Source organism: Oncorhynchus tshawytscha, linkage group LG09 (assembly GCF_018296145.1).
Source record: "Oncorhynchus tshawytscha isolate Ot180627B linkage group LG09, Otsh_v2.0, whole genome shotgun sequence".
NCBI lineage: Eukaryota > Metazoa > Chordata > Actinopteri > Salmoniformes > Salmonidae > Oncorhynchus > Oncorhynchus tshawytscha.
Window position 1 is genome coordinate 77,367,177 of NC_056437.1, and position 55,397 is coordinate 77,422,573.

The 55,397-nt window shown below is 44.3% G+C and overlaps 1 protein-coding gene across 3 annotated transcripts; it reads left to right on the plus strand.

Moving 5' to 3' along the window:
* The first annotated feature begins 1,163 nt into the window (after positions 1-1,163).
* On the plus strand, positions 1,164-29,506 carry LOC112259190 (cdc42-interacting protein 4 homolog). 3 transcript variants are annotated; one of them, XM_042327489.1, is made up of 15 exons: positions 1,164-1,444; positions 12,384-12,499; positions 13,704-13,760; positions 14,238-14,385; positions 14,859-14,921; positions 15,590-15,694; positions 15,887-16,015; positions 18,064-18,210; positions 18,390-18,587; positions 24,348-24,377; positions 25,221-25,330; positions 25,529-25,661; positions 27,338-27,447; positions 27,548-27,684; positions 27,788-29,506. In XM_042327489.1, the coding sequence occupies exons 1-15, from the start codon at positions 1,421-1,423 to the stop codon at positions 27,937-27,939; spliced, it is 1,659 nt and encodes a 552-aa protein (XP_042183423.1). In that variant the 5' UTR covers positions 1,164-1,420; the 3' UTR covers positions 27,940-29,506. The 3 variants fall into 3 exon arrangements, with proteins under 3 accessions (XP_042183423.1, XP_042183424.1, XP_042183425.1); XM_042327491.1 differs by lacking the exon at positions 1,164-1,444 and adding an exon at positions 13,993-14,081 and having other exon boundaries at positions 12,408-12,499; XM_042327490.1 differs by lacking the exon at positions 24,348-24,377.
* The last annotated feature ends 25,891 nt before the right edge of the window (positions 29,507-55,397 follow it).

Sequence of the window (55,397 nt, forward strand, 5' to 3'; positions counted from 1 at the left end):
AAAAGTTTAAAATATATCACATTCCCAATTTAGTAATGACAGAATGTACTTTAAACTTCACGCAGTAACACTTTTGTATGACATGAAAATAATTTGGTCTACAAGCAACAATGGGATTTAATAAATCAAATAGTTAAAAATAAATTTCATCCACATCATTGAACAATTCATTCTGAATGAAAAGCTAAATACAATTTTTTTCAAACAACAATGAGACTGCATGATCTGCAATTTTTTTAATTTAAAATGTAAGATTAAGGTGGGGATTCAATCGGACTAGTGTATTTTCCTTGATTTTGAATGTGACTTTGAGTAACAAATCTATGTGAGTTTACTGTTAATGTACTTATATTGGATTTGGAGTCAATGTCAACTATGTGTAGACTAGACACATAGGGCTGCAACTTTGGTGGGGAGACATAAAAACATATTTAAAAAAAATATCCAGTTGGATAAACACGCCAAACAGCCTATGCGACCGATCGGAGACATCTGCATGTCTTAAAGCACACCGTTGCCTCGTTTTGTATCACATTCCAATGATAAACTGTGGGGGACAAAAAAATGCCATTTCAGAATGTGGGGGGGACATGCCCCCCGCCCCCAGTGAAAGTTGCGCCCCTGCTAGGAATTACACTGCATAAGAAAATAACAAAAGGAAATGTATTACTGCCATGTGCTGGCTGCCCTCTTGAACAAATAGTGTTGTAAAATTTGAGGATTTATGTAAGTATGAAGTAGCTATGTGTGTGTGTGCTTACCTCAGTCTAGAAAATGACTCCGAATACTGTCAATACATAGGCCTTGATTCAGTGGTACAGTTGGTTGAATTGTGTTTAAACAATCTTAACTATGAGCTTTTTGTGTGACTAGCGTTTTTTTTAAAAGCTTTTAGATTTAGATTTTTGGCTATTCAATTGTCTTGCATCTGTCATCATACAAAGGAATATAATAAGAATGTTCATATTTCTATATCAATGCTTAATTGTATTGCTTGCTGTAGTCTAATTACAGTAGAATCTGAACATTCATTTTCCTTGAACTATTTTCAAAACTGTTTTTAAAAGTAAATAAACAAGCGTCACTGCTAATGACATGCCAGTGAACATTTTATTGAAGGCAAATACATTAGGGAACTGTCCCTTTAAGAATTAGGATTTGGGAGTGACGCGGATATGAAAGCTAGTTTATCCCTCTTTCCTTTGCAACGAATATTGTTTAGATTAACTAGACTAGTTAGCGATAACTAGCTAAATTATAGGGAGAAATGATTCTCACTGTTTAGAAACGGAAAGGATACCAGAAGAGGTATTTGAGCGTCCTCGGAATTCATATTTCAGGGTTGAGGCGTCATCCAAATTGGGATAACTTTGAAGAAGTTCTTTGTATTCAGGGATCCGCTGATAAGAAGACGTTAAACATGGACTGGGGAACGGATCTCTGGGTGAGTATGCGAGCAGTCTGGGATCTGCCAAGGGCTTTAGCTCTCGTGAAGTATTGTTTTTGCCACTTTTAATGTAATGTTTCATGTAGCTTCTTCTATGACTATGAGCATAACAAGGGTTTGATGGAGGTAGTCAAACAATACTGAGAATTATTAAGAATTATTTTCTTGGGGGAGATCCTCCCAAAATAATGTTACTGTTTAAAACACATTTTCTGCAATTCTATGTATTTTGACATGGCATAGTTCTATGACCGGGGTGGGAAAAAAATGTAGACCACAGGTTAGGCGTATTTAGGATGCTTTGAACATTTTAAATTAACTCACAATTTGATGACTTTGTTACTTTGAGATTTTTGGGGGATGAAGTATTTTTTTGTTTGTTTGTGGTTTGACACTTTATCCAGACAGTAATGAAAAGAGATCGGGACACAGGCAAATGCTAGAAACAGTGGGAAGGTTGTAAGCAGGGATTGATCCCTGTTCTCATGTGGAAAGTTGTATGCTCGGCACAGGAACTTTTAATGTTAATGGAAGGGGGTAACACTTTTTTTAAATGTTTGTTTATGGGTCTGGAAGAAAATCCTACTTGGTTTCCAGGAGAGTTGGCCACGCCTGATCTATGTGTTTGGAAAATGTCTTAAAATCACCCAAGCTTGATGAAAAATCTAATGAATATCAATATTCAGGTGGTTTATGCATTCTAAGGATATATATTGGGGGTAAGGCCCTGCGATAGACTAGCGTGCTATCCAGGGTGTGTACTTTACATCAAGCTGCCTCACGCAACAGAAACAGTAGATGGGCTCATGCCCTATGATCCGTTCCAGCTCGTGCAAGCCAAGGCTCGTGCAAGGATACTTACTACTTATGCTTACTATATAGTTGAAGATCCTTGCTGTCATCTTACTCTACATAGTCCCCCTACCATCTCTGCCTAGCTTGTGCACAATACTAAAACATTTGATTCCTGGAGCATTGAATATCAATGATTATTTGTATAATTTATTCAAAACTGTCCATGAATAGCTGCGGTAATACATAGCCTCATTCATTTTCAAAGACACACGTAGCAATATCAGACTTCAAATATGTGATTACAGTGGCACAATTGGGAAGAAGTGGAATAATAAAATGTGTGGGGAATAATAGTCGTGTTCTTGCTGACAAGCACAGTAATTACCCTATATTTTAGGCCATTGTTGAGAATGAGAATTGTTCCACTGATCATACTGAAGTAAATTGATAATAAAATCTCTTGAAGACAAGATGTCATAAATGTGACCCTACATCCTAACCAAACAATTGTTCTATTCATTGCTCCCCCTCTAGAATCAAACATACAGTTTTCGGTTCACAATCTGTTTGACAAAATTATTTATCACCAAACGAGGGGACTAATGCAAGTGTGGATGAAATCGACTTTAGTACATGCTGTCTAAAGGCTGCATTCTATCAAGCTGATTCCTACTCCAATATGTGATAGATGCTGTATAAATGCTGTTGGAACACTAATGCACATGTTTTGTGAATGTCCTGTGGTGTCCCTGTTCTGGTTACATGTTTTGTGAATGTCCTGTGGTGTCCCTGTTCTGGTTACATGTTTTGTGAATGTCCTGTGGTGTCCCTGTTCTGGTTACATGTTTTGGGAATGTCCTGTGGTGTTCTGGTTACATGTTTTGGGAATGTCCTGTGGTGTCCCCGTTCTGGTTACATGTTTTGGGAATGTCCTGTGGTGTTCTGGTTACATGTTTTGGGAATGTCCTGTGGTGTTCTGGTTACATGTTTTGGGAATGTCCTGTGGTGTTCTGGTTACATGTTTTGGGAATGTCCTGTGGTGTTCTGGTTACATGTTTTGGGAATGTCCTGTGGTGTTCTGGTTACATGTTTTGGGAATGTCCTGTGGTGTTCTGGTTACATGTTTTGGGAATGTCCTGTGGTGTTCTGGTTACATGTTTTGGGAATGTCCTGTGGTGTGTTCTGGTTACATGTTTTGGGAATGTCCTGTGGTGTCCCCGTTCTGGTTACATGTTTTGGGAATGTCCTGTGGTGTCCCCGTTCTGGTTACATGTTTTGGGAATGTCCTGTGGTGTCCCCGTTCTGGTTACATGTTTTGGGAATGTCCTGTGGTGTCCCCGTTCTGGTTACATGTTTTGGGAATGTCCTGTGGTGTCCCCGTTCTGGTTACATGTTTTGGGAATGTCCTGTGGTGTCCCCGTTCTGGTTACATGTTTTGGGAATGTCCTGTGGTGTCCCCGTTCTGGTTACATGTTTTGGGAATGTCCTGTGGTGTCCCCGTTCTGGTTACATGTTTTGGGAATGTCCTGTGGTGTCCCCGTTCTGGTTACATGTTTTGGGAATGTCCTGTGGTGTCCCCGTTCTGGTTACATGTTTTGGGAATGTCCTGTGGTGTCCCCGTTCTGGTTACATGTTTTGGGAATGTCCTGTGGTGTCCCCGTTCTGGTTACATGTTTTGGGAATGTCCTGTGGTGTCCCCGTTCTGGTTACATGTTTTGGGAATGTCCTGTGGTGTCCCCGTTCTGGTTACATGTTTTAAATTGCCTTACTAAAGTTTTGGGTTACCCTGTGAACAAAGATCCACTTTTTGTTTTTGTTGAATGATGACTCTGCATTTGTACTTCAACTGGTTCAGAAAATGAATCATTTATGTGGGGTTGACATCAGCAAAAAAAGTTATCCTTAGTGCTTGGATTACCCCTTCCAATCCTCTCATCTCAAACATTTTCAAGATATTGTTCGTATAGAGTGATCAGTGGCCGTGATAAATAAAGCTCAAGCAAATCCAGTTGAGGCATGGGATGTATTATGCAAATCTCTATCAGATATCAACAACTCTTGACCAAGCAATGGACCTACATGGTAAGGGCCAATGCGTGAGAGTTTGCAGCTCTGAGTTTGCTTTGAGTTTGCTTTAAAAACCCCTAGAGTCGATGTCCACGCCCTGCGGAACTCTAATTAGCATAATAATACATCTGTCAATTCAAGCGAGAGGGCAGTTTTTTTATTGTTGCATTGGATGCGTCTCAATCCACCGCATCGTCTGATGTTGCAGTTCCGCATCTGCGGTGAAAGGTGGCAGAACTAGAGTAGGGTTTGTCAGACCATGAGACATCCTGAAAATCTGTCTTCTCACAAAACCGTATGTAGCGTCCAAACGGTTTGGCCTACAAACTATTATGACTCCTCTATGGAAAGATTACTCCATGGGACACGTCTGAAGTTGGTACAGCCGATCTTCCAACTTCTGTTTGTAGCATCCTAACAGTCTGGGCTACAATAATATGACCCCTCTGTGGAAAGGTTAGACTCACGAACATGTACATGTCGGTTGTTTTGCTCTAGGACGCCCACAGGCCTCACAAGACTCATCTGAACATCCCCCGGCACCAGTTGAAAGAAATTAATGGAAGCATACACTGTGCATTCGGAAAGTATTCAGATCCTTTCCCTTTTTTCACATTAAGTTACATTTCAGCCTTATTCTACAATGGATTCAATTCATTTTTCCCTCATCAATCTACACACACTACCCCATAATGACAAAGTGAAAACAGTTTTTATTTTATTTTTTAATTTGCAAATATAAAGCAGAAATACCTTATTTACATAAGTATTCAGACCCTTTGCTATGAGACTCGAAATTGAGCTCAGGTGCATCCTGTTCTACAAGCTGATTGGAGTCCACCTGTGGTAAATTCAACTGATTGGTAAATTCAATTAATTGAGCATGATAGATGTTCCGACAGTTGACAGTGCATGTCAGAACAAAAACCAAGCCATGAGGTCGAAGGAATTCTCCGTAGAGCTCCGAGACAGGATTGTGTCAAGGCACAGATCTGGGGAAGGGTACCAACACATTCCTGCAGCATTGAAGGTCCCCAAGAACACAATGGCCTCCATCATTCTTAAATGGAAGAAGTTTGGAACCACCAAGACTCTTCTTAGAGCTGGCCGCCTGGCCAAACTGAGCAATCGGGGGAGAAGGGTTCATGGTCAGGGAGGTGACCAAGAACCCGATGATCACTCTCAGATCTCCAGAGTTCCTCTGTAACCTTTCAGAAGGACAACCATCTCTGCAGCACTCCACCAATCAGGCCTTTATGGTAAATTGACCAGAAGGAAGCCACTCCTCAGTAAAAGACACTTGACCGCCCACTTGGAGTTTGCCAAAAGGCACCTAAAGGGCTCTCAGACCATGAAACAAGATTCTCTGGTCTGATGAGACCAAGATTTAACTCTGGCCTAAATACCAAGCATCACGTCTGGAGGAAACCTGGCACCATCCCTACTGTGAAGCGTGTTGGCAGCATCATGCTGTGGGAATGTTTTTAGGGACGGGGAGACTAGTCCGGATCGACGGAAAGATGTCCGGAGCAAAGTACAGAGAGATCCTTGATGAAAACCTGCTCCAGAGTGCTCAGGACCTCCAGGCTGGGCTGACGGTTCAGCTTTCAACAGGACAATGATCTTAATCACACAGCCAAGACAACACGAGTGACTTCAGGACAAGTCTCAATGTCCTTCAGTGACCCAGCTAGAGCCCGGACTTGAACCCGATCGAACATCTCTGGAGAGACCCGAAAATAGCTGTGCAGCGACGCTCCCCATCCAACCTGACTGAGCTTGAGAGGATCTGCAGAGAAGAATGGGAGAAACTCTGCAAATACAGGTGTGCCAAGCTTGTAGCATCATACCCAAGAAGACTTGAGGCTGTAATCGCTGCCAAAGGTGCTTCAACAAAGTACTGAGTAAATGGTCTGAATACTTATGTAAATGTGATACTTTTTTTGTTGTTGAAATTAGCAACATTTTCTAAACTTGTTTTTGTTTGTGATTTGAGGTATTATGTGTAGATTGTTTTCCTTATCAATGTAATCAATTTCAGAATAAGGCTGTAATGCAACAAAATGTGGAAAAAGTCAAGGGGTCTGAATACCATGTATACAATGTACACATACGCATGCATACATACTGAACAAAAATATATAAACGTAATGTGCGACAAGTTCAAACATGTTACTACTCAGTACTACTACAGTTTATGTAAGGAAATCAGTCAATTGAAATAAATTCATTTGGCCCAAATCTATGGATTTCACATGACTGGGAATACAGATATGCATCTGTTGGTCCCAGATATCTTAAAAACCGAGGTAGGGGTGTGGATCAGAACCAGGCAGTATCTGGTGTGATATAATTTTTTATTTAACTAGTCAGCGTGCCTCATGCAGCGTAACATATCTCCGCAGCATAGTTGTCAGGCTGTTGATTGTGGCCTGTGGAATGCTGTCCTACTCCTCTTCAATGGTTGTGCGAAGTTGCTGGATACTCCACTGTAGTAATTCTGTGGCCTTTATATTGTCCCCAGCACAAGGTACACCTGTGTAATGATCATGCTGTTTTAATCAGCTTCTTGATATGCCACACCTGTCAGGTGGATGGATTATCTTGGCAAATGAGAATCTCACTTACAGGGATGTTAACAAATTTGTGCACAACAATTTAAAGAAATAAGTTGTTAAAATATGAAAATCATGCTGTGGACACTGAAGGCTTTGCATGCAATTCCCTGATGCATTTAGTGCTCATCTCTGACAGGTGAACCATGAGGTGGACAATTGTATTAGGAAAGTAGTCTATAAAGTTTTGCATATGCTACACATCAAAACACAAGGAATAGTGTTTTTGTAATTTGCTTAAGGGTGGTTTTTAAGGACTTGTAAATGTGGCTAATTTGTCCAGCATCCCTCATTTATTGATGCTGCATCAGGTTGGATCTGAATGCATAAGGATGTCCTTTAAATTTCTCAAATGTCTGGTAAATAAAAATGTTACCTGATTTTAGAATATTCACATGAAAATCTGTCGCCAATTGGATGGGTCCATATTATTTTTTGGACACCTTGAGTTGGACCAGCATGTCACTCTCTGAACAGATACAAATGTGATGCTGTTTACACAGGCAGTCCAATTCTGCTATGTTTCACTAATTTGTCCTTTGCACAGTTTGTTTTTTGCCCATAATTTTAAGTGTGTGTGATTGCAGCACGCAATTTGTGGTGTTCCTGCATGTGTGCATTCCTGAATCTGCATAGAAGTCCCCCCTCCCCCTTCCATAAATGGGCAAACGAATTGGGCTGTCTGTGTAAATGCAGGTACATAAGTTATAGCACGATTTGCAACTCAAATCAAAGTGCTGTCATTGGGGATCCTGAAGAACAAAGCAGCTGGTCTCTTGTCTCTCAGATCATTATGCTATTAACTAGCTAGTCAAGTTCAAGTCAATGTTTAATTTCTCAAGAAAAAGCTTATGACCCAGATTGTTGTGCACAAACTGCCAAACATTCAGAATGTCTAGGGCCTAGGACTTTTTTTTACTCGTGTGAATTTCATTGACATTCCTTGCCCCAAGACTAGTTTTGTCCTAAGGAAGTGTCCACTTTTGGGAGGGCTATGCCCGCAACAAGTTGTCCCACAGTTGGGCGTTACTTGATTCCCAGAAATAGGACCCTTTTGCCTCTTGCTGCCCACTGCGCGCATGGATGGAGCACAGTCTCATGAGCATGGCTGCTTGAGCCTGTAGTCATTTAGCTCAAAATACATTTTCTTCTGCAACTTATTGTCACCCACCATTGACTTGAATTTGACATTTTGAATGATATCAGTTCCATGATGGCACATTTACTCCAGATCCTTCAATGTTTTCAACAATGCACTGTACTGAGCATGCCAGAGGTCACCAGCCCAACTCTAGTCCTGGAGAGAGGGTTTGCCAACTAGGCTAATTACTGACCACCAATACCTTCATTGAGGAGTTTAAAATAGCCTGGGAAAACACTGTAGTGTACACTTGTTTTCCAGGACCAGGATTGGTGCCCACTAGAGTACCGTGTGACAACAAGCAATAGCTCACTTTTTAACATAGATAGCTGGATAGATCTTTGCTCTCGCTCATCGATCTCACATGGTTTTAATGAGCATAATGAGTTGATTTCAGCCTCTTTTGACTGCCACCGGTTGTCATGGATTCCCCAGCCAATGTGCACAAGAGTGAGTTACAGTGGTAGCTGGTAGGCGACACAATGGACAAGACAAACAGAGAAACAAGCAGTCTTTTCACTAGAAAATCAGGCCGAGAACACACTGCCCCTCAATGTTGCTACACTGTTTATCTGAGAGCTAGGCTATGGCTACTCCACCACCCACCCAGTGATCTGACCTCCTACACACACCCACATAGTGAGTATGTAAATGGAGCGTTACAGAGAGGAGGGTGGGATGGTAGGTTCTGACCTCATTACCCATGTTCCCCCTGGGCCTCTCTCTCTTCCTCCTGTCCCCTTTCCATCCTCAGTGCTGCGCTGCATGGAGCACCAGCAACCTAATTAGGTTTGACCTCATTTAATGAACTCAAAACATCTCATCTCTCCATGCTCTTGTATTTATTTATATGGATATATTTGCCACATCTGTTTAACTTTTTAACCCAAGAGACATTTCTTCAAACCTCTACTTTCCTCTGAAAACAGATTTTATTAGCTGGTAGTTTACTGTACCTTCTATCAGGTTTAGACCATACTACTAGTGAAATTGATTGTGAGAGAATGAGTTCAATTTGCACACAGATCTAACCAGGTTTTCATATGTTTTTATTTACGTGTGAGGGAGACTATTGGCAAACATTCATTCAACATTCATTCCTTCTCTCGCCACAATGTCCAGACTGCCTAATTGGTTGTGATTGTGTTTGGCCTGTAACGTTCGTGGCCAACTGTGCTGCCTGCTCTGTGGCATCTGTCCCCTGCTTTCCTTGCCGTTAATCCAGCAGTTATTTTAGGCACCTAGTGTTCAGTGTGTAAGATCAGTGTATGGGCATTAGCCCTGGCTGCTAGTGTGACAGAGTGAGGACAGGCTCTGTGTGTGTTCCACAATCCAGGACTGTAAAAAATGTAGCATGGCAGGCGGGCCCTTTTATAAAGATCATGAAAGACAGTGACTAAGGCAGGAAACATTCTCCATGGTCGTGGAGCAGTATCATTGGTGTAAAAATACTTGGAAGTACTACTTAAGTAGTTTTTGGAGGTATCTGTGCTTTACTATGTATATTTTTGGCTACTTTTACTTCACTCCATTCCTAAAGAAAATGTGTACTTTTTACTCCATCCATTTTCCCAGACACCCAAAAGTACTAATTCACACATGTATTAAGAGAACAGCCTCTGATCTGGAGAACTCACTAAACACATGCTTCAATTGTAAATGATGTGTGAGTGTTGGCGCATGCCCCTGGCTATCTGTAAGTAAATACATTAAAATAAAACAAGAAAATGGTGCCATCTGGTTTGCTCTCTAAAATAATTTGCAATTTTATTTTTTACTTTTGATGCTTTTTGATAAACTAAGTACTTTTTAATCTTTTACTGAAGTAGTATTTTACTGGGTGACTTTCACTTTTACTTGAGTCATTTTCTATTACTCAAGTATGAAAATTGGGTACTTTTCCACCACTGAGCAGGATGACTTCCCATGTACAGGGTGATGCCTTTACAAGTTAATCTGTCTGGAGTTGGGGGGTGGAGGTAGAAGACACAGGCTGCTGGGTTGAGGCAGGGCCAACATGGATGGATAGGCCTACAGTCTTTGGAAGATTACTGTTCTTTGCCGTGTCCGTGTGTCCTAAATGCTATCATGAAGCCAACAGTATGCTAATGAAAAGCCCAACTGAATGTCCTATCTTACTGAAACTTTAAATTGGATCCAATTTCTAAACAAAATTGTCTCATGGAGAGGGCAAACAAGGTTGTTCGTGTGGTGGAAGACCCCCCCAAGCCAGTAGGCCTAATGGTTGTGAAACAACAATCAGCTTGGTTTATTTACAACTTAACCGCTAAGACAGGAGAACTTTGTTAAACTGGAATGAAAACCAATGTTCTCTCCTTGTCTCTTGGTGGTGTTTAGGGTGAACACAAAAAGAGCACACTGTGTGCTGTGGCCCTCATTTTCCTGCCCCGAAACATTTGATCAGACTTCTAAAAATAAGTCCTCCCTGTTACACACATGCACACATACAGCAATTTGCTCGCAATGTTTCATACAAGCCCACATGTTCATGCGTTACGTGTTCTTCTCAAATAAAAGGCCGTAGGTGTTATTTGTTCACTCTCTTTTTTCGTGCCCTTTGAAGGGGTAGGATGTGTCAAGAACATGGCCCAACATGACAGGAATCTCTTCCCATAGACGGCCCACCCCCATACTGTAACTACAGAGGGCTTGGAGGTGTTCGGAGGGAGGATTGGCTGTTCCTTGATATCATCATCACTCTTTAACAGGCTTGTCTGTGCTTGAAGTGGCCATAAAGCACCCAGCCAAAAAAGGAACTAAAGAGAAGAGCGACGAGAAGACTCCTCACTGCATATCAAAGTGTGGGAATTTCTGTTAATGATACGTGTGGTAGCAAGCCTATTTAGTTTTTTTTCTGCGAGTTGACGATGTGTTTTGCTTTTGAAGTGTAGGGAAAACTAAATAACGATGCGTTACGTTTTAGTGTGTTTCTGTTTCGCCCATCCATCACCCTCTTCCGAGGACAAAAATAAACATTTGTTTTTGCAGCATTTTATTTGTTTTGTACATTATATACACATCTCTTTCTTTTCTTCACAGTAGTTACACAGCAAGAATATACACCGAACAAAAATATTAACTCACCATTCTAACTATTTCAAAGATTTGACGGAGTTACAGTTCATATAAGAGAGTCAATCAATTGAAATAAATGCATTAGGCTCTAATCTCTGGATTTCACATGACTGGGCAGGAGTGTCGCCATGGGTGGGCCTGGGAGGGCATCAAATCAAACTTCATTTGTCTCATGCGCCGAATAAAGTGTAGACCTTACCATGAAATGCTAACTTACTTAACTAACAGTGCAGTTCAAGAAGAGTTAAGGAAATATTTACCAAATAAACTAAAGTAAAACATAATAACAAGTAACACAATATGGGGCGGCAGGGTAGCCTAGTGGTCAGAGCGTTGGACTAGTAGCCGGAAGGTTGCAAGTTCAAACCCCCGAGCTGACAAGGTACAAATCAGTTAACCCACTGTTCCTAGGCCGTCATTGAAAATAAGAATTTGTTCTTAACTGACTTGCCTCGTTAAATAAAGGTAATAATAAATAAAATAAAAAAATATATATATATATATATACACACACACACACACACATACAGGGGGTACCGAGTCAATGTGCGTACAGGTTAGTCGAGGTCATTTGTGAATTATAGGCAGGTGAAGTGGCTATGCTGCTACTCGCTGTGTATTATCTATGCAATACAGTACATCTATTCTCTTCTATTTTACAATCTGTATGGCACCGCTGTCAACATTTTGGTCCTCAAATGAAACTGGTATTTTTTTCAATTTATGAAGATTTCTTTTAGCCAATTTTTGTCCTTTTATGCAATTTATATGCAATTCATATTTGGGATGTTTCTACTGAGTCTACGTACCACAGGAAGTGCAAGAGTGGGGGCGTTTCCTATTTCCTGTCGGTAAAAGGTTGTCCTCCCTGTGTCCTCTTGCTCTCTCTCCTGCCCTTTTCCAACTTTTTCTCCCTCTTCCCCCTCTCTTTAGCAGCAGGATGATTTAGCATCTCAAGGCCGGGAGTTAAGGGTTGTGCATATGTAGAGATTTCTTGGAAGGCATAACATTTGGGTAGATATGGTGACTTGAGATTCAGTATCAACAGTCTGTAAAGGAAATGTTGCCTCAGACTGATTAATATCCAGCGTTCTTTTAGATGACGTCACTCATCCGATGAAGCATGCCCTGTCATTCTTAGCTCGTCACCATTAGATATCATCCATCTCGTGTGTATCGTGCATAATCTCTTTCTCTCTCTTTTCATGTTCCTTCTCCCCAGGACCAATATGACATCATCGACAAGCACACGCAATCCGGGCTGGAACTGGTAGAGAAGTATGTCAAGTTTGTGAAGGAGAGGACGGAGATAGAGCAGAACTATGCCAAGCAGCTGAGGTAGGCCTCATTCTTCATGGTTCCTCATTCCTCAGGCCTCATTCCTGCCTGTGTGCCCACAGCAGTTGATGTTTGTGCTCAAAAGCTGTTTTATGAAATGTATGTGGTGTCTTATGACTAGTTTGGGGCAGAATTGAACTCGTCTCCCCCTGTTGGCATTGCCACAGCCCAGACAGTCCCAGAAACACTGCCCTCATTCTCAAGCTTGAGCCTGCATTATTGCCTCCCTTTTTCTCCATTTATCACTTTCACTCCGAGTGTGTCTGTCAGTATCTGCTGATGGGCTCTGGTGGAGAGGAGAGGAAGTGGGAGCAGACTGGCACATGATGGACAGGATGTGGTCAGCGAGAGCTCTAATGAAAGAAGGAAGAATAGGAGAAGTGGATCTGTTTTAACATGTTCTTCTTGACTGTAGTTTTGCATTGGCTTTCCCTTAAAGGGGCAGTGCAGTCAAACATGATTTCCTGTGTTTTATATATATATATATATATATATATATATATATATATATATATATATATATATATATATATATATATATATATATATATATATATATATATATATATATATATACACACACACACACACACACACACACACACACACACACACACACACACACACACACATCTGTCCACGGAGGTTGGAAGAATACAGATAAATTGTGACAATTATGATAATGCCCTTTTAGTGTAAGAGCTGCCTGAAATTTCAGTTTGTTTGGCTGGGTGCTTTTTTTTTTAGACCTAGATGTTAATAATAGGCCAATAACAGCTAGCTTTCAGGTTACACATCCTTCCCATTAGGCTCCTCTCTGACCACTCCCAGACAGACCGCTCACAGTCTTAGCAGAATTCTTGCTAGTTTCTTTTTGACCATTTTAATTAAAAACATTTACAGTAAGGTAATTAATTGTTACCTAGAAATGATTTGATATTGACCGGGGCAGTCTTGCCTACAAGAAGCAAATATTGTGTATTGTTTCTTAGAGGTGTGGATTGATTTTAAATTGAATCATTTCTATTCAATGCAAACTGTAACCAATTTAGGTTTGAACTTGTTTATTGAGATTTGAATAGACACCCTCGTTTGATGCATTGTTTTCCTATCATTTAGGATAATTAAGTTTGCATCTGTGCTTTTGACATATTCTATCTTCCAGACTACTTACCATATCTTCCCCCTCTCCTAATATTGACAGAAATCTAACAAAGAAATACAATCCTAAACGAGGCTGTAAAGAGGAACAGGAATGCAGGTGAGCTATTGTGGGCTTTTGTGTGTGAATGAATGTGTGTGTGTGTGTGTGTGTGTGTGTATAAAATAAATGTGCTTTATTTGTACCTGCCCAGGCCAGCTGTGAACTTCAACATGACTTTCAGTTCCTAATCAGACATAGAGAAGGAAAACAAAGCTTGACTAAAATAATACTCCAACAATACATGACGTAATTTCAATGACGTGTTTTCAAACTGCTTTCCTGTCTATAGTACTGTAGTTGGAGAGGCTATGCCAGCACCTGCAGAGCAATGCAAATGACTGCTACTATACCCCCTGAGAGGGAAACGGGAATAAGGAAGTAATGGACCTATCATTACCTGGCTAACACCGCTATTTAAGCACCAGTGTATGTAACTTCCTGTCAATGCCCAAATCGATTACAGATCTCATCTCTTCTATATCCTTTCCCTCCCTTCCTCCCTCCCCCCTCTTCACTCCCCTCCCTCTCCCATAGGTTCTCCAACCACCAGTCCTTCCTGGACATCCTGAATGAGATGAACGACTACGCAGGACAGAGGGAGCTGATTGCTGAGAACATGATGATGAACATCTGCATCGAACTCACCAAGTACCTGCAGGAGCTCAAGATGGAGCGTAAGACGGTGAGAGAGGGATCCACACTGAGAGAGAAGGATGGAAGAGTTCAAAACTCTGATTATAGTGAGGGCGAGTGAAGATGGGTGGGATCTAGGGAAAAGGAGGGAGAGTATGAAGGAGACAGGAAGGACGAGCAGAGATTTGTAGGTTCCTCTGTTATGGCATGAAGGTCGCCTTACTTGGGTTCTCTCGTAGGGGGGTGGTAACTGTCATGTTGTCATCCTCTGAAAGGAGAGGAATGCCTTGGCCCAACCCCAATGGAATATAGAACACACACAAACATTAAAAAGTCTCCCAGTAGACATGACCCACAGACAGACAGACTATTTGTTTACCATCTGTTTTGTTCAGTGGTTTTTGGTGGCCGTTGTTTATTCTGTACACAATGCCAATGGCCCTGTCTAAGTAGGGACCGTCATGTCATCATCCTAGTGTTCTTGGTGTCTCATGTGTCCTCTCTCTGTTTGTCTGTTTGCAGCATCTGTCGGAGGCCAAGAAATCCCAGCAGAGTTTGGAGAGCACCTATAAGCAGCTCGACAGTGTAAGTTTGTTTACATGTCAGGCCGTCTGCCAATAACTCCTCTCTTCCAAAGGGAAAATCTACGTTGTTGGTAGAATACTAATGTATACATCCTCTCTATACAGTAGGCCAATACTTTCCTTGTCAGGGAACAACTTGTCTGTCTTTCTGTTCAGTCAAAGGGCAATGTTTTGTCCAGTCACTGTCCTCCATTGTCTAATGTGGTGAAAGCTGACAAATGTTTCTGAATGCTCTCTCATATTGTCTGCTTTTTGTCTGCTGTAAGTGGGGTCATTGTTACATCAGTGAAAGGGATGTTTGTTCACTAGTTGTGTGTATGGTGATTCAGGTGACCAGTATTTGTAATATACAGTAAAAAGAGATGAGGAGCTCATTTTAAAAGCAGGGGTAGGGAACCAAAACGAGACCAGAAACTAGCAGCACTCCAGCCATTGCTCATAACTGTATGGCTCAGCACCACTGACTTAAACCACTGATGTTCCAGCCCCATTCAGTAAAGTCAGGTGTTAGTGGCCATTGGGCAAGTGTTCACTAACCTTGGGTGAAGCAGAGGTCTCGCTTGTACACAATAGTAGAGACTATTCTATTCCATTCAAAGAATACCCACAGAACACAGTATTGGGTTAGCTAAGATCAACATGGTGTGTTTCTGTCTCTCTGTGTTTTAGAGTAAGAAACGTTTTGAGAGGGAGTGGCGGGAAGCGGACAAAGCTGCTCAATATGCCGAGAAAACTGACCAGGACATCAACGCCACCAAGGCCGACGTCGAGAAGGTAGTAGGACACCAACGCAGAATAAAAAGAACACAGGTTTTCATTTTCCGTTGCAAAAGGTTTTCCTACGGTGTGCCCTACTGAACACATTCCAGCTGTCCTACTTGTCCTGTTTCCCCTTAGACAGTGGAATGTGAGCCACCAGACCGACCTGTGTGTGACCTGTGTGTTTGTTTTGTTACCTGTGTCCAGGCCAAACAGCAGGCCAACATGAGGACACACATAGCGGAGGAGTGTAAGAACGACTACGCAGCCCAGCTGCAGAAATACAACAAGGAGCAGAGCCAGTTCTACTTCAGTGACATGCCTCTCATCTTCAACGTAAGGCAGAGCCTCTCACCCATCCATCCTGACCTTAACCTAGCTTTCCTTCCTCATGCTGGAAATATTTTAAATGCTAACATTTGGTTCAATAGACACTAAAAACACAGATTTTTTTTATTTTTTTTATTTAACTTTATTTAACCAAGCAAGTCAGTTAAGAACAAATTCTTATTTACCATAATGGCCTACCAAAAGGCAAAAGGCCTCCTGTGGGGACAGGGGCTGGGATTGAAAAAAGATATATAACATATAACAACGAGAGACAACATGACATGAGGAGATATCTAAGACGACAACATAGCAAGGCAGCAATGGATGGTAACAATACAATATGACAACGTGGTAACAACACAATATGGTAGCAGCACAAAACATGGTACAAACATTATTGGGCACAGACAACAGCACAAAGGGCAAGAAGGTAGAGACAACAATACATCACACAAACAACTGTCAGTAAGAGTGTCCATGATTGAGTCTTTGAATGAAGAGATTGAGATAAAACTGTCCAGATTGAGTGTTTGTTGCAGCTCATTCCAGTCGCTAGCTGCAGCGAACTGAAAAGACGAGCGACCCAGGGATGTGTGTGCTTTGGGGACCTTTAACAGAATGTGACTGACAGACTGGGTGTTGTATGTGGAGGATGAGGGCAGCAGTAGATATCTCAGATAGGGGGAGTGAGGCCTAAGAGGGTTTTATAAATAAGCATCAACCAGTGGAGTCTTGCGATGGATATACAGAGATTACCAGTTTACAGAGGAGTATAGAGTGCAGTGATGTGTCCTATAAGGAGCATTGGTGGCAAAACTGATGGCCGAATGGTAAAGAACATCTAGCCGCTCGAGAGTGCCCTTACCTGCTGATCTATAAATGATGTCTCCGTAATCTAGCATGGGTAGGATGGTCATCTGAATCAGGGTTAGTTTGGCAGCTGGGCTGAAAGAGATTATGATAGAGGAAACCAAGTCTAGATTTAACTTTAGCATGCAGCTTTGATATGTGCTGAGAGCAGTACAGTGTACTGTCTAGCCATACTCCCAAGTACTTGTTTGAGATGACTACCTCAAGCTTTAAACCCTCAGAGGTAGTAATCACACCGGTGGGGTGGCGGGGCATTCTTCTTATCAAACCACATGACCTTTGTTTTGGAGGTGTTCAGAACAAGGTTTAGGATAAAGAAAGCTTGGACACTAAGAAACCTTTGTTGAACATTTAACACATAATCCGGGGAGGGGCCAGGTGAGTATAAGACTGTATCATCTGCATATAAATGGATGAGAGAGCTTCCTACTGTCTGAGCTATGTTGTTGATGTAAATTGAGAAGAGCTTGGGGCCTAGGATCGAGCCTTGGGGTACTCCCTTGGTGACAGGCAGTGACTGAGATAGCAGATTTTCTGGCTTTATATACTGCACTCTTTGAGAGGTAGTTAACAAACCAGGCCAAAGACCCCTCAGAGACACCAATACTCCTTAGCCGGCCCACAAGAATGGTCTATCGTATCAAAAGCTTTGGCCAAGTCAATAAAAATAGTAGCACAACATTGCTTAGAATCAAGGGCAATGGTGACATAATTTAGGAACTTTTAAGGTTGCAGTGACGCATCATAATCTGAGCGTAAAACAGATTTCATACCAGAGATACTGGTATGAAATACTATATACAGTACATCAAGAAAGCCAGTCAGTTGATTATTGACAAGTTTTTCCAACACTTTTGATAAACAGGGCAAAATAGAAATAGGCCTGTAACAGTTAGGATCAGTTTGATCTCCCCCTTTTAAATAAGGACTCAATGTGGCTGCCTTCCAAGCAATGGGAACCTCCCCAGAAAGGAGCGAGAGGCTTGGCGACGATAGGGGCAGCGACCTTAAAGAAGAAAGGGTCTAAATTGACTGACCCAGATGTTTTTTTGGGGTCAAGTCTCAGGAGCTCCTCTAGCACCTCGGAATCAGTGACTGCCTGCAGGTTGTTATTCTTTAATCAGGCACCAAGACATGGCAGATCTGATTGAGTGACGTCCTGTATGTGCCTCCTCTCCCTATAGAAACTCCAGGACATGGATGAGAGGCGGGTGAGGAAGCTGGCGCAGGGCTACGTCTTGTTCTCAGACACGGAGAGGCACGTGATGCCCATTATCGGGAAGTGTCTGGAGGGCGTCACCAAAGCGGGCACTAATGTCAATGAGAGGAATGTGAGTCGGCTGTACTGTACTGAATGTATACAAAACAAACGTAACGTACGTAGATACATGCGGTCCAATGAAGTTCAAAAGAATGTGAGGGAAATGGGTATGAAACACGCATGCTTTGAAACATTTTGGTTTTGTTGATCTGTGTTTCACTGTTATAATCCAACCTACTGTCCCTGCAGGACTCCATAGCTCTTATAGAGCAGTACAAGTCAGGCTTTGAGCGTCCTGGGGACCTGGACTTTGAGGACTACAGTCAGGGCATCAACCGTGCCTCCTCAGACAGCAGCCTGGGCACCCTCGGTACACCCAAAGGCCCCCTGGAGCTGCTGGGCAAGAACAGGAGCAAACCGTTCTGGCTGTTCAGCAAGAAGAGTAAGGTAGGCTGATAGTACCACCACTCCTCCTCACAATGACAAGTGTACACACCTGGTACATCCCACTCCCATGACTCAGTTCTGACTAGCTGAGTGACTTTCTGAATTAGGAATAGACATTATTATCCTAATCTACAATTCATACCCTAATCAGTTTGTTTCCCTCCTATGAATGACTAGTCCCCTGAGTGGATTTCTTAGTGTTTGAAATGATCAGTGCTCCAAGGTGCAGGTCGATAAACCATGAGCAGTGTGTGTCAGTGTTGAGGCAGAGGGGCTGAATCAGGGAGACAGCATCTGGTGGTCCCTAGAGGGACGTTCCCTCTGTCACTATGGTCCTGAAGCTGTGGTCTCTCACACAATCTTTCCTGTTCCCAGAGCTCTGCATGTACATACTGCATGGCCCCCTCTCTAACACACACACACACACACACACACCTTTCTAGAACTGGTATGTGCATGGCTGTGTCCCTGGCCTGTCTGTGAATATGCCCCCTCTGACTTTCTGCAACGTGTGACTGACTGACTGGTTTCCAATAGGTCAACTCTACTGGCAGACAGCGATCTGCAGAGCTTGTGCTTTCATCAGCACAGACAGGCACAAACACACTGACTTTTCCTCTACAAACACACTGCTATTATACTGTATTTTACTGGCCTAGACTATAACATTAACAGTCAAACCACCACAATGACACCTTTGGGAAATGCCAACCATCAGGGATGACTAGTTCCAGGTGAACTCATTTTTTTCTGTGTTCTCTCTACACCGTCATTGGAGATCATAGATGACGTTGGACCACTAGAGGCCGTCTAGATCTAGAATATATCGGATGTCCCTTAAACAGGCCTTCTGAGCCACTCTGAAACGACTAAAAATAAACTAGACATGAATGTTGAGAGTACAGCAACCCAACACCTAGCTAACCTACATCATGGCCGGCCTCTACCCACTGCTGTATCTCTCTCTCTCCTCCCTCCTGTCTCTTCCAGCACTTTCCTCCTGCTGCTTGTCTGATTGGCTTACCCTGCTGACTGCTGTCCAATCCTGTTCCTCTAATACACCCAGCCTACCTCCCGTCCTGTCTATGTGATGCACCGCTCTGTGTCATCGCTCCTGCTCTCCCCAAAGAGGTGGTTCAGTAATGATCAGAGTTAACTTTCATATTGGCCTGTGAGAAAGAGCTTTGGATGTCATTTGTAAACCCCCCTCCCCCCACATTCCCAACTGCACAACACTGACTCAAACAGCTCCTAGTTAAAGTGTTTTTTAGTCCAGGACTCCTGTAGGTCTAGGCTGATCTGTGACTGAGAAACCAGCCTGTAGAGTTGACTATATTCTCCCTCACTGCTCCTCACTTGGTTACACCATCATGCCAACGTTCAGTAGTTCCCACCAGCTTAGAGACCTGCTATGTTTCTTATTACCCGTATTACAAGCATGTATACCAGGCCCAGACCTATAGTGTGTACTTTGTACCCAGTTCAGTCTACCTATGTATCTGTGTCCAGATTGCGGTTAACCAATGGAACCTCCCGTTGGTCCGCTCCAATCTGTCAACCTTGTTCCTCACGTAGGCTCACTCTACTCTACCCTTCATCGTGGCTTGTGTTTTGTTGTTGTTGCATTGCTGGTGTTGGGGCTGTAGTGCGGCTGTTGTGGCGCTATGTGAATGATCCGGTGGCTGTGGGCTTCTGCAGGAGTAACTGCTGCAGTGTCTTCTTCTCTGTGTGGTGTGCTTAAGGTGTTGATGGTGTCTCTCTCTCTTTCCCTTGTCATCTGTTTTGTTTTTGTCCTCCCCTCCCTCTCCCTCATGCCACCCCCTCCCTGGGTGTCTGTGCTTCACCCCGCCCCAGCTCTCTCCCTCCCCCTCCTCACTCACCCCCTTGTCCACGCCCCCGCCTCCTCACCCGCTAACGGACCCCCTCCCCCAAGTTCGGCCGGGACCCATTGTCGTACTGTTTGAAGGAGATCAATAAGACAGTCAAACCCAGAATATCCTCCTTCCGGACCCTCGGGCGAATGGTGAGTCATCCGGGTCAGGGGCCACAACGTCTCCTCGCAAAGGCCTCTGTTAACCTGTTTGGTGGATCAACCTGTTCTTTCTTATTGTTCCAGGAAATGACTGAATATGTCCAATCAAAACGGACTAAATTATTGAGCAAAATGTTTCAGGTTTCAGGTGTTGACCTTTCAGAGTGGAAAGACAATCTTTGAAGGTGTCATACACTGAATATAACAAACATTAAGAACACCTTTCTAATATTGAGCTGCTGGTCCATGTTGACTCCTGTGTTTCCCACAGTTGGCCTTTGGGTGGTGGACCATTCTTGATACACACAGGAAACTGTTGCAGTTCTTGACACAAACCAGTGTGCCTGGCACCTACTACCATACCCTGTTCAAAGGCACTTCAATCTTTTGTCTTGCCCATTCACCCTCTGAATGGCACACATACACAAATCATGTCTCAATTGTCTCAAGGCTTTAAAATCCGCATTTAAGCTTAGAGCAGGTGTCCTTCATGTTTTTTATACTCTGAATACACAGTGCATTCGGAAAGTATTCAGACCCCTTCACTTTTTCCACATTTTGTTATGTTACAGCCTTATTCTAAAATGAATTACGTTGTTTCGTTTTTTTTTTCCTCAATCTACACCCAAATGTTTGCATTTACATAAGTATTCAGACCCTTCACTCAGTACTTTGTTGAAGCACCTTTGGCAGCGATTACAGCCTCAAGTCTTCTTTGGTATGAAGCTACAAGCTTGACACACCTGTATTTAGGGAATTTCTCCCATTCTTCTCTGAAGTTTCTCTCAAGCTCTGTCAGGTTGGACCGGGACCGTTGCTGCACATCTATTTTCTATTTTCAGGTCTCCAGAGAAGTTCAAGTCTGGGCTCTGGCTAGGCCACTCAAGGACATTCAGAGACTTGTCCTGAAGCCACTCCTGCGTTGTCTTGGCTGTGTGCTTAGGGTCTTTGTCCTGTTGGAAGGTGAACCTGTGCCCCAGTCTGAGATACTGAGCGCTCTGGAGCTGGTTTTTATCAAGGCTCTCTCTGTACTTTGCTCCATTCATCTTTCCCTCGATCCTGACTAGTCTCCCAGTCCCTGTCACTGAAACACATCCCCACAGCATGATGCTGCCACCACCATGCTTCACCGTAGGGATGGTGCCAGATATCCTCCAGACGTGACGCTTTGCATTCAGGCCAAATAGGTTAAATCTTGTTTTCATCAAACCAGAGAATCTGGTTTCTCATGGTCTGAGATTCCTTTAAGTGCCTTTTGGCAAACTCGAAGTGGGCTGTCATGTACATTTTACTGAGGAGTGGCTTCCGCCTGGCCACGCTACCATAAAGGCCTGATTGGTGGAGTGCTGCAGAGATGGTTCTCCTTCGAGAAGATTCTCCACAGAGGAACTCCCGAGCTCTGTCAGTGGCAGTCTGGTTCTTGGTCACTGACCAAGGCCCTTCTCCCTCGATTGCTCAGTTTGGCCGAGGGGCCAGCTCTAGGAAGAGTCCTGGTGATTCTAAACTTCTTCCATTTAAGAATGATGGAGACCACTTTGCTCTTGGGGACCTTCAATGCTGCAGAAATGTTTTGGTACCCTTCCCCAGATCTGTGCCTCGACACAATCCTTTCTTGGAGCTTTACGAACAAATCCTTCGACCTCATGGCTTGTTTTTTTTCTCTGACATGCGCTGTCAACTGTGGGACCTTATGTAGACAGGTGTGTGCCTTTCCAAATCATGTCCAATCAATTGAATTTACAACAAGTTGACTCCAATCAACCAATATGAATTTCGAGTCTCATAGCAAAGGGTCTGAATACTTATGTAAACATTTTTGCAAATGTCTAAATCTGTTTTTGCTTTGTCATTATGATGTATTATGTGTAGATTATTTACTTATTTTATTTAATACATTTTAGATTAAGGCTGTAACATAACAAAATGTGGAAAAAGTTGAGGGGTCTGAATACTTTCTGAATGCACTTTGTATATACAGTCATAGCCAAATGTTTTGAGAATGACACAAATATTAATTTCCACAAAGTTTGCTGCTTCAGTGTCTTTAGATATTTTTGTCAGAAGTTACTATGGAATACTGAAGTACAATTACAAGCATTTCATAAGTGTCAAAGGCTTTTATTGCCAACTACATGAAGTTGATGCAAAGAGTCAATATTTGCAGTGTTGAACCTTCTTTTTCAAGACCTCTGCAATCCGTCCTGGCATGCTGTCAATTAACTTCTGGGCCACATCCTGACTGATGGCAGCCCATTCTTGCATAATCAATGCTTGGAGTTTGTCAGAATTTGTGGGGTTTTGTTTGTCCACCCACCTCTTGAGGATTGACCACAAGTTCTCAATGGGATTAGTTCCGACTGCATGGTCGGAACTAGAAGCACAAGCATTTCGCTACACTCACATTAACATCTGCTAACCTCGTGTATGTGACAAATAAAATTTGATTTGGATTAAGGTCTGGGGAGTTTCCTGGCCATGGACCCAAAATATCAATGTTTTGTTCCCTGAGCCACTTAGTTATCACTTTTGCCTAATGGCAAGGTGCTCCATCATGCTGGAAAAGGCATTGTTCATCACCAAACTGTTCCTGGATGTTTGGGAGAAGTTGCACTCTGAGGATTTGTTGGTGCAATTCTTTATTCATGGCTGTGTTTTTAGGCAACTCCCTTGGCTGAGAAGCAACCCACACATGAATGGTCTCAGGATGCTTTACTGTTGACATGACACAGGACTGATGGTAGCGCTCACCTTGTCTTCACACCTGCCTGCTGCCATTCTTGAGCAATCTCTGTACTGGTTGTGCCCCGATCCTGCAGCTGAGTCAACTTTAGGAGACGGTCCTGGCCCTTGCTGGACTTTCTTGGGTGCCCTGAAGCCTTCTTCACAACAATTGAACCGCTCTCTTTGAAGTTTGATGATCTGATAAATGGTTGATTTAGGTGCAATCTTACTGGCAGCAATATCCTTGCCTTTGAAGCCCTTTTTGTGCAAAGCAATGACGACGGCACGTGTTTCCTTGCAGGTAACCATGGTTGACAGAGGAAGAACAATGATTCCAAGCACCACCCTCCTTTTGAAGCTTCCAGTCTGTTATTCAAACTCAATCAGCATGACAGAGTGATCTCCAGCCTTGTCCTCGTCAACACTCAAACCTGTGATAACGAGAGAATCACTGACATGATGTCAGCTGGTCCTTTTGTGGCAGGGCTGAAATGCAGTGGAAATGTTTTTTTGGGGATTCAGTTCATTTGTATGGCAAAGAGGGCCTTTGCAATTAATTGCAATTCATCTGATCACTCTTCATAACATTCTGGAGTATATGCAAATTGCCATCATATAAACTGAGGCAGCGGACTTTGAAAATGTATATTTGTGTCATTCTCAACACTATTGGCCATGACTGTATATTTAAGCAATAAGGCCCAAGAGGGTGTGGTCTATGGCCAATATACCACGGCTAAGGGCTGTTCTTATGCGCGACAAAACGTGGAGTGCCTGGATATAGCCCTTAGCTGTGGTATATTGGCCATATACCACAAACACCCGAGGTGCCTTATTTCTATTATAAACTGGTTACCAATGTAATTAGAGCAGTAAAAATAAAATTTGTCATACCCATAGTATACAGTCTGATATACCACAGCTTTCAGCCAAATAACATTCAGGGTTCGAACCACCCAGTTCTTTCTCTCACACACACATTGTCTGTCTATTTCTTTCTCCCTCAGAGGCACACTCCAGAGAGGATCATAGTAATGGTAATACTAGAGTGGTGTCTGTGTGGGGTGTTAAAGGGTGTCTCAGCCTCTCACATTGACGGGGAATCTCACACATGACCACCTTTCCATCCGTACAATTGGACAAGCATCTTGGTCTCAAACGTCACACTAAAGTCTTCTTGTTTACCTTCTCAAATCAATGCTGAAATGTTCATGCTCTAGTTTAGCTGCTAGCACATGAACTGGAACACAGCCAGATTCAAATTCAACATTGCATGCAAAGCAGAGGGCTGAAAACATGGCCTGTCTGTCTTTCCGTTTGGAGTTAGAGTTGAAGAGGTGGCCACCTGGTGGATTAGGGCTGTAACAACACTTAACTCAAGTCACTTCAGCAATGGGGCAACATTATCTAATTGATATAATTTGCCCGATTTTTATATTGGCTTCAGTTTACCTCCATTGTTTTACTGGTCTGTCCCTGATAACCTCCTTCCTTTAAACGTTCATTATAAAACCCAATGGGAAGAGTTCCTAAAAACAGGTTCTTATTTGGGTGGGTGTGCTGCCAATGGAATGGTATTGGGAATGATTTACATGGGTGATAATGGTGGTGGTCTTGGGTTCAGCTCACTGTAAAAACAAAGTATATCTGTTTGTTCACTCTAAAGCAAAAACTATGTCATTACTAGAGGTTAAGTATGTTTTCTTGTCATCAACCATTTCCCTTGAGCTGAACCATAACCACAGACCGGCGTTTTCTCTAGAGGTGGTTGTGGGTGGCGGGGTGTGTTCCTCTCCTACCACGTGCCATGGTGATGGAGAATGTGGGTGTGCGCGTGCGTCCGTGTTAAAGTGACTGTTCCTCCCTGTGTGTTTTCTCAGCCCACGGTGACAGAGGACTTTGGTCATCTCCCCCCCGAGCAGCGCAGGAAGAGGTTACAACAGAAACTAGATGACATTGGCAAGGAGTTGCAGAAAGAAGTGGACCAGAGGTGTGTGGGGGAGTTTGATTGACTGCTTTGACAACCATCTCTGTGTCTGCTGACAACTTCTCCCAACAGTGTGGTGTGTGTGTGTGTTTACCAATTACTGCACTCCACAGGGGATGCATTTCCACAGAGAATCAATCCACCTCTCATTGCCTCTCTCTTTCCCTCTCCGTTGCTCTCTCTCTGTATGTGTCTCTCCAGTGAGGCCCTGGAGAAGATGAAGGATGTGTATGAGAAGAACCCCCAGATGGGAGACCCTGCTAGCCTGTCTCCCCAGATCAACCAGACAGCCCAGAACATGGAGAGACTGAGATTAGAGCTCAGCAAGTATGAGGTAATGGACTCCCCTCTACTGGCCACAGTCATGTACTGCATGTTATGTTCCCATATGCAAGCTAGAATACATACAGTTGAAGTCTGAAGTTTACATAAACTTAGGTTAGAGCCATAAACTCTTTTTTTTTTTTCAACCACTCCACACATTTCTTGTTAACAAACTATAGTTTTTGCACGTCGGTTAGGACATCTACTTTGTGCATGACACAAGTAATTTTACCAACAATTGTTTACACACAAATTATTTCACTTATAATTCACTGTATCACAATTCCAGTGGGTCAGAAGTTTACGTACACTAAGTTGACTGTGCCTTTAAACTGCTTGGAAAATTCCGGATAATTATATCATGGCTTTAGAAGCTTCTGATAGGCTAATTGACATCATTTGAGTCAATTGGAGGTGTACCTGTGGATGTATTTCATGGCCTACCTTCAAACTCAGTGCCTCTTTGCTTGACATCATGGGAAAATCGAAAGAAATCAGCCAAGACCTCAGAATTTGTTTTGTAGACCACAAGTCTTTTTCATCCTTGGTAGCAAACGCCTGAAGGTACCTCATTCATCTGTACAAACAATAGTACGCAATTATAAACACTATGGGACCATGCAGCCGTCATACCGCTCAGGAAGGAGACGCGTTCTTTCTCCTAGAGATGAACGTACTTTGGTGTGAAAGGTGCAAATCAATCCCAGAACAACAGCAAAGGACCTTGTGAAGATACTGGAGGAAACAGGTTCAAAAGTATCTATATCCACAGTTAAACAAGTCCTATATCGACATAACCTGAAAGTCCCTCAGCAAGGAAGAAGCCACTGCTCCAAAACCGTCATAAAAAATCCAGACTACGGTTTGAAACTGCACATGGGGACAAAGATTGTACTTTATGGAGAAATGTTCTCTCGTCTGATGAAACAAAAATAGAACAGTTTGGCCATAATGACCGTCGTTATGTTTGGAGGAAAAAGAGGGAGGCTTGCAAGCCGAAGAACACCATCCCAACCGTTGTGTTGTGGGGGTGCTTTGCTGCAGGAGGGACTGGTGCACTTCACAAAATAGATGGCATCATGAGGCAGGAAAATTAGGTGGATATATTGAAGAAACATCTCAAGACAGCAGTCAGGAAGTTGAAGTTTGGTTGCAAATGGGTCTTCCAAACCTGACTCGGTTACCAGGAGGAATGTGCCAAAATTCACCCAACTTATTGTGGGAAGCTTGTGGAAGGCTACCCAAAACCTTTGACCCAAGTTAAACAATTTTAAAGTCAATGCTACCAAATACTAATTGAGTGTATGTAAACTTCTGACCCACTGGGAATGTGATGAAAGAAATAAAAGCTGAAATAAATCATTCTCTACTATTATTCTGACATTTCACATTCTTAAAATAAAGTTGTGATCCTAACTGACCTAAAACAGGGAATTTTTACTCAGATTAAATGTCAGGGATTGTGAAAAACTGAGTTTAAATGTATTTGGCTAAGGTGTATGTAAACTTCCGACTTCAACTGTATTGTTTGTTACCTCTTCACGTAGTTATTTGTAAACACAGACCTCATGTTTTCCTGATTTTAATATACAACCCGTTCCTCTCTGACTTGGTCTCACTCATAATCTCTCACGAGCACAATCTATAGGAAACAATGGTATATTTCCTCTGTGCTTTGTTTCGTAGTCATGGTTGACAGAGGCAGGAAGGCGAGGGGATTCGATGCTCAGGAGAGATACGTTACCAGAGGATGCGTTGAGCTACAGGTCTCACTCCAACAACAACGAACCATACAGGTTAGAATCCAGACGCTGAGACTTCACTCATGGCTGTCAGTAAATGTACTGTAGTCATATATCTATATTTATTATTAAGCATATGTGTTTCTCCCTCCAGCCCTGACGGAACCCACTCTGAAGAAGGCACCCCAGATTCCTCTCAGGCCATCTACGCCGAGTTTGACGACGACTTTGAGGAGGAGGAGGAGCTTGTCGCTCCCATCGGCCAATGTACAGCCATGTACAACTTCCCAGGTAGGTGTGGATGGGTCACAATGACACCAATGTACTCAACACTATTATGGTATAACACACTTGTACATGGCGATAGTGTAACATGCTGTCATGTCCCTGCTAGGTGCTAGCGAGGGGACCATCACCATGCAGGAGGGGGAGGTGCTGTCTGTAGTGGAGGAGGATAAAGGTGACGGCTGGACCAGGGTCCGCAGGGCCAACGGGAACGAGGGCTACATCCCAACATCCTACGTCAGCATCAGCCTCAGCAAGTGACCCGGCACCCATCCCACCCACACGAGGCCTGAGGGAACGGCCAGTCATCACTGATGATGATTCCAAAATACTGTGGCAGCTCTCTCATGGGACCAATCAGAAAGAGAAACAAAGCACTGTGGGCAGGACCATATGGGTGTCCGTAAGGAGACTACTAGGGCCAATCGAGTCACTTTGATTTCCTCGCTGAGATGCGCACCCATGATTTCTTTCCCCTGCTGGCCAGAGAAGATGCAGTCAATTGTGCTTTTGGCTCCTCCTGGCTTGCATGTCTGTACCAGGTCACTATACTTACCACAAGCCACACATTTTCATCGTAGTTCTTCTTGATATTATCACAGTGCAGTTGTGGTTTAGTAGTGGATATCATAGCAGGACTGATGATATAGATTAGAATGCGGCACCAACCAACATGTCCATATGCCCTCACCTCACTGTGGGAATGCTTCTCCTTTTCACAGTGAGAGGAGGATTAGAAGTGCTGTACTGGAGCATTAGACATCAGGGTCATTTTCAGTAAGGATAAAACATTTTGAAATCGGGTGAAACAGAGGTACTGAACTTGTCCAATGGGAACACAGTGCTACAGTGTGCCCTACTGAACAGGAGCCAGGATTAAGAGGACGTTTATCTGACACATTATTAAGCATAACCTTCTCTCTCACTCCCATGCAGCCAGAATGTAAACTGATCACATTCTTGCTCTTCTTCATATTTGCACACAGCGTTTTGGACAAAGAACATTTGCTCAGAGAAAGGAAGTGTCTCAACACAGGTCTATGGGCACTGCATTTCAGTAGGAAAGCCCTGTTGACACAGCCACTATTCAGATCAGATATACTCACCAGTTAGCGTGACTTTATTTCCTTGTGCTCTGATGTATAAATAGATTAGCCCCCCACAAGGCCGAAGACTGACACATACTGATGGCAATAAAGAAATGTTTCAGACAATCACAGCCGTATCTTCACTACAGCTCAGTTTCAAGCCATCGACATAAATGGCCTATACGAGAGCTCTTTTATAGCTCTCGATTCTGAATGGTAAATAATGAATTGTTTTGAGAATATAATTTATTAAGTATGTGTATGTTGCTACATTTAAAAGAGTTAAAGTTTAAGGCATGTTTTGGTTTATATCATAGGAGTTGACTCCCATTTGTACTTTTCCCTGCAAACACGGTGGACTGTCTGTATCCAGAGGTGAGAGCGATACCAATAAATTGTTGCAGACAGAATATGTGCAACGTTAAGACTATCATATTTATGTTATAAAATAATATATTTTAGCTATCACTACACCACTATTGTCTTATTAGCTTTTTAACCTGATGAATAAAGATTGAGAAGTTGAGAGCAGATGTGTATCTTCGTGAGGTGAATGTGTCCATTTTGTCTGGAGTTCAATAGACGCTCCAGTTTTGAGCCACGCCGGAATATTCCTAACATAAAAACTCACTCGCATGTCCAGGTGCCTTTCTGGTTGAAAGCATTGTGTGTGTATACCTAACATGCAAATGTCTTCTGTTTTTAAGACTAATAAATGTAACACGCATTTCAAAGTTCAAGTGGTTGTATCATTTATTCATGTTTTTTTTATCGCTAATGTTTGTCTGGCGTAGAGCCGACCGTTGTATTATTTATTAGCGAGCGAGTTGGTCCCCAAGAAATAAGATGCATTTGAATGAGATGAGAAAATGTCTAGAAATGTCAAGTACATGTACATACTCTTAAAGGGAAAGGCTGTTGGAGTCTCCTTCGGGGTTCTTCAAATTGAAACTGGGGGAAGCCCTATAAGATCCTCAAAGAACCTTTTGGGGGTACATTTTTTTAACTACCCCCCTTCCCCCTCCCCTGTTATTATTATTAATAATACATATAACTAAAATATTGTTATCAGTGTTTATTATGATGTTAGTGGCAAAGCAGAATAAAAAAATGTACATGAGGTAAACTCACAGCAGAACCCCAAGTCCTATCGCATGTTAATGTTATTACCTTAGTTTAACTAGGCAAGTCAGTTAAGAACAAATTCTTATTTCCAATGACCGCCTACCTGGGAACAGTGGGTTAACTGCCTTGTTCAGGGGCAGAACGACAGATTCTTACCTTGTCAGCTCGGGGAATCAATCCAGCAACCTTTCAGTCACTGGCCCAATGCTGTAACTACTAGGCTACCTACTGCCCCAAATGGTTAATGTGTTGATGTATCCACAGCCAGAATGATTTTTCAGTGTATGGGGATCGAACAGGTTTCCTGTTATACTCATCAGAGGTGTAGGGAGGGAGAAGTCTGTGAATCCCCAAAATAGGAATTATACAGATGATTAACAAATCATGCAAATGACAGGTTTACATTGGTTTGTGGTAAATGTGAATTTAAAAAACGTGTGTTAATGGTTTTCATACACATACCGTGTCCATAATGTAGAGGCCTATGGAGTATTCATTAAAGAGGAAGGGAGGAGGATGCCAAATTGAATCTGCATACCAATTGCATGTCTCGTTTGTATTCCTGCAGACACAAAAGTGAGCAGTTCAGTCATCTGCACCCAATACAGCTAGCCTTCAACATATTCTTATTGGCTACATATTATTGCCTCTTTGTCAGTTGATATCCATTGAATTGTCCATTTTCTGTTTTAGAAAGATTTGCACAAATATAAAAAGATAAATGGTATAATTATAAAACAATATCAATTTAGATCATACAGGGGACAAACCTTCAATTGAGATCTTTACATTTTTCACTTAAGTGACTGCCCTTGTCCTTTCAAATTAAAATCCAAATGTTTCTGTTGGGCAGTTAGGTTCCTGCAAGAACCCCTAACAACTAAGGAGGTTCCTCAAATAACCCCACCTCCTATAGGGTTCTTGGAAGAAACATTTGGGGGCAATTTTCAGTATCAAGAACCCTAAGGTTCTTCAAAGGACTTTGAGGATCTTAGAAGAACCCTTGTTGAATCCCTCATTTTTAGAGTGTATAGCAGAGTCACAGCAGATGGCACTATTGCTGTAGTGAATAATTTCTTGTGATCTGATGTCCAAGTAGCCTTGTCCTCTATCCTGCTCTCTCTGAGCAGGGTATTCAAACACTGTATTAAGCTTTCCTAAACGTGTTTATTATTATGTACGATAATTTACATGCATTATTAACAACTATTCACTTGAAAACATACCAGCTACAGAGGTGATTTTCACGCATGTCCTACTAATCACTGTGCGCTCATTCCGAACATTGGCCTCTGCTTGATCAAAAGCAGGACTTTTTCACTGATCTAAAAGTCCTTCAAAAACTGATTGATTTTTTTGGGATGTTTCGATCTGTCAGTTTTTAACAAAAATAATAAAGATGCTCTGTATGGGGGCCCTCACAGAGGAAATGATACCTTTCTAACACCTAATTGGCTTGCTGCTGTGCTCAAGGCCAAGTGACCACCGGGCAGCGTTGACCGGTCAGTTGATTGAGCTTGGTCATTTGTATTCACTAGTCTTACTCTCCGGAACGATAAAGGTCAGATGGTCCATAAAATTGCCTGTCTTCGCATTGGGGGGTTGCCTGGGTAACGGCATCAGCCGCTCCTTTAAAGAAGCCCTCCTCACCGCGACTGATAAACGGTCCGATGGTTCCTCTGTTGTCATTACTGATGCATTAATGATGACTGTCCTCACTGTTGAGGTGGGAGGCTGAATCGCTCCACTAGGTTGGAAAGTTTGGGCTGTGCTCAGAATTTTTTGGGATGGTTTAAGTTTATTTTCTTTGTTCAAACTAGGCGCTGGAAGATGTAGACTGTGGCTTTAAGAAACCAAGCAGATAAGCTATACGGTGTAGGCTTCCTCCGATCAGAAAGGAACATCCGGTTGTTTGCCTTGGGATAGGCAATGTCAAGGGATAGCCTAATATTGTAAAACTTCTGTCATTTAAAATCTCTCCCTGCATGCAGCAGTGCTTGTCAGAGATCAGGGTGCTCAACATGGGCAGAGTGCCAACCTGTAGTCTGTGTTCCCATGTAGCCTAAGCCTATTGCACCAATGCATCTGGACAAACAGTCAACAAAATCCGATCAATCTTATTTCCCAGTACTGCTTCTTCTGTGAAAAGGTACTAACAATACATCTACTCAAGACATTATTAATCAATCAATCAGGTGGGAGAGCAGGAAAAGCTTCTGCGCTTAAAACAAACTGAATGATCCCTTCTTTCTCTAAAAATAAGATGTTCAACGACTAAATGACAGGAAGGGATGGTGGATTCCTCAACAGGCATGTGAGACTGATGGAACAAGAGATGTAGTGCCAAGGCAGAGAAAAAGTAAATAGGAGAGACACGACCAGAGATAGCTAGAGATCTACTAGGTAATGTATGAAAGGCGATCTGCTTGCATAAGGGATTTATATCGATGTGTGTGCATTTGTTGTACTTGGGCTCAATCAACACTGATGTTCATGCTCTCAGATGTCCATGTGTGCATTATCGTAGATGTTTGCTCTCCTTGAGATGGATGAGTTCTTCATGGGAATTCAATAGATTTAGTTTCATGTTAGGATGTAGATTGAATTGTCAGAGAAAATGAACAAAACAGGCTTCACTTATGTGGAAACCCTAGGTACATGTGAAGATACTTACTCAAGTGTATTGTGCCCTGGTTACTTTGTTTGTCACTCTCTAGAGATGTTTGTCACTCTCAGCCACCGGCCCAAACTCCCGATCGCCAGGCCACCAGCCCTCCAAGTTCCCCCACAGTTCGCCAAGAGCTGCCCCTCAACCCCCCCAATACAATAAATCCATTCCAACACCCTCCGCCACATCCCCCAATGCACCAACAAAATGAACAAAAGAGAAAGACAAAGGATAACAGAAAACAATAATGCAAAAAACAAAAAGACATCAAGGACAATACAAATCATAACAGCAAGGCCAACTGAATATGTTTGAGTGCATTAATGGCACTTTTTACGTGTGTGTGTCCGTTTATGTGCACGTGTGTGTATTTGAATGAGAGTGTGTGTATATGCATGTCTGTGAACACTTGAGCCTCAGGCAAACCGGCATTGTCTGTAACAATACTGCCCCTCAATGTCATTCAAACATACTTTATTTTGTAAAAAAAAAATTCAATCTTTGACCGTCATGCTATCCGTCATGCTATCCTCTGCCCAGCAACTCCACTCCACATCCCAACCCTCAGCTTCACTCAGCCCATCCAACCTATTTCTCCCTCTTCGGATTTCTACGCAATGTATATCTTTCAACTATCCTGTTGTAGTGAGGTGTGTACTGGCGGCACAGAAGTCAGGCGCAGGAGAGCGAAAACTGATTTACAACGGTGTCCTTTAATATCCATAAAACCACCGTTAACAGAACAATACAATAAATGGGTTAAACAAAACCCGGTAATACCAGCATACCATGTACAAGTACTACAAGAAACAATTATGGACAAGGACATAGGGGGGAATAAATACACAACATGTAATTGATGTAATTGGAACCATGTGTGATGGAAGACAAGACAAAACCAATGGAAAATGAAAAGTGGATCAGTGATGGCTAGCAGGCCGGTGACTTCGACCGCCGAACGACCCGGAGGGCGAGGCGCAGGGCGATCCGGACGGAGACGGTGGAACTCCTGCAGCATTGAAGGGTCCAACATGTCCTCGACCGGAACCCAGCACCTCTCCTCCAGACCGTATCCCTCCCACTCCACAAGGTACTGAAGGCTCCTCGCCCGACGCCTTGAATCCAATATGGAGCTAACGGAGTACGCCGGGGCCCCCCCGATGTCCAGAGGGGGCAGAGGAACCTCCCGCTCCTCAGACTCCTGGAGCGGGCCAGCCACCACTGGCCTGAGGAGAGACACAAGGAACGAGGGGTTAATATGGTAATCGGGTAAAAGCTGTAACCTATAACAAACCTTGTTCACTCTCCTCAGGACTTTAAATGGCACCACAAACCGCGGACCCAGCATAAGGCAAGGTTTCGGGTAGGTTTTGGGTCGAGAGACAGACCCGTTCCCCTGGTGCGAACACCGGGGCCTCACTGCGGTGGCAATCTGTCTTCTCCTTTTGGCGCATAACGACATGCTGAAGGTGAACACGGACAGCTTCCCATGTCTCCTCCGCGTGCCTGAACCAGTCGTCCACCTCGGTCTGACTCTGATGCCAAGGCGCCAGAACCGGCTGGTACCCCAGTACGCACTGGAAGGGGGAGAGGTTAGTGGAGGAGTGGCGAAGCGAGTTCTGTGCCATCTCGGCCCAGGGCATGAACGCCGCCCGCTCCCCCGGCCGGTCCTGGCAATAGGACCGCAGAAACCTGCCCACATCCTGGTTCACACTCTCCACCTGCCCATTACTCTCTGGGTGAAACCCTGAAGTAAGGCTGATCGAGACCCCCAGACGTTCCATGAACGCCTTCCATACCCTAGACTTGAACTGGGGACCCCCTGATCAGACACTATATCCTCAGGCACCCTGTAGTGCCGGAAGACGTGTGTAAACAAGGCTCCGCAGTTTGTAGGGCCGTAGGGAGACACGGGCAGAGGGAGGAGACGACAGGACACAGAGAAACGATCCACAACGACCAGGATCGCGGTGTTACCCTGTGAGGGTGGAAGATCAGTCAGAAAATCCACCGACAGGTGCGACCAAGGCCGCTGTGGAACGAGTAAGGGGTGTAGCTTACCTCTGGGCAGGTGCCTAGGAGCCTTATACTAGGCTCACACCGAACAGGAGGAAACATAAACCCTCACGTCCTTAGCAAAGGTAGGCCACCAGTACCTCCTGCTCAAACAGCGCACTGTCCGACCGATCCCAGGATGACAGGAGGAGAGTGACGTGTGGGCCCAATAGATCAACCGGTCACGAACAGCAGACGGGACATACAGATGCCCAGCGGGACACTGGACGGGAGCGGGCTCTGCACGTAACGCCTGCTCAATGTCCGTGTCCAGCTCCCACACTACCGGCGCCACCAGGCAGGAGTCGGGGAGTATGGGAGTGGGATCCATGGGCCGCTCCTCTGTGTCATACAGCCGGGACAATGCATCTGCCTTCACGTTCTGGGAGCCTGGTCTGTAGAAAAGGGTAAACACAAAACGGGTGAAAAACATGGCCCACCTTGTCTGGCGAGGGTTCAGTCTCCACGCTGCTCAGATGTGCTCCAGATTACGGTGGTCAGTCCAGATGAGAAAAGTGTGTCTAGCCCCCTCAAGCCATGCCTTCAAGGTCTTGACAACAGCCAACAGCTCCCGGTCCCCCATGTCATAGTTTCGCTCTGCCGGGCTGAGCTTCTTTGAGAAGAAGGCACAGGGGCGGAGCTTCGGGGGTGTACCCGAGCGCTGAGAGAGCACAGCTCCTATCCCAGCCTCGGAGGCGTCCACCTCCACTATGAACGCCAAAGAGGGATCCGGATGGGCCAGCACGGCAGCCGAGGTCAACAGAGCCCTCAGGTGTTGAAAAGCCCTGTCTGCCTCAGCTGACCACTGCAAGCACACCGGGCCCCCCTTCAGCAGTGAGGTAATGGCAGCCGCTACCTGACCAAAACCCCTGATAAACCTCCGGTAGTAGTTGGCAAACCCTAAGAACCGCTGCACCTCCTTTACCGTGGTGGGAGTCAGCCAATTACGCCTGACTGAAATGCGGTCACTCTCCATCTCCAACCCTGAGGTGGAAATGCGATACTCTAGGAAGGAGACGGACTGTTGGAAGAACAGGCATTTCTCAGCCTTGACATACAGGTCATGCTCCAACAGGCGACCAAGCACCCTGCGCACCAGGGGCACATGCTCGGCACGTGTAGCGGAGTACATCAAAATGTCATCAATATACACCACTACACCCTGCCTGTGCAGGTCCCTGAAAATCTTGTCTACAAAGGCTTGGAAGACTGATGGTGCATTCATCAACCCGTAAGGCATGACGAGGTACTCATAGAGCCCTGAGGTGGTACTGAAAGCCGTCTTCCACTCATCTCCCTCCCGGATACGCACCAGGTTGTAAGCGCTCCTGAGATCTAGTTTAGTGAAGAAGCGCGCCCTGCGCATTGACTCAATCGCTATGGCTATGAGCGGTAACGGGTAACTATACCTCACAGTGATCTGATTCAGACCCCAATAGTCAATACACGGGCGCAGACCTCGCTCCTTCTTCGTCAGAAAAAAGAAACTCAAGGAGGCGGGTGAAGTGGATGACCGAATGTACTGGGACATATGTTTCCATAGCCTCCGTCTCCGCCTGTGAGAGGGGATACACGTGACTCTTGGGAAGTGCAGCATCTACCAGGAGATTTATCGCACAATCGCCCCGTCGATGGGGTGGTAATTGAGTCGCCTTCTTTTTGGAGAAATCGAGAGCCAAATCAGCATATTCAGGGGGAATGAACATGGTGGAGACCTGGTCTGGACTCTCCACCATAGTAGCACCAACAGAAACCCATAAACACCTCCCCGAAACCTCTTGCGCGCACCCCGTGAGAGCCCTCTGTGGCCAAGAAACCAGGGTAGGCCCAGCACCACGGGAAACGCAGGAGAGTCAATAAGGAAGAGACTAATTCTCTCCTTGTGACCCCCCTGCGTCACCATGCCCAAAGGAGAGGTGAACTCCCTAATCAACCCTGACCCTAATGGTCGACTATCTAAGGCGTGGATGGGGAAGGGCACAGCCATGGGAACAATGGAGATCCCTAAACTATGGGCTAACGTTCTATTAATAAAATTCCCAGCTGCACCTGAATCGACGAGCACCTTATGCTGGGAATGCGGAGAAAACTCAGGGAAAGTGACATACACAAACATATGTGCAACAGAGGGCTCTGGGTGAGAATGGTGCCGGCTCACCTGGGGTGACGCCAGAGCGCCCTGCCTGCTGCCTCAATCCACAGAGGAACCAACCCTTGCACCTACCGGCAGTGTGACCTCTGCGGCCACAGATGATGCACGAGCTGGAACCCCCTCCGGTCTCCCTGCGCACCGCCCCTCCCAGCGCCATGGGTATCGGAGAGGGGGTGCAGGGGGATGGAACCAACAGACCCTGATCTGAACGTCCGCAGGTAGCCAGCAGGTTGTCCAGCCGGATGGACAGGTCCACGAATGTGAGGGTGGTGTCTCTGCAGGCCAACTCCCGACGGACGTCCTCACGCAGAATGCAGCGGTAATGATCGATCAGGGCCCTGTCGTTCCATCCCGCGCCGGCAGCCAGGTTCCTAAACTCCAGGGCAAACTCCTGGGCGTGCCTCGTCTCCTGCCTCAGATGGAATAGGCGTTCACCCGCCGCTCTACCCTCAGGCGGGTGGTCTAAGACTGCCCGGAAACGGCGGGTGAACTCCTCAAACTGGTCCATCGCCGCATCTCCCTCTCTCCACATGACGTTGGCCCACTCAAGGGCTTTCCCGGTGAGGCACAAGATGAGAGCGGACCCTCTCACGGCCCGACGGAGCCGGGTGGACGGTGGCCAGGTATAGGTCCAGTTGTAAAAGGAACACCTGGCAGTTCGCAGCCTGCCCGATATATTCCTGGGGCAGTGACAGACGAATCCCACTGGGACCAGGAGGAAGAGGTGCGTTTAGGGGAGACCCCTGTTGTGCTGGTGGAGGCGCTGGAAGAACTCCCTGTCTCTCCCAGCGGTACATTGTCTGGACAGCGCGGCCCATGGCGGTGCTAAGATAGTGGAGCATTGCTGCGTGCTCCCGGACACGCTCCTCCACCCCTATACCCGGAGTACCTGCTCCTGCTGACTCCATAGTTTTGGTCCGTAATTCTGTAGTGAGGTGCGTACTGGCGGCAGAGAAGTCAGGAGGCAGGAGAGCGAAAACTGATTTACAACGGTGTCGTTTAATATCCATAAACCACCTTCAACATAACAATACAATAAATGGGTTAAACGAAACCCGGTAATACCAGCATACCGTGCACAAGCACTACAAGAAACAATTACGGACAAGGACATGGGGGGAAACAGAGGGTTAAATACACAACATGTAATTGATGGAATTGGAACCAGGTGTGATGGAAGACAAGACAAAACCAATGGAAAATGAAAAGTGGATCAGCGATGGCTAGCAGGCCGGTGACTTCGACCGCCGAACGCCACGCGAACAAGGAGAGGGACCAACTTCGGCGGAAGTCGTGACACCTGTGATGTTTAATATACAATTTGACTCTATCTAATCAAATAGAATCCACAGATTGTGAGATGAAGATAAATACTTTCACTAAGATTATTAGTATATTAGGAATTGATTGACCAGGTCTGTTCAGATCTGCCAACCATTTTAGATTACTATTATGCTTTTTCAGCCATTCCTGAACCTGAGACCAGAAACAGGCTACCTGAGGGCAATACCAGAACAAATGGTCTATTCATTCTGTATCCTCACACCAAAATCTGCAGAGCTGCGATGATTGTACGCCCCAGATATTCAACATTTTGTTGGTGACAAGAATTCTGTACAATCATTTTAGCTGAAAAGCACAAAGTCTTGAATCTTGCGTTGTTTAATATATCAACTCATACACCCTGTACCATGGAATCAGTACATCAAAAATCTCTTCACAACTATTTTGCAATCTGTACGGCACAGCTCTCAACATCCTGGTCCTCAGATGAAACTGGTATACTTTCCTATTTATTCTATTCTTATTCCTCCGCCAGCTTTGATCCTTTATACTGGGCAGACAGACCAGTTCCCTACCTCCTCCCGCTGCCACCTGCCTCCTCCATTTTTGGGGTAATGCTGTCATCAATTGGTTATAATCTTGGATTGAGCAGACCTTCCCTTACAATTCTGATCACTCCATGAAAGACATAACTCTACCGTTCCAATTTACAATATCATTTAACAACAAAATACCCTTTTCCATAAATACAGGTATTTTATCAACCAGCACATTTGAGTTCAGCCATAATATTTGTTCTATCTTTTCAGGGGGATGGAAATTGAAATTGTAGCCAGCCCTGCAATGCTTGTTTGAAAAAGAGAGATACTTTGAAAATGTTTTAGTTTTCAATGAATCGAAAATGAGACATGTCCATCTGCACAAAGGTAAAAAGGCCATTTTTAAACAACGGATGAGCTTTTCTTAGTAACCTACTTGAGAACCATTTAGGATTCAAGTAAAACATTTGTACAAGTGAAGCTTTTAGAGAGAGGTTTAGTGCTTTGTATTTAATAATCTCAGCCCACCCAGTTCATATTCATTATGTAGATAGGGAGTGTTTGTATCAGGGGCAGATCATGGAGCAACACCCAACGGAAGCTTTTGAATTCAGGTGAAGAGTACAACCTCAACTCTAAACTGAGATGTCCTGTGGTTTTGTCGGTAGCTGTTAAATATCGGAGTATCCATTAAACAACCGATAACTGATTATTATTGATCAGTCACTGTAAATGTAGAGCTACATGGGAGTATATACACTGTAGATATTATGAGTAACAAGTTGATCCTCTGTAACTATCTCCAGTAGAAATCTGTCTCCGTCAGCCACCATCAGCCTGTTACTATCACACTCGCTCTTTATTCCTGCATGTTCCAACAAAACAAGATATCATGCCTGTGTTGAGCACAGTGCTGATGATTAAAAATTCAACAACCAGGTCCACCATCAGTTCCATTTTCCTGGAGAAAGAGGCACTGGAGAAAATATAGAAAAGCTTCAGGTTTTTGGTATAGCTGTGTGTGGTGTTGGAACTTCAGTCAGTGGATTCTCAATCATAGAGACCATGTACTGTATTGCACAATGTATTTCCAGAACACTATGCACTATTCTGAGAATGCTATGCTGGAACTGTCAACAAACAAACATCAAGCTTTGCTCTGCTTATAATAGTCCACATCTTTATGCTCTGGGCCAGCCCTTTCCTCAAACAAATGCATATACAATCTCTCCTTATGCAATAATTCTGAAAGCAGCTGCAAGGCCTCTGAAAGAAAACCGAGAACAGCAGAACTAAAAAGTGGGGGATGGAGGGAGAGAAGGTAAATTAGAGAGAACATTCAGTTAATCTTTCCCTCTTGCCTGCTCTGTGTTGTCTGCTCTGTGTTGTCTGCTCTGTGTTGTCTGCTCTGTGTTGTCTGCTCTGTGTTGTCTGCTCTGTGTTGTCTGCTCTGTGTTGTCTGCTCTGTGTCTGCTCTGTGTTGTCTGCTCTGTGTTGTCTGCTCTGTGTTGTCTGCTCTGTGTTGTCTGCTCTGTGTTGTCTGCTCTGTGTTGCCTGCTCTGTGTTGTCTGCTCTGTGTTGCCTGCCTTGTTGTCTGCCTGGTTGTCTGCCTGCCTGCTCTCTGGCTGTCTGTCTGCCTGCCTGGTTGTCTGCCTGCCTGCTCTGCCTGCGGAGGGGGATGAATGGGATTCTTTAAATATCTCTGATTAATTAGAGGTTTTAATTGCAAGAATGCCTGTAGCAGCAGCAGTACCAGAAGCAGCTGGACTCATACTCCATACAGTAAGTACTGTTTATATGTTCCCTCTCACTCCACTACCGGTGATGTGCTGAAGTGGTGTAACCCACAATACACACCCACGCAGCAGCTTTGTTTTTTTGCCCCCATTCCCCATATCTTGCTCTTTCTATCCTGTTGCATCAGCTCCCTCCTTTTCTTTCTTATCACCACTGTAGTGTGCACTGTCTCAGGTCTCTCTCTTCCTTGCATCAGTCAGTTGGCTCCACCCGTTTTCACTCACTGCATTGATCACAGAATCCCATTTTAGACAGTTAGAGAGAAGATCTCCAACCGTGGTGGGGTTTGACAGTGTAAATACTTGGTATTCATTTAATCCAAAGCAAAAATGGAATAGTGTACAGAAATGCAAGTCCTCTTCAGATGCTGGTTTATCCCGTTTTCCATGGAGGTCTCCTCAGAAGCAGCGTTCTGTATGTACTGTATATGTTTATCTCCTTAGCGGAAGCTGCCTGGCAGGTTCGTACTAGTAGTTGTGACATTACCTGGTCTTTCCCACCCTATCCTCTCTGGGCTGCTTGGGTATGCAGGGGAGCACGTGGTGATTGATGAGTGGGCCGGGGAAGCGGAAATCTATCCCCTGGCTGCGGGGCGGGCCCTGTGATGGATGGCCCCTCAGAGCTATGCTCTGGGTTGGACTGATGGGCCACGGGCCTGAGAGAGAGAGAGCCCACTGTTGCCTGCCTGGGAGGGAGGGAGGGAGGTGGAGGAAAAGGCAACAAGCAGTCCGTAATATTGGCACTTCTCACCAAGCTGAGACTTCATCGGTGCTGTTATGAATGCAGCAGAGCAAACACCAGCTGTAGGGAGTCCTTACTAAGGATCTTTTATCACCATGAATGTACAAAAGTATGACCTTGCTTAGAAGGTATCTCTATAGTGCTTATGAATACTTCATGAAGCCTTTATACATTATTGTTCGGGACTATGCAGGGATATCAGGCAGACCATGTTGACTTTTACTTAGCTTCTGGTTAATAATGACTTGACTGAACAGCATTGTAGCAGCAGAAACAGGTCAGTTAGTTAGACAGTAGTTCTGCCCAGTCAGCCACACTTTGAAAGGGCAGGTGAACGACTTTCTCACCACCAGTAGCATCCATTATGTGCTTTAAATCAAAATGGTTAAAACTTCAGCACTGTGTCCTTTTGTATATGCTGTATGGCTGACAGGGATGGTTTGTAAATGGGGTTCTACAACCAGGGAGGAAGCATGTTCAATGATGTTAGATAAATTGGCTGTCAGAGAAATGTGTCCTCCTCTTTCTTGACTCTTTGCATTCTCCCTGCAGTATCCACATATACTGGGGGGGTCTATGAGCTTTTCTCAGTGAATGCGTGACACCTTGAATGTCAACATCAGCCGGAACATTGCTTTGTGTGGGAGAGACAGAATCCACACTGTCACACACACACAGACATTAATCTGTTGGTAGAACCATTCCTCCTCTCTGAAGCCCCGGGCTGATCGTCTCACTGTGGCGAATAAGCTGAAAATCAATCACAGTGATGCACAGAGTGTGGGTAGAACCTGACAGAAAATTAATATAATCTGTGTTTTTATTATCTCAAGAGATGGAGGGGAAAACACTCCCTAGGCTCTGAGACGAGTTTGGTGGGAGGTACTGTATTAGTCCTGACAGTTCCAGCTCTGTGTACATAAACACCTCGCTCTTGTTGGAGTCGTACTGCCTGTTAGTGCTGACGTCACCTTTGATAAATACATTATAGATGCTTCCACAGTGACCTGCTGCACTATTTAGGAAGTCCCAAGGGATCTCCTGACAATCTCCTCAATACAGCAAAGAATATGCTAACGAATGTCTGATGGAGGGAACTTTGCGACATTACATCCTGCTATTCAAATAGATTCATAAATACGTCTTGGTTCCGTGGTTAACCACGGGCACGTTGTTTGTTCCTTTTACAGTTACAAGAATCAGCTCTTTATGAAGAGGCTCCTGTATTTTTTATTCAAATACAAAACACCCACTTCTCACATGAACACACACACACACACACACACACACACACACAGACAGCTTCTCATCCGCAATATGTCTGTGGTTGCAGTCAATTTTGACTCGCCTGCCATCCAATATTGTGTGCTGCGGTGGGCCAAAGTTGTGATACATTTGCATGGATTAAATGTCAGCACCTGGTAGGGAGACGCGGCTGCAACCTTCATCCTGGCTTTTGGTCTGTTCCTTTTCACCAGCTCTATCTTCAGCAGTCATGGACAGGGCAGAAAGGGAATGAAGGGGCCATTCACCCAGGAGGGAGGAAGAGAGAGGGAGAGGGAGCGGATTTTAAGTGACAGGGGCCAGGAGGACCACTGCTTTCAAACAGAAAGCAGAGAAAAAGAGGGACAGAAAGATGAATCATCAGAAAACGACTTCATTCTTGGCTGCAAAGCCTGCTGCAGAAGTCCCAGAGAGAGGGAGAGAGCAGAGATACAAGGTGAGATAAGTTGGAGAACTCTGATCCAGCAAACCGTATCTGTAGTCACTGCTCTTCAAGCTTCAACACAAAACTCTCCCTGCCTTTTTTTTTTTTGTCAAGATTTTACCCATCACAGAGAGTTGGTGCATCTGGCTGATCACTCTAAGCTTGACCCAACATATGTTTCAGCTTCTCCCAGAACTGTGCTAAATGTACAATTTGTTAGCTAAATTGCTTGTTTATCTAAACAAGCTTAATGTTTTTGGACTTGCCGTCCCCAGGCACACGGACAAGACAGAGAACACGCATACAGAATCCACATCAGCATATTTCCACTAAATGTGGATTTAGGCCAACATCCTCTTACTCAGTAGTCCAACTCTCTTGTTCCATGCTGCTGTTGGAGGTGCCTGTGTCTCTACCACTGTTGGCTGATCCGCCTTTTTTATTCTAACTAAATATTTTTCTCAAATCTTTGCCCATCTTCTCCATCTCGTTTAACGCCTCCCTCTATCCTCACACTGGGAAGAGCTGCAGTGCAACACAGCGGTGTTTAAGAAAGATACTTTTGGTCCTGTGGTGTATGTGGACGCCTGCTTGTCAAACATCTCATTCCAACATCATGGGCATTAATATGGAGTTGGTCCCCCCTTTGCTGCTATAACAGCCTCCACTCTTCTGGGAAGGCTTTCCAACAGATGTTGGAACATTACTGCTGGGAGTTCCTTCCATTCAGCCACATGAGCATTAGTGAGGTTGGGCACTGATGTTTGGCGATTAGGCCTGGCTTGTAGTCGGCGTTCCAATTCATCCCAAAGGCGTTCGATGGGGTTGAGGTCAGGGCTCTGTGCAGGCCAGTCAAGTTCTTCCACACAGGAAACGGCCTTCCCCAAACATTTACCACAAAGTTGGAAGCACAGAATCATCTAGAATGTCATTGCATGCTGTAGTGTTAAGATTTCCCTTCACTGGAACAAAAGGACCTAGCCTGAACCATGAACCACAGCTCCAGACCATTATTCCTCCTCCTCCACCAAACGTTACAGTTGGCACTATTCATTGGGGCTGGTAGCGTTCTCCTGGCATCCATCAAACCCAGATTTGTCTGTCGGACTGCCAGATGATGAAACGTGATGGATCACTCAACGCGTTTCCACTCCTCCACAGTCCAATGGCAGCGAGCATTACACCACCCCAGCCGGCGCTTGGCATTGCACATGGTGATTTTAGGCTTGTGTGCGGCTGCTCGGCCATGGAAACCCATTTCATGAAGCTCCCGACAAATAGTTATTTTGCTGATGTTGCTTCTAGAGGTAGTTTGGAACTCGGTAGTGACTGTTGCAACCGAAGAGCTACGCGCTTCAGCACTCGGCAGTCCCATTCTGTGAGCTTGTGTTGTCTACCACTTTGCGGCTTAGCCGATGTTTCTCCTCTACCCTTTTCACTTCACAATAACATCACTTACAGTTGACCGGGGAAGCTCTAGCAGGGCATAAATTTGAGGGACTGACTTGTTGGGAAGGTGGCATCCTATGACAGTGCCATGTTGGGCCATTCTACTGCCAATGTTTGTCTATGGAGATTGCATGGCTGTGTGCTCGATTTTATACACCTGTCTGCAACGGTTGTGGCTGAAATAGCCGAATTCACTCATTTGAAGGGGTGTCCACATACTTTTGAATATATAGTGTAAATTGAGGAGCTGACGTTTTTCGAGAAGGTAAATGTGTTCTTTTCTGACACCAAGTTCAACTGAACGAGAAAGCAGACAGTGAGATTTGGGGGAGAGATGAGAGATGGGGTGACAGTAAAAAAGAGAACTATAGATCAAGAGGGCCAAAGAGAATGTGTGTGTTTGGACAGGATATAGGGGAGAGTACTGTTTCTGCTCATTTGCCCCCAGGCAGGATGATTTCCCTCATGAAAGGCTATCAAACAAAACTCTATGAAGAAGAAATCACATCAGGAATTCACTTTTGGAGGACCTGAATCTGTGTTTTTCTAACCATAGACAGGGTAGAGTAGAGTCTGCCGCCCGCGTCTCTGGAGGATCAGGCTATACGGTCTGTTTTCCCATACGGCTCTATCTCATCAAGCCAACGTTTGACGTCTCTCTGCTCTTTTCCTGGGCCATAATTGCAATTATATGCCGTGTATAATGTAGATGTCATGTGATTTACCAGTTGGCCTCTTGTTAGAGGAGCTACATACCTGGTTTAAGCTCTTGATTTTTTCAGTGTTTAAAACCGACCTCTGCACCGTGGCAATTTAACGCGGAGCTGCTGAAATTACTAATTGGCCACACACTTAGCCTGCATTTACACAGGCAGCCCAATTCTAATCTGTTTTTCACTAATTGGTCTTTTGACCGATCAAATCAGATCTTTTCACATCAGATCTTTGTCAGAACTGATCTGATTGGCCAAAAGGCCAATTTGTGAAAAAAAGTATCAGAATTGGGCTGCCTGTGTAAACGCAGCCTTTGGCTACTCTACGCTCTCTCCTCTAGTCATACAGTAACCTCCGTTCCAATGGCACACGTACATGCATGCACACAAACCACCCAGGGGCTAGAGGACCCATCACTGTTCTGTTGAAGAAAACAACAGAACCAGCTGAGCATAAATTAGTGCACAGACTACCATCCATCATTTAAAGTCCCCAAGCAGCCTGTCATACATACATGGCATCATTTTATTATCACTGGGGCGGGGAAAAAACTTTTTAGCTATGGTTCCATCAAAGGTTGCAGAAGAGGTGACATAAAATATCTTCTGCAGATGTAGATGATGTTGTCTAGCTGCCGGTTGTTCCCTGAGATGGAACGAGAGGGCAGAGATTTCTGCTGCTAGCTAGTTTGATGAGACAGGCCAGCTCTCGCCTGGGGAGTACTAGTTTGTCTGGCAGCAATGGCGAGGGGAGTAGAGCAGTCTGGGCAGAGTGGCGGGTGACTGGACGTGTGCTGTGGCTCTGTGTGTGAGTGTGTGTCTCTGTCTCTTGTCTGTGTGTGTGTGTGTGAGTGTGTGTCTCTGTCTCTTGTCTCTGTGTGTGTGTGAGTGCATGCATGCGTGTCAGGAGGGATGGAGGGATGGAGGGATGCCCAGACCTAAGTTGTTTCTGGGAAAAGGGACTGCATGGGGGAGTGAGTGCCACAGTTGTTCAAAACGTCTCGGCTGTTTAGTTTTTTTGATGAACATAAAGTGATCATATGAGACAAACCTCTTGGCAAGCTGGACTGTGAAAAGCATCAAACTCACCATTATTTTGAGTGGACAGCAGGTGTGTGCTGTGATCTGCCTTGTAGCACTGCAGACAGACCTTCAGTATATCTGGGCACTTTCACTGCATGTAGGAAATTAGACTGTGGTCAACTCAGTGTTTATGCTTCTGACTTACAGAAAATGGTACATGCCAGTCAATTCATGTACGTTTTCAGCACCAACCGTTTATCAACCAATCAAATCCCACATGTTTTCGAGTTAAGCACATTCATATATGTCACCAAATCAGAGAATGTCTAGTATTTCAGTTAGAGATGCACTGTAAGGAAGTGGCTTCTAATTACGCCTCATTTCAAGACAACTCTCTCCATGTTAGTTCAGAGCAGAGTGTCGTAATTTGTGTCCTGGCTAAGGGTCCTCTCAGTAGGCCCACTAAGCACTTCAATTTCCCTCTTATTCTGCAGCCTCTTTGTCCGAGGATAAACACCAAAGTTGTGTAATATCCACTGAATGCACTGGGCTTTATGTAACTCACACCCGTTGGATGGAGAGACCCATTCTGACTCGACAAAAATAATGTTTTCAAGGAGGGAGAGCGGATATTAGGACTATATCAGGGCGGCTGAAAGACGAGTGAAGGACCCATGGCGTTCTACAGTACAACGAGCGGATTGAGCTTTGTGTGTTTGGTGGGGGGTTGTGTGAGAGGATGTTTGTTTGGGCTGGAGGAGGGAGATGGGTGAGTCGGTTGCATTTGGGGCTCGGAGCTGCTGAGTGAAGTAGTCCCATATGTGCCTGGGTATAAATAATTATCCTCACTGTTCTGCGTCAACAAGCTGACATACTTTCATCTCTGCGTTCCGAGGTTCAGAAAATAGATCTGGGTGTTGCTCTAAACAGCAGACAGGATCTGCAACTGTACATCCATGAGACTTGATAAGGAACAGAGTTGTTGTCAGTGTTAAAGGGGTCTTTATTCATGTTACAGACATATGCAGTACCTGGTGGTTTATGGGAATACTGGCCCACATGAAACAGTACATGAGAGGATAAAGCCTTGGTTGTCAAGATACTGTAACTGCAAAAGACAACATCTCCTATGCTGTTTGACTGATATGAAGGCATAGTCTCTGTCCTCTATAGTTTCCGAACAAAATAATTGATTCATGACATTTCTATACTTATTAGAGTTCACATTGTTGTGTGAGATTCCGTGTAGTGTTTATGGGACGTAGCTGCCAGAGAAACCGGAATGTGTCTGAGTCTTGCTGTAGTATATTAGCTCTACTGTGTTTATTTGTCTGGGGCTCTTGATGAAAAGCCATGTCGCTCTCCATTCTCACTGTGTTCAATTTTCAGTTATTGCACAGAAATTAAACATGGCTGTCACTTTACCTTGCCAATGAGTTCCATCATGTTTCGGGGGGTGGGGGGGGGAGAAGAGATATGCAGACCCACGTGATCAAACACTTTGCGTCTGTCTCCTGCTGTGAATGATTCCAGGTCTCAGTTGCCAATGACTGGAACAAACTACAAAAATCTCTGAAACTGGAAACACTTATCTCCCTCACTAGCTTTAAGCACCAGCTGTCAGAGCAGCTCACAGATTACTGCACCTGTACATAGTCCATCTATAATTTAGCCCAAACAACTACCTCTTCCCCTACTGTATTGATTTTCTTTATTTATTTTGCTCCTTTGCACCCCATGATTTCTATTTCTACTTTGCACAATCTTCCACTGCAAATCTACCATTCCAGTATTTTACTTGCTATATTGTATTTACTTTGCCACCATGGCCTTTTTTTTGCCTTTACCTCCCTTATCTCACCTCATTTGCTCACATCGTATATGGACAAATTGTTCTACTGTATGTATGTTTTACTCCATGTGTAACTCTGTGTTGTTGTATCTGTCGAACTGCTTTGCTTTATCTTGGCCAGGTCGCAGTTGTAAATGAGAACTTGTTCTCAACTTGCCTACCTGGTTAAATAAAGGTGAAGTAAAGTAATAATAATTCTCCCCTGGTTCTGACAGTTCCAGCTCTGTGTACATAAACACCTCGCTTTGACTGGCTGGACTTGACTGGACTGCACAGAGCCCTGACCTCAACCCCATCGAACGCCTTTGGGATGAATTGGAACGCCGACTACAAGCCAGGCCTAATCGCCAAACATCAGTGCCCAACCTCACTAATGCTCATGTGGCTGAATGGAAGGAACTCCCAGCAGTAATGTTCCAACATCTGTTGGAAAGCCTTCCCAGAAGAGTGGAGGCTGTTATAGCAGCAAAGGGGGGACCAACTCCATATTAATGCCCATGATGTTGGAATGAGATGTTTGACAAGCAGGCGTCCACATACACCACAGGACCAAAAGTATCTTTCTTAAACACCGCTGTGTTGCACTACAGCTCTTCCCAGTGTGAGGATAGAGGGAGGCGTTAAACGAGATGGAGAAGATGGGCAAAGATTTGAGAAAAATATTTAGTTAGAATAAAAAAGGCGGATCAGCCAACAGTGATAGAGACACAGGCACCTCCAACACCTCGCACCTTTTTCATCCCCTGGTTCCCTCAGTTCCTCTGCCTCCAAACTCTTCTATTCATTATTTTCATCATCTATTAAAGTAAATCAACCCAGGCCTTCACCAAGATGGAAAAAAACCACCAACAACAACACACTGGTTAAAATACCCCAAAGCCTTCCAGCCGAAAGAGGAATAGTTTGGGACTCATCAAAGATTTACTGGCTGTGACTTTTTATATTTATTTCTGCCCGCCTCTGTTTTGCATATGAGTTTGTTTTCCTCCTCCGCTCCCCACTGATAGATCCCCTCCCAGCCAATTCTGCTTTCCACAGTGATGTGGCTGCTATTGCCTCTGCTCAGAATATGCACAGCCTAATGCTCAGTTTTGTATGAGGGGTGGTGAGTCCCCTAAGCCTCGGGGTTAGGACTACAGTCTGGCAGAAAGGGCTATCTGAAATGACATTATTGTTTCATTATTAAGCACATCTGGAAACAGCTATATATTCATTAAGCAAATACCTGCTGCAGTAAACCTGATGACTACATTAATGACCAAATACCACAATCCAAATGAAAGTTGAATATTTCCTCATCGTGCTTAGAACGTTTCAGCAATAGCTACTATTAATAATTTGAATGTTTCATTCGAGTCCTTTAAAACATTAATGATTCATCTCATATTCAGCATTCCATCACTTCTGATCAAATTTCCTGTAACTTATGTCTACCTTCCACTACACTTCCAGGCACACACACACACACACAACACACACACACACACACACACACACACACACACACACACACCTCCTTTGTTCCTCAGGGATGGAGGAGAGAACCACTGTATATGTTATTTCTGGTGCTGAGAGGTCAGGAAGTTATTAGCAAGTTCATGAATGTGGCCGTCCTTCTCATTTCCTACTTATAATTGTTCCATTACCCTGTACTGTGTGGATACATGTAATTACACATTTATTCTTAGTAGTGAAAAATACAATTATATAATAGCAGTATTTATTTAAGGCAGCTTACAGCCTAGACTGTATGAGGCTTATAGTCCAGTTGTCCTTGATGGTCTGGCTTTAACTGTTCTGTTCTGCTTCCATTCTGTCTGTGTTCTCAGTGGTCTGGTCTTGAGTCAGTGAATCATGAAGACTGTGTCTACCCACTGACTAACTAACTACTCCCTTCTCCCTACGTCCTCCACTGTTCATGTGTCTCTGAACATGCAGCAAGGGCTTTTAACAATGTCTGTGCCACTTGTAACCATACTGCCTAGAGCTGCACTGGGTGTCCTAAAGACAGTGATATGGAGCAGCAGCTGAAGAGCAATGAATGAGGAGGTAGACCAGAGGTGAGGGACCTCTTGGTGTGTGTCTGAGAAACCCAAACCACCCCCCCACCCCTACCAACTCGCTCTGAGGGCTCTCCGTTGTCACGTGTTGCTGATGAAACTCTGAGGGTGACTTCCAGAGAGTGGCGAGGAGATCAATAAACCCATCAACTTCTGGACACACTCCTGACTTGAATGATGCAGTTCATGGTCCACTTTTAAATAATAAAACAAGAATGAAAGTCAAATGAACAAATCCCTCCTCTCGTTTTACAAGATATAAACCTCAGTAAGAGTTAAATATTTAATTTGGGAGGTATTTGTGTCAAGTCACGAAATCAGACATAAACAAATGCATGTGGAATATAATCAGGCACGCCTCTCAATTTAAAAAACTGTAATTGAATAAACTCCAAACATATCGCAGTGCATGTCAGGATAGTACTTCGCTCTGAAGCCTGCAGCCTTGCAGGTTCATGTCTATCTGGGGGTATAATTAGCCCCTACACCCTTGATCATTTTCACTCCCTCAGCTTTGGGACACTTGTGCAAAAGGTGAAGGGGGAGATTTGAGGTTCAGCCTGTGTGAGTGTGTGTGTGTGTGTGTGTGTTGACTGGGCTGGGCATCTGGTGTGATGTGAATTATAACTCTCCTCTTCACCACTAGCTCTTAGTGTCTGGGAACTCACTACAAATCCTCTTTTCTGCAGACAAAGCACAATGTCATGGAGGGAGAAATTAGTTTTAGGTTAAGGCTTTGTCCCATTCAACAGATTACATTACTCTCCATCTTAAATTACTTTCGCCAATGCTCTTATCTGGGCTTACTCACAGCTTTCACACCCTAGCAGTTTCTGAATTTCAGGCATGGAGTTATCATTGTGGATGAATAGAGAACTAGTATTTTGTTTGTGTCAAAGTGGGACCAATCTGTATACCCCATTCGGCCATTTTATATCCATACAACCTCTCCTCTATCTCTCTTTATTCCTTTTGGTTATGTGGGAACAAACCTACTTTCCTACACTTCCACTCCCTCCAACCTGTCAGTACATCTCAGCACAGGAGCCTCTCCATTGAAATCAGCTTCCTCTTTGTAAAACTAAACATAACTCAATTATTCCTCTTTTGCTACTAATTCTGCTTCACTTTTAGCTGAAGTGCTTCCCCACTGTTGGAAAGGCTCAAAAATATATCCAATTAGCATGTTTCTCTCAAACAGACATTTTGGTCTTTTCACCCGACACAAACCCTTTCTCCAAGGTCATCAGTCACTCCTACACTTTAAGTCTCCTCCCTGTCCTTCTCCTGCTATTAGGGATCTCGATACCGGAGTCCCCATTTTCACAATAAATGGCTTCTGTCGTCTTTCCCCAGCGCTGGCCCTCTAAATTATTACAGTTGTTATACCGTGTGAGTTGGGCGCTTTGGATGGAGACCTATTTATTGCAGAGATGAATATGTGATGGAAAAGCTTGTAGATAATGCAAGGGCACAAACACAAAGAAAACACAGAACTGCCAACCTGAGCGAGGACTTCATTTGGCCTGTAAATGCCGGTTGTCACGGCACTACTTTCTGCATCACAACCGACCACGTTTTGCTTTGGGTTTGTACACGTTAAAAAAAATATCCTTGAAATAACAAATGGCTATGAGAAGTCCAAGCAGCAGTTCAATCACCAGAGGGGCGGAGGGGCGCCAGGCATTCCTAGGGTGTAATTGGGCTCCTGTTCTTTACATGAGTCAGCAATTTACTGTGTACTCAAAGTTAACGATTTACTGCAATCCCTTGCTATCCCTCTATCTCCCAACTCTCTCTCTCGCTCTCTCTCATAAACATACAGATAGCATCGTTATGTACCTCTTGACAAAGCACATTTACAATATTGTAGACACTGAATATACTAAACATTGTGAATACCTTCCTAATTTTGAGTTGCACCTCCACCCGCCATTCTTGATACACACGGGAAACTACTTAGCGTGAAAAACCCAGCAGTGTTGCAGTTCTTGACAACTACTACCATACCCCTTTCAGAGGCACTTACATATTTTGTCTTGCCCATTCACCCTCTGAATGTCACACATACACAATCCCATGTCTCCATTGTATCAAGACGTATAAATCCTTCTTTAACCTGTCTCCTCCCCTTCATCAACATTGATTGAAGTGGATTTAACAAGTGACATCAATAAGGGATCATAGCTTTCACCTGGATTCACCTGGTCAGTCTGCCATGGAAAGAGAAGGTGTTCCTAATGTTTGGTACAGTCAGTGTATGACTCATGCACACAGAGGAAACAGAGTCTCTCTCTCTTTCCTTCTCTCATTCTCTCCCTCTCACTCTCTTTCTTTCTCTCTCTCTCCCTCTCTCTCTTTCTCTCTCTTTCTTTCTCTCTCCCTCTCTCTCTCGCTCTGTCTCTAATTTACTTTCAACCTACACCTACTAGCCATATATTCATATATTGTCCACATCTAAGTGCACTCTCTTGTTGCAAACTGTCTAGGTGTGAACTGTTTATTCAAGCCAGCTTGGTCCTAGTCTAGCAGCGTATAAAAATTGAATTAATCAATAGGTGCCTTGCCGGCGCATCTCTGTTTCCACCAAAGTAAACAGTTAGAGAATAATTGAATGAGTGCCTCTCTGACTGAGACAAATTACTCTCTTCTGTGACTGATTGGACTTGTTGCTGCTGCTGCGCTCTTACCCTCCTATCTCTCTCTCTCTCCATCTCTCTCCATCTCTCTCTCTCTCTCCATCTCTCTCTTTCTCTCTCTCCCCTCTCTCTCTCTCTCTCGCTCCTCTCGCTACAGCTACTAATATTACCTTCCTTGCTCTCCCTCTGTTCGCCCCAAATTTTTATTAAAATAAGGTGCATTGGTACTCACAACAAACAGCGTGCTGTTGCCAAATTATTTTAAGAGATTTAGAAACACCAACTTTAGATGAGATGAGAGACGAGATGGAAAATTGATGTTAGCTCTTGCTTTGCTGTCCTATTGGCCAAGCACCTGCCCCATTCAAACTCCCATAAAGACTCCCTTTGCATTTGCACATGACTATTTCCCTCTCCCCTTTCTCCATCCCCACTGCTGACATTAGCACATGACTATTTCCCTCTCCCCTTTCTCCATCCCCACTGCTGACATTAGCACATTACTATTTCCCTCTCCCCTTTCTCCATCCCCACTGCTGACATTAGCACATGACTATTTCCCTCTCCCCTTTCTCCATCCCCACTGCTGACATTAGCACATGACTATTTCCCTCTCCCCTTTCTCCATCCCCACTGCTGACATTAGCACATGACTATTTCCCTCTCCCCTTTCTCCATCCCCACTGCTGACATTAGCACATGACTATTTCCCTCTCCCCTTTCTCCATCCCCACTGCTGACATTAGCACATGACTATTTCCCTCTCCCCTTTCTCCATCCCCACTGCTGACATTAGCACATGACTATTTCCCTCTCCCCTTTCTCCATCCCCACTGCTGACATTAGCACATGACTATTTCCCTCTCCCCTTTCTCCATCCCCACTGCTGACATTAGCACATGACTATTTCCCTCTCCCCTTTCTCCATCCCCACTGCTGACATTAGCACATGACTATTTCCCTCTCCCCTTTCTCCATCCCCACTGCTGACATTAGCACAAGTCACATCAGTTGCAGTGAGCCGGCCCAGCGTCCCGGTACTGACCGAAACATGAATACGGGCCAGTAGATGGTTGTTTCAAAACTGAACAATAAGGTATCATCACCTCTAAGGAGAGATCAGGTAGTCTTTGGCTACTATTCTGCCGCAATATCTCTATCTACCAAAACCAGGTCTGGAGAGGTGTATTCTCTGGTAGGCTCTGTTGGTGTCCCTATTCTCCTCGGTGCCTATGGTGAAGCGCCCCAACTCAAACTGCTGATGAAATGTCCCATTTCCATTCAATTCAATTGTGTTCCTATAAAGAATGGAACAAACCGGAATAATTAGAAAGCTCTTATCTATAATTTATAAGCAGAATCAATTAGAATCACCTGCCTGCATGCAAGGAGGCATGGGCTGCTAGCTGGCTGGCTGGGGGAAGCTGCTCACAGGAGCACAAATACAATTGGCATCATCAATAACTGGTGCTACTATGATTTCTAATCATGTGTGTGGAAGTAGAGAGCAATATGCTCTGTACTGTAGCTGGGGATACGGCTGTAGGTTCTTTTCCATAATGTCTCAGGCCGATACACTTGCTGGCTTCTCTAAGTGAAGAGGTAGGAGAAAGATATATGGCCTAACAATATTTCCTAACATTCCCATCTTTATTTGGTGTTGACCGTTGCTGGTGGACAGTAATGGAATGTGGACTGTTCTCCTATTGTGTGTGTATCAGTCTCCTCACATCAGCTAACCACAAAGGAAATTAGATCAGGATAGGGCCCTTGTGCTGTTCTGCATGTTGTTCTATATTGTCCCCAACAGGAACAGTGAGTTCTATTGTGCTGACATCCAGAAGCTCATGCAGGTCTTTTATCCTCCATGAAGTTGTCTTTAAGAGCGGCAGCCTGTACCCCGTGTTTTAGATATATTTATATATATTGGTGTGTAGCTGCTGATCGGCGTGGAGGGAACAGGCCAGCTGGGAGGTTAATTAGCTTCCTGCGTCCCGGGAGGCACTCTGAAATCTAGCATACCTGTCATCCATTACTACATTACAGGAGACCGGCACGGCTCAGGGCATTTGTGTGTGTGTGCGTGGATGCATATATTACATTTAAAAAAATAATCACTGTATCATGTTGCCATAGTTCTGATGATACTACAGTAATGTAGTTGTTCCTCCCATACCAGTGAGTGTGTATCTGACTAGTAAACCAGCCCTTTGGGGTGCTGTACAGCAGGTACCAACAGGTCTCAGACCTGCTCAGTGCTGGACTCTATGTAAATGACTACACTAAGCAGATGTAAGGGGCTGCTCATGTTTAAATCACAGCGTTGCCCCTCTGAACTCCCTCAGGGACAGAAGCTGAGTTTGACACATCATTTAATTCTCCCCCTTTAGCCCAGAACAACCCTGTGCTGTGACCCAGACCTGGCTAATCTTTTAGCGCCAACTTTACACACAGCAGACTCATTGGTCAGAAGATGATGAATAAATACTTCCTATTGGGACTTGTTCTATAGGCCTCCGTCTTCACATTACTTCATTGCATTTTACACAAATGACAAAGTAATGACATGGAGATGGCAGCCAGTGGCAGCGGAGAGGGAAATGTTTATGTCGACAATTCAAATAGCTACAGTACATCTGATTGAAACATTCTTTGTTGTTTTTCACCCCTGGGTGTGTCAGATAAACAGGATTAAAAAGGTCATTATATATTCAACTGTTTCCATTGGAATCTGTCCCAGTAATGTCATCTCCGTTCAGTGTTCAGGCGTGTGGGGGAGAGGATGATGGAGGATGGTTTGCCGTGTGTTTATGTGTGCGTGAGTGC

What these genes read in the sequence shown, in the direction of transcription:
- LOC112259190 (XM_042327489.1), top strand. Translation starts at nt 1,421, where the DNA reads ATGGACTGGGGAACGGATCTCTGG. An exon ending in AAAGAGGAACAGGAATGCAG is followed by an intron (nt 13,761 to 14,237) that starts GTGAGCTATTGT and finishes CCTCTCCCATAG; the next exon opens with GTTCTCCAACCACCAGTCCT. An exon ending in CAGAAAGAAGTGGACCAGAG is followed by an intron (nt 25,331 to 25,528) that starts GTGTGTGGGGGA and finishes GTGTCTCTCCAG; the next exon opens with TGAGGCCCTGGAGAAGATGA.